This window comes from Colius striatus, chromosome 17 (assembly GCF_028858725.1).
Source record: "Colius striatus isolate bColStr4 chromosome 17, bColStr4.1.hap1, whole genome shotgun sequence".
In the NCBI taxonomy this organism is placed as follows: Eukaryota; Metazoa; Chordata; class Aves; order Coliiformes; family Coliidae; genus Colius; species Colius striatus.
Window position 1 is genome coordinate 1273219 of NC_084775.1, and position 71351 is coordinate 1344569.

At 50.9% G+C, this 71351-nt stretch overlaps 1 protein-coding gene across 1 annotated transcript; it reads left to right on the top strand.

The window, feature by feature from the left end:
• The first annotated feature begins 20214 nt into the window (after window positions 1–20214).
• Window positions 20215–39427, top strand: LOC133627115 (inositol monophosphatase 2-like). Its single transcript, XM_062010310.1, is given in 9 exon segments — window positions 20215–20247; window positions 20441–20758; window positions 26948–27081; window positions 31475–31579; window positions 33924–33969; window positions 34806–34858; window positions 38239–38397; window positions 38580–38731; window positions 39312–39427. Coding segments are annotated over 9 exon segments (1116 nt in total).
• The last annotated feature ends 31924 nt before the right edge of the window (window positions 39428–71351 follow it).

The following is a 71351-nucleotide window of genomic DNA, read 5'->3' on the forward strand; positions in this document are numbered from 1 at the left end:
AGTAACACCCAGGGCTTCCCAGTTCACACTCCGTAACTTCCAGTACTTCCCAGTGCCTCCCAGTAGCCTCCAGTTCATCCCTTAGTAGCCCCAAATAGCTCCCCAGTAAGTCTGTTCACCTCCAGTAACACCCAGTACTTCCCAGTAGCCTCCAGGGCAGCCCAGTGACTCCCAGTTCACTCATTAGTAGCCCCTTGCGCCTCCCAAAGAGCCCCCCCAGTAACTCCCAGTCACACCCACTAACACCCAGTTCCTCCCAGTAGCCCACAGAGCCTCCCGATAGCCCCAAACCGCTCGAGGGGGGGTCTCTGGGGGTCTCTGGTGCTGGCTGAGGCGCAGTCCTTAGCTCAGTGTGCCCATCCACAGCTCAGGGCCTTGTGTCACAGTCACGAAGCTTCTCCTGCTGTTCCAGCGGCGCTTCCCCTGTGTCAGCGTGTGCCCGGCACCCCGCGTCCCGTCCCTGCCCACCACACAGCACACGCCGGCCCCGGCCTCTCGCCCCCTGCCCTGCAGGGAGCCCTCCGCACTGACAAGGGCCCCCTGAGCTCAGCCTTCTCCTCTGCAGGGCCGCAGCCTTCGCTGCCCACAGCCATGTGCCGGCCCCTCAGCACTCACCCCTGGGGGCCTGTGTCCAGCAGCTCCCATCTCTCTCGCCCTGCCTCTGCCTCTGCCTGTGGCTCAGGGGCTTTGCAGAGCCCGCCCTGAGGCTCCGCCGCCTCTGATTGGCTGCAGGCCTGTCACCGCCTTGCGCTGGGCCCGCCCTCCCTGAGGCGCCGCGGCCTCCGATTGGCTGCGCTCACACGTCCATCAGGGCCGTGCCCGCCTGCTGCGCTGCCATTGGCTGTGCGGGGCTCTGGCTCCCCTCTGGGCAGCCGTTGTCGGGCTCTGAGGGCTCCTGTGGCCGCAGCAGGCGGCTGGGACCCTCAGCATGGGGCTGCTGGGCCTCAAGCGCAGGCTGTGTGCAGGGGCACGAGGGGCTGGGTGCTGCCCGTGACGCTTTGGGCCCTGAGAATGGCAGCAGGAAGGCCGCTCTCCCATCGTCCCCGGCAGGTGCCCCGTGCCGGTCCTGCCATCCCTGACACGGCTCTGGAGCTGAGGCCAGGGGCTCCCAGTGTGACCTGGGCGCGGGTTTGCGATGCGGACCCTGAGGAAGCTGCTGTACTACCTGGCTTATGAGGCCGAGGTGCGTGAATTCGAGCGCGAGCACGGCTGGGAAGCACTGCTCGACCCTGAGAGCCGGCACAGTGCCGTGGGGCTGCTGGCCAGGTGAGAGCCCCCTTCTCTCTGCTCCCTCCAACAGTTGTCCCCTGCAAACAGGACACCCCCGCAAATGCCCTTGGTGCTGGCTGAGAGGGGCTTGTCACCAAGGGCTGGCCCGGCAGACTGGAGAAGCCCGGCAGAGGCGGGTGCCCAGGAGCAGACACCCCCCAAAGCACCAGCGTCCCCTCCCGTGGGGCCTGGGCTGAGGGCTCGGGATGGGGCGTCCGTCCCAGGGCCAGGCAGGATGCAGCGAGGGCCAGAGACAGAGCCGGGGGGACGACTGGCCCGTAGGCAGCAAAAGAGTGTCGTCAGGAGGCTTTGGGGCAGGAAGGGTGCTTTTTGCTGCTCTTGGGCACTACCTTTCTCCTGAGAAGTCCAGCCCTCAGCTAGTCAGTCCAGGGCCTTGCCCACCTTGCTTGGGGTTAGTGGTGCCCTTTTTTCCCCCACCCCCTGCCAGAGAGATGTGTGGTGCGCGCGAGGGGCTCATGTTAGAAACTGATTCACTGCCTGGTGAATCTGCTGAGCAGGGAGCAGCCTTGCTGGGAGGTCCCTGCCACGGCGTTCCTGGTCGAGGTGAGCCTGGTTGCTGGGAGGAGATAGGGGGGGAGAGCAGTCAGTGGGGCAGAGGGTGAGTACTCGGTGTGTTTCAGTTCCTGGCCTGCCCTGACATGAGCCCTGTGATGAACGCGCCCTGCAGCTGGAACCGAGGTACCTGGGGAGCGAGAGCAGCGTGATGTGGTGCCTGGTGCTCAGAGCCGTCATCGCCCTCTGCCACGAACCCGAGATGGTGAGCAAGGGGCAGCCGGCCGGAGCCGTGCTGGGGGCCTGGAGCTGGGTGAGGGGAGCTGGGGACACACAGCTGGGGCTTGGCTGTGCCTTGGGAGCTCTGGCAGCTGCTCCAGGCCTGTTGTAACGGTGCAAGCAACATTCATCCCAAGATGTAGAGAAGCTAGGTAATGCACGTGCAGAGACATACACGGGCAATGTAATGCCACCAACAGTGTTGACTCAAACCCACCCTTCCTTTGCTAGCTACTTCCTTAGATGCTGCTTTCACCCCTGTGATCACCCAGGGCCCAGTTGATTGCCTTGCAGCAGCTGTTTCTGATAATTGGAAGTAGCTTGCCAGCTGCATTAACTTGTCCCTACCATCTTTATTCAAGCTGGCTGGTCCATGTCACATTTGTGCCTACAAAGCCGCTGCTGAGCTGCTGTTCCCACCACGCTAAAGAAAGAGAATATGATTTGCTGGTGAAAGCAACACAGGGAATGGGTTTGTCTGTGTTGGGTTCCCTTGGTCAAATCCCTTCCTTCGGATTCCCCGGAGTTGGGCAGAGAGGAACCTCCTGAGGTTCAACAAGGACAAGTGCAGAGTTCTGTAGCTGGGAAGGAACAACCCCCTGCACCAGATCAGGCTGAGGATTGACCTGCTGGAGAGCAGCTCTGCAGAGACAGACCTGACAGTGCTGGCTGGTAAGAAACTGAATATGAGGCAGCAGCATGCCCTTGTAGAGAAGAAGCCAATGGCATCCTGGGGGCATCAAGCAGAGTGTGGGCAGCAGGGCGAGGGAGGTTCTGCTCCCCCTCTACTCTGCCATGGTGAGGCCTCATCTGGAGTCTTGTGTCCAGGTCTGGGCTCCTCAGCTCCAGGGAACTTCTGCAGAGAGGCCAGTACAGGGACCACAAAATGATCAGGGAACTGGAACATCTTCCTCATGAGGAAAGGCTGCGGGACCTGGGGCTGTTTAGTCTGGAGAAGAGGAGACTGAAGGGAGACCTTATTAACATTGACAAATGTCTAAAGGGTGGGTGTCAGGAGGTCAGGCCGTCTCTTTTCTCTGTTGTGGCTAGCAACAGGAGAAGGGGTAATGGGATGAAGCTGCAACACAACAAGTTCCACTGAAACAAAAGAAAAAACTCTTTTACTGAGAGGTGAGGGAGCCCTGGCCCAGGCTGCCCAGGGAGGGTGGGGAGGCTCCTTCCTTGGAGGTCTTCAAGACCCACCTGGACATGTTCCTGTATGCCCTGATCTAGGTGGGAGCTGCTTCTGCAGGGGCTTGGACTGGATGATCTCTAAAGGTCCCTTCCAACCCCCACCATTCTCTGATTCGATTCTATGATTCTGTGAAATCTCTCAAGTCTGGTACCTGGTTCAGGCATTAAAGGTGTCCCACCTGGGAAGCCTGCTTCCCTTTTCCTTGCAGGTGCTATTTAGAGCATACACAGTTGCTTTTTGAAAGCAAAACCATCACAATAAAACCCCAAAGAAACAGCTGGGTGATTTCCCTTCCCCAGTGCTGGCCACTCTGCAAGGTGATGGCCGGCAGCACTCTCAGGGTGCAGGGCTGGGCCCAGGACAGGCCTTTTGCAGGCACCACACTTCTGGAGGCTCCTGCTAGTGCAGTTCCTGGGCACTGCTCAAGAAATGAGGGCACTTGTCCATAATTGCTAGTTTTGGTGTCCCCCCGTCACTCGGTCTGGCTCCCTGCCCTCATCTTTCACCTCCTCCCTCTCGGTCTTTAGCCCATCACTGTTTTTTTCTTTCTCTTTCTCTGTAGGACTCCTTGTCTGTATTTTCTAACCCCTCCCTGTGTGTCCTACATCCTGTTGCTGTTTTTCCTTTCTCCTCTCCTGCTCCCTGTCCTTTGCCTTTTTCTATCACCACGTTGTACTTCCTGGCCTTACTTTCCCTCTCCCCCCCACAGCCTGTCCCCACTTTCCTCCCCATCTCTCTTGCTCAGCTGGCTGGAACTTGTCTCTTCTCTCCGGGCCTCCATCCTGCTCCTCACCCCCTTTTAGCTCTTCCTCTGACTCTCTCAGGCCATCGCTGTTCCACCCTCTTGCGCCTCCTTCTGCTGATCCACATCTCTCTGGTCCTTGCTCTCTCTGGATGCTTTGCTTTTCCTCCCCTCCCTTTCTCTGTCCTTCCCTATTCCCTTCTGTCCTAATCCCTGTCCCAATTCTCTGGCACTCCACTCTCCTGCTGCCTTTTCTGTCTCTCTGCCCCCCTGTCCCTCTCCCTGCCTGTGTCTGTGTATCGCATGTCCTCCTTTCTGCCCTTCCAATCCTCTCTCTGTCCCTCTTTCCTGCTCTTTAGTGTTCTTTTTCCTCCTGCACTCCCCGTCTCCTTAAGCTCCATCCCTTTCCTGCTCCAGCTGTGGCCTGGCTGAGGTGAGGGCTCAGGCCAGCCAGGCCCTTGGGCAGCTGTGGGGTGTCTCCTGCCTGCTGCCCACCCAGGGCTGGTGATGGGACCTCCAAGCTGGAGCTGGGCCTGGCTGGGACAGCCGTGGGGGTGACCCGAGAGCTGGGGAGGGGCAGGAGATGGAGTCAGAGGCCCCGGGCACAGGCCCCGGGTACCCCAGCTGCCAGAGCCCCCGGAGCCGCCCCAGCATTTCAGTCTGACAGCAGCAGTGTGTGGTGCTGGTCACTCTGGCAGGGCTTTCACTCCATTTCCCTTCTCCCCACAGGTGCTGGGCCAGAGGTTTCGCAGGCACAGCCCGGCCGGGACCTCGCCATCCTGGCTGTGCCGCTGCTTTGGCAGCCGCCGCGGGGTAGGAGGGGACAAAAGCTCTGCCTTGCTGGCTGCAGAGGGGCAAGTTGACAGACCCAGGTAGGGACCCTGGCTGTGACGCCAACCTGATGTTCTTCAGGAGTGAAAAACACAGTGTAGTGTTGGCTGGGGGTTGTTGTTCTGGTATCTCTGGGATTGATGTGACCTTTCATAGGCAGTTGTTGGGATTTCAGCAGACATTTCCAGTTCAGCCCGTGCTGACTGCTGCCCTGAGGTGCAGCTGCTGAGCTGCTGTTCCCACCACGCTAGAGAAAGAGAATATGGTTTCTGTTTGCTGGTGAAAGCAACACAGGGGATGTTTTTGTCTGTGTTGGGTTCCCTTGGTCAAATCCCTTCCTTCAGGTGCCTTCGTTTCCCTCAGTCATGTGTGTGACTGATCCCAGCAGCCCAGTGACTCTCCTGTGTGGTGTGTGGAATCCAGCTGTGCATTTGCGGAAGGGAGATGGGGGACACATGCCCTTGTAAACACGGTCATAAGAGGCATCAGCAGTTGATTTTCGGAAATGATCTTTACAACTTTCCTGTTGTTCCCTTTTGGATCTTTTTCTCATGATCACTGTTCACGTCCTTTCGACATGGCATTGGTAGTGCTGCGTCTCTTCCTAACCTTGGGGAATTTCAGTCAGCTCTGTTGGGAGTGTTTTGTTTGTGTTCCATTGAGCTTGTGAAGGAAATCTCAGGTGGTTTTTTTTTTTTCATATTACCATCTATAATTACATTTCCAACTTCTACAACAAATTAGTAGCTTCTACTCACTGTAGCAGCCATTCTGGCTCTTTTCTATGGCTCAGGAAAGGAGAGGTGAGTTACCACAATTAAAACAGTCAGAAGTGCTTGATGTATTCGTAGGATGGACTTCCTGGGATGCTTGCACAGCCTGTTTGAGTTTGTCTCTGACTGGGACGTATAGTCTTGGAGAAAGGAGCATGGCTCAGAAATGTGCTTCCACCTGAACTCACTTGGATCATCGGTGCTGCAGAGCCCAGGTTGTGGTTTTTGGGTCAGTCCAGTTCCTGTGTGTGTGAGCCAACATCCAGACTTGACAAGGTAGTAGTGGTGAGGCACAGTGCAGCTGGAGCTCTTAGCCAGGCTGGTAATTCATCTGCAGAGCCAAGTCTAAACTACCAAGGTGTAATACAGAGCACTGTGTGGAGAACTACTGCAAAGGCCTTCCAAAGCCCATGACTGAGCAGCAGTCTGAAGTACTTTTGGGTTACTGTTTGTGTGTTGGCAGTCTCCAGCTGTCCTTTTGTGATTGCCTCTTCTCTCCATTTCTCTACAAAGAGAGTGTTTCTGCTGACAGTGCCTCGGTGGTGAAGCACTCCATGCCAGGCAAAGATCTAGCTCAATGCCGTCATGACATTCATCTCAAAGTCAGCAGCAGCCTTGCTGTTTTCTGTCTAGTGCATCTAAATCCCCTGGCATGTCTTGTGTCAGCTTGTTGTATGAAGGTGAATTTAAAACAGGGACGCTATTTTCTTTACTTTTCCTGCTCCTGGGTGTTTAGTCAGTGTGTAAACCATTAGAATGAAATGCAGGGCTTCAGGAGCAGGGATTTGACCCATGGTGGAAATGAGTTTCTGGAGAGCTTTTCCTAAGGATTTCAAAGACATGATTTTCCTCTCAGAGACAGAGGTGTCACAGATGCATTACCAGCCGTTGTCCTCAAGATGCACTTGTGATCCTTGTAATGTGGTCTGCTGTCTTCAGCAAGACACCTGCTTGCTCTTGGTTTCCCTTCTTCAGTTGGTAATGCACAAGACAGTAATCTCCTGTTCTGAGGGACCTTTCCTGTGCAACAGCAGTGCTTTAGTATCTGTGAAATGAGCTCATAGTTCTAGTCCAGTTCAATTCTCCTCAGTACCTGTTTGTATGACAACAACCTGTTCGATTGCAGGTCTGGTTTAGGGTGCACCCCTCTAAGTGGGATTGCAGTCAGTTACTCTTGCCACACGTGGGTGTGTGAGGCTTTTGGGTCTGTTGCAGTTTTGTTCTCTTTCTATTCTAGTGAGTGCTTTGGGGGCGGCGGGCGCGGGGCCTCAGGGCCCTGCTCTTTGGGGCCCATCTCTTGGGACAAATGAAGGTTTTGCTGCTTGTGTATGATTCCCAGACCTGAAGATGTCTTGCAGCCTGCAGCTCGTGTGTTGAGATGAGAAGTGCACGATGTTACATGTAACATGGGGCTGTCCTGTCTGTAGCGGGGTTCTCTGAAGGGCTCTGACACTCCACATTCAGACACTTGCTCACAAACTGACTGACAGCTTTTTCTGTGCTGCCTTTGCTTTCAGAATACACCAATGAGAATGCCTTGATCCCTAAGAACTCATCGGTTATAGACAGAAGAATGCCACCTGCAGGAGTTAAAGCCACCAGCCAAACGTCTGCTCTGTGAATATCCAAGAAACATCACGTTCTTTGGGAGGGGTTTCAGTATGTTCACCTTTCTTCCTGGCTGTTGGTTTGCAGAGGCATTCAGATTCTGTCTGTCTCCTTCCAGCTGCTGTTAGCTTTTCTTACCATGGAGTAGATGTGAATGGAGCTGACCCACAGCAGAGTTACACTTTTAGGCCTGCCGGGACGTAGGGTGCAAACCACAGCAATGGGAAGCTTTCAGATGATGCGCTTGGGCTTGTTCTTGCTGGTTTTCAAGACAGCAGCCTGATGAGTTGTTCTGGTTTTTCTTTACAGGGCTCCTGAGTCCCAGGACTTTGGGCTGAAAGCCTTTCAGCTGCACTGAATGTACCACGAGAGAGCAGTGTCTGTGCACAGAGAGATTTCCACAGTCATTGGACTCTGAGAACACAGCATTTTGATGTTCAGGCTTTAGAGTCTAGCTGCAAGTGCTTCATTTGAAGTTCTGATCCCTTGTGATGCTGTTCCCAGAATGAAAAGGAGCACTGGAATGCCCAGGAGTTTCATGGTGGAGGTGGATGATCCCAACACGAAGGGCGCGATGCTGACGAGCGACGGGAAATACGCCATCCCAGCCAGTAAGGCGTAAGTGGGGAGCTAATTGGACTGGCCAGAGAGTGAGCGAGAGGAACCATGTGTGTGTGTGAGAGAGAGACGGGCCAGCATCTGTCCTTGTGAGGGAGGCAGCAGTGTCAATGTATCTCAACCTTCCCATCTGTCCTCCGTTCCAATATGAAGACAGTGCAGTCCTGCTGTTGGTGTCCCTGGAAGTTGCTTCATCTTGTAGTGTGCCAAGAACCTGCATTTCTGACCAAGAGTTCGGTGCTGTTCCTGGGGAGTCTTTCTCTTGGAAAGCTCCTTTTGCCTCTGGTTTAAGTTTCAAAGGCTTCCTGTCAACTTTCACCACTGGCTGCTGGCTGGAGATTTCCTCTGCCTTTGATCAGATGGCACGTGTGAAACCGGCTGAAGTTGTGCTGTTACTCTGAACTGAGCAGGTGCTGCTGTGTGCTGACAAGAGTGGCTGTTTGAGAAAGGGATGGGGAGCACTTGTGGTTTTCTGTCATAGGGCTCCTTTTGCAGAAGCTGTTACAAAGACTTCCTCCTTCTCTAAAATGTGATGACTCGGAGACTAAACTCCTCGTGAGCCTGCATTTTGCACTGACCCTCTTCCAGATCAGAGGTGGGATTCATTCCATGCATTTCCAGCTGTCAGAAAGGGATTTTACTAGTCTGAGAGGATGACTTTTCCTTTCCCAGTCTTTAATGTTTCTCTTTCCCCTCCCTCCCTCCCCCCAGGGCAGCTTAGGCTCGGAAGAAGAAGGAAAAGCCTCCCTTCTTGCCACAGGAGCCATCCTCCTCCTCCTCCTCTTCAGATGTTCCTGTTCCTGAGGAGCTGTTATGTCCCCTGTGTAAAGAGTTAATGACGGACGCAGCTGTTATTCCCTGCTGTCAAAATGGTGACTGTGAGGACTGTAAGTGTTACTGCCATGTTTGTTAACTCCAAACATCACATTGATCTTGTGAAAGCTGAAAGAGGAGATGACACAGCGACTCTGTTACCTGTTCTACTGAAAACTGAAGTACCCTCAGAACAGCAAAGGGCTCTTCTCGTGCTAAAGACAGAAACCAAAGGCAGCCAGCTCTTTTTTCCCTTGGAACGTCTCTGCTTAAATGATCTCTACAGGCAGAAGGTGGAGTATGAGAAGAGAGCATAATGGTGCAGGTGAATTCCAGATTGGATATGGAAGGCATTTGGGCTGCCCACAGCCCTTTTGTCTCCCACAAAACTGTACAGCCAGCTCTGGTGACTTACTGGGGTCTGCCACAGACAGACAGGCAGGCATTTAACCCACATGCTTTTGTAATTGATTATCATTGACTTGAAGCCTAAACGTTTCCTTAGTTTGGCTCAGAGCTATTCTGATGGTTCTAATTCATCACAGGTATTAGAACAGCACTGCTGGAACCTGAGGAACATCAGTGCCCAACGTGTCGTCAGACAGACATTTCTCCTGACTCTTTGGAGGCCAACAAGTCCTGCGCAAGGTAGCCCCATGGCTTGGGTGGAGAGGGTTTGTGAGGAAAGTCTGTTTGCAACCAGTTGGAAGGGAAGGAAATGTTCACTGAGGTCTCCTTAGGCAAGGCTCAATGGGCTGAGGCCCAACTGGCTTCTCCAGGCCATGATCTGTTGTTAGAGAAGCTGACAGGTCCTTACAGACAATGTGTCCAGTTCAGGTCACGCTTGTTCCACACAACTGCCTTCCTTTCCGATGGGCTGTTAACACTCAAGTGCTTTGAATGCAGCTGCCCTGGGTGACCAGTCATTCTTATCAGCCTTTAGTGGGATGTGCTCATGTATCTGTGTCTGGGTTGATTTTAGGATTGACAGCCCTTACAGGGATAGCCATCATTTCCCTCTGTGGAGGCTTTTGTTCCCGACTCTCCTGAAGTTTCATGGTGCCTTTTTCCAACAGTGTTTGTGCCTCCAGATTGTGAACAACTTCAGGAATGACATTGGCTGCAGTCAGCAGATTCAGCAGCAGCCTCAGCAGCAGCTGCCGCTGCCTCCACCTCCAGCCACACTCCTCAGACAAGCGAGAACACACAACCTGCAGCCTCTTCTCCAGCCAACCATTTCCAGCCAGCAGGATCCACCCATCATCCCACCAGCTTCTGCAGCTTCTTGGCCTGCTGCTGCTTTGCCATGGTTGGGCCCTGGTGCAGCATCTGTGGCAGCCGGGCTGCCAGGGAACCTGTGCCTGCTGTGGCAGGGATTTGGCAAAGGAACTGATAGAATACAGAAGGGCTGAAAAGAAGCTATCCAACTGCCTGACACGTCTGTGGTGGAGAAGCAGGTTGTGTGGGGAAGTCGGGAGGAGTTCCACTCCACACCTGGATCATGAGGGATGATCCAAGGTGATGGGCAGTGATAGGGGAATCTTGTGTAGGTGAGTAGCTCCAATGTGGCAGAGGTGACAGCTGGCTGACAGTTGTAATGGGGCAGCAGTTGCTCAGGAGCAGGTGTCTCGTGACTAAATCTTCTCTGTGAAGACACCGTTCACCTCCTGGCAGGCGTGAGGAGGAGAGAAAGTGAAAAGGTGTAGGTGCTGGGTTTTCTGCATCTCCCTGTTCTGATAGTAACCATTACCCCAAAGCACTTTGAGGCATATCAGTGAGAGAAATGGTCTTCATCTCCTCTTTGGTCTATCTCGTGTAAAAGCACAGAGAGACTTTCACCCAGACTGCAGACTGGTGGCTTTTGTGAGTATTGGTCAGTTTTTGTCTCCGGAATTACGAGATCAAGGTCATTTTTAAGGAAATCTGAAACTGATGAAAGACCTTCAGAGGGGGAATGATGCTGAAGAACGTGTGTGGAATCATGTGAAAGTTATAACTTGGTGGGCTGTAGAGCCTCAGAGCGGGACAGCCAGAGCCAGTTGGGCTGAGCTGCCCTCGGGAGGACTCGGCTCCTTCTTTGGCTACTCGCCTTCCTGCTTGCTTCCAACCATCTCTCATTTGCTGCCCACTTCTCCAACCTCTTCCAAAGGTAAGGATGATCCAACTCTGTACCTCGTGATCCATCTCTAGGCTGAACTCTTGCACCTCTCTAGGCTGGCCAGGGCTATGAGTAGTGTTGCTCTGTGCTAGTTCTGATTGTGGCCCAAAAAGGAGGCACTGGGAGCTACAGAGGAGGGTTTGGGCCCAAACAGAAGCCTCAAGGCTTTTCTGAAACTTTTGCCTTCCTGTTTCGTTCCCTGTGTCTATTTGAACGTGCTGTCTGTGTGTCCTTGCTAGATCCTGCTGAGGCTGTGTGCAATGTCTCTGCGCTTCTGCAGCGTGATCCCATACGCCGTGCCCGGAGCGCTGGCACTGCTGGGCTGCTGGTGGCTCTATTCCTCCCGAAAAGCGCAGGCCAGCGACCATGAGGAACCGGCCACTGCTGCTGAGGAAGCGCTGGAGGAAGGAGGCCCAGAGAAGGAATCGTGGCCCCAGACGGAAGCCTGTGTCCCTCAGAGTCTGTGTTCCTCGTTGGAAGAGGAATGGCCAGAGGCTGACCTTCCAGAGGTGTCAGTGATGACATTTCAGCCCAGCACCTTGGAGGATGACGCTGAGAGACAAGAGACAACAGGATGTGCAGGGGAAAGCAGCGTCCCTGCTGCTGTTTCTGTCCCCGTGCAGAGCACAGAGTGTCCCGACAGCGCTGCAGCCAGCCCCGCACAGGCCTCAGGCTCAGGCAGTGACGCAGAGCAGCGGCCGTCAGCAGCGCTGGCACCAACAGGAACCGGGCAGGAGCCGAGCAGTGCCCAGAGCGCCGCTGCGCTGCCGCCATCCCCGCAGGCAGAGCCCCGGGCTGAGGAAGCGCTGCCGGGTGCCGCGCGGGATGTGCCCGCTGGGCTCTGCCCGGCTGCAGCCGCCCCAGCTGATGCCCCTCCGCAGGCGGCCGGCGCTGCTGCCCCTGAGCGGGGGCTGGCGGAGGCGGCGGCAGCGGCTGAGCACACGGCTGCCAGCAGGGATGCTGCGGGGCTGCTGGCGGCGGGCAGCCATGCACGTGGCGCGGCAGGTAAGGGCTGTGCCGGGCTGCTCGGCACCTGGCTGGGCTGGGGCCACGACAAACGGCTGCTGCTCCACTTGGGGCAGTTTTGGTCAGCACTTGGACAGGACTGTCTTGCCTCTGCTGCTGGGATCACTGTGTTTGAGGGGCTGCTGCTGACCTTGGGCCTGCTCCTGTTGCATTGCCAGAGGTGGGCTGGTTTCTCCCCAGGCATCAAGGGTGTGTGATGGGATTTGACCCTTTGTGACATCCTGGGGAACCTGATGGAGGAGCATCCCCATGGAATGCGTAGCAAGTGCTTAGTGTCACCTCTCTAGGAAAGGATCTCATTGCCTGGCCTGCTGTGTGGCAGCTGCACTGTGTGGGCTGTCTGAATGCTGACCTGTGCGCCTGTCTTGCAGGTGTAAATGGCTCTGACGAGGACTCGGAGGACACAGACGGTCCCGAGTGGCAGACAGTGACCCGAAAGAAGCGTGGCCAAAGGGGAAAATCCAAAGTGGTTGTCTGGGCAATAGAGGTGCCAAAGGTAAGCAGCCACTGTCCTGCTCGTGCCTCCTGCCCTGCCCTGCGGAGACGCTTTCAGGTACCGTGGGACCCAATAGGAAGGAAGAAGAGGTGCAGAGATGGAAAGAAGAGGCATGTTAGGGAGACACCCAGGGCTGGTGGTTGCTGGAGTCCTTTTTCTCCAGCACCTTCCACCCTGATGTGTCAGGGTGGCGCTCTGAAAGCCCTCAGAAGTCTTTGAGGGTTCACAGTCCCTGAGAGCAGGGAATGAGCTGTGGTGCTTTCCCCTGTGCAGGAGGGTCACGCTCCCGCTGCCTGTCCAAACCCAACCTCCAAATCAGCTGCAGGAACCAGGAAGATGGGCAAAACGAGCCCAGGGCACAGTGGTGTTTGAGCTGCATTTCTCTCCTTGACTCTTGCTTTCTTGTCTTTCATCAAGGTGATAGTTACACGTCTGATTGGCAAGCAAGGACAATTTATTAACAGCTTGAGGAGAGAGTCTGGGGCCAAAATTTTTGTGTCAGCGCCCCTGATGTCGATGACTACGAAGTCTTTCACATCAAAGGTAAGAGGAGCCTTTTTGTTCAGAGTCTAGAGCGTAGCTTGGGGGCCTTGAATTAGATTAGAAATGGATTCAGTGGCTTGGCTAGGCCACGGCTTTTACCAAAATGTTCTGCTCAGGGCTGTTCAAGCAGAAGGATGTGGAAAGTGGCCTGGGCACGTGCAGCCTCTGTTGTAGGGCTGAGAATGCATTTGAGCAGCTTTGGCTGCTGGAGCTGAACCAGCCCCTTTTGCAGGATCCCTTTGGGCTTGAAGCGGAAGATAGCGGATGCTTCTCAGCATCTTGACTGGGAAGGATGTTGGATCAATTGGGGCTGAAAAGTGTCTGTCAATGAGTTGGGTCAATGCAGCTCAGGAGGCTTCTGGCAGCTGGGTTGCTTCCCATGGCAGGGCTGGAGGTGTCCTCAGCCTACCTGTGCTGCTGACCTTGGGTGGGATTCTTGTCTTCTAGGCCTCTCCCATGAAATTGAAGGAGCGCTGAGCCTGATTGGCAGCAGGTTCAAACACCTGTGTCTCGACAACATCTACCCTCTGCATCCCCCTGCACCGGTGACACGTCCTTCTGTCCCTAGGACTGCAAAGTCCCAGACGCCTCAAGCACTTGCAGCAGAGAAAAAGAAGAGGAAATAGTAGGAAATGGTAGTAAATAGTAGTAATTGTAGTAAATGCCCTACAAAATAAAGTCTAATGTTGCCAAAGAAAAACACAGGAAACAAAGGAAACTTGACAGAAAGTAAAGTACAGGAACTTGAGAGAAAGCCAGAGCCCCAGGCAGCTGCTGCCACCTGGACACAGGCTCTGCTGTCCAGGGCGGCCCCTAGTGCAGGGCTGGGCAGATGGCCAGGGAGCGGCCGAGGCACATGATGCTGATAACACTCTCCTGAAATGAAAAGGAGACTCCTCAATGTGTGGGCAGCATGTTCAGAGCAGGAGATGTCCCAATGGTCCCAGCAGGAGTTGGCCATGGTTTTGGGGACCGTGGTGGAGATGGAGCCCAGGTCCGAGAGGGAGAGGCTGAGGAGGAAGAAGTCCATGGGAGTGTAGAGGGGGTGGTCACAGGCTACGGTGCTGATGACGAGGCCGTTGGCCAGGAGGGCAGCCAGGGAGATGCCCAGGCACAGCCCAAAGTGCAGCAGCTGCAGCTCCCCCGTGCCTGCGAAGGGCAGGAGCAGGAGCTGGCTGCTGCAGCTGCTGTTGGGCATTGGCTGTTCCTTTGAAGGAGAGCCTTTTAAAAACAGCAAAGTGCAGAGAAAATAGAAGACAGACTCCTCTGAGCAAAGCCAGTCCATTCTTCAGGTAATTACCCTCCCACTGAAATGCATTTCTCTGCTGTGCTGTGTGTTGTCTGTGAGGGGCAGGAGCTCTGCTCCCGTGCTGCTGAGGAGTCAGCTTTTCTGTGTCAGGGCTGCTCTTTTTTGGGATAGAACTCACTTTTATCACTGCAAATTGGAGGAACCTTGGCACAGGACGTGGAAAGGGCTCCTCTCTCTGTGCCTTAGTGCAGTCAGGAGAGCTGCAGTGCCCATTAGTCTTTTTCCTCTCTGCCCTGTGTTTTCCCTTGTGCTGCCTTGAAGATGACTTGACACACAAGTAACTCCTGAAAAAGCATCTGGGCCGTAAGTCAAGCAGGACAGTCCTGTTGCAAAGGGCCCTTCTGCAGACTGTGCTCTGTGCCACCCTGGAGATGGAGCTGTCCTGGACAAAGCAGGACACAAGTCCTGCTCCAGAGAAGCAAAGGGAACAGGATGACAACAATCAGAATATCAGACCAATCCAGGGCTGCGTCATGGGCTCGTCTTTATTGCAGGAGCCGTGGCGGCCGGGAGGCTCAGGCCCAGCGGCCGCGCGGCGGATCAGAGCCGGCCGGGCTCAGCCACGGCGGCGGCCGCGCGTCCCGCGGCGGCGGCTGCGCGTCCCGCGGCGGCGGCGGCTCGTCAGGGGCCACGGGCACCTGGGCTGCCCGGCCCTGCGGGCTCTCTTGGCTCGGCGTGGGCCCCGGGAGCGGCGGCTCCTGCTGCGGCTCCTGCTGCGGCTCCTGCTGCGCGCTCTGCGGCTCCAGGCCCGGGCCATGCTGCCGCTGCCCGAGCGTGCTGCTCAGCCGCTGCCCGCACTGCCGGCTCCCGGCCCCCGGCCCGCTTTTATAGGGCTGCTGGGGCCGGGCCCTTTGTGACAGCGCCACCTTCTCTGGCCCATCCACGCTCTCGGGCACCTTCTCTCAGCACTGACGTCACCAGGGCTGCACCCGCCGCGCTGCGCGTGGGCTCCAGCGCAACGATGGTGCTGACCACAGGGCATCCTACAGGGACCGCAGGGAAAAAACACCACGACACAGCAACAGAAAGGATTGTGCAGGGCAACCGTCTTTTCTTTCTAAGCTGCTCAGGCCAGACTGAAAAAGCCCAGATGCAGCCAAGAGAGATTCAGGGGACCGGGTGGACACTGAGGGACACGAGGGGATGCTCCTGGTGAGTGCTGGAGCCGCCCCAACCACAGGGCTTTAAACATTCCCCAGGGAGCTCAGTGACCAGGATGGGCAGAGCCTGGGCATCAGCCAGGGCCTGGCACAGCAGCTTGTGCGGCAGGCGGCACAGGCAGGGCGAGCAGGGAGGACGGGCAGGCAATGATTTCAGTCCAGCATCTGACACCGTCTCCCACAGCATCCTGGCCGCAAAACTGAGACAGTGTGGGCTGGATGATCAGGTGGTGAGGTGGGTTGTGAACTGGTTGAAGGGAAGAAGGCAGAGAGTGGTGATCAGCAGGTCAGGATCTAGTTGGAGGCCTGTGACTCCCGCAGGGGTCGGTGCTGGGACCAGTACTGTTCAGTCTCTTCATTAATGACCTTGCTGAGGGAACAGAGGCACTGTCAGCAAGTTTGCTGACGATACTAAACTAGGGGCAGTAGCTGCCAGCCCAGAGGCTGTGCTGCCATTCAAGCAGACCTGGACAGGCTGGAGGGTTGGGCAGAGAAAAATCTCATGAAGTTCAACAAGGGCAAGTGTAGAGTCTGGCATCTGGGCAAGAACAACCCCATGTACCAGTACAGGTTGGGGAATGAACTCGGAGAGAAGTGTAGGGGAAAGGGTGCTGAGGGTGCCAGTGGGCATCAGGATGAGCATGAGCCAGCAATGGGCCCTCGTGGCCAAGAATTCCAATGGCATGTTGGGGTGGATTAGAAGGGCTGTGGGCAGTAGTTGGAGAGAGGTTCTGCTCCCCCTCTCCTCTGCCCTTGTGAGACCACATCTGGAATATTGTATCTGCTCTGGGCCCCTCAGTTCCAGAAGGACAGGGAGCTGCTGGAGAGAGTTCAGCACAGGGCCACAGAGATGATGAAGGGAGTAGAGCATCTCCCTTGTGACGAAAGGCTGAGGGAGCTGGGTGTCTTCAGCTTGGAGGAGAGGAGACTGAGAGGTGACCACAGGAATGTTTACAAATCCATCAAGGGTGAGTGTCAGGAGGATGGAGCCAGGCTGTGCTCAGTGATGACCAACGATAGGACAAGGGGCAATGGCTACAAACCGGAAGAGAAGAGGTTCCAAAGAGACACAAGGAAAAACTTCTTCCCTGTTGAGGTGAGGGAGCACTGGAAGGGGCTGCCCAGATGGGCTGTGGAGGCTCCTTCTCTGGAGACATTCCAAACCCACCTGTGTAACCTACTCTAGTTAGTCCTGCTCTGGCAGGGGAGTTGGACTGGATGAGCTTTCGAGGTCCCTTCCGACCCTTAAGATTCCGTGTAACTACAAATAAGTGTGAGGCACTGGTGGCAAGGGACTTGGATGAGCAAGCTCCAGAAAGCGAAACCCCAGCAAACAATTCACCATCAGCTGCTCCACCAGCAACAGGTAATGGGCACCGTAGAAAGAAGCGACGGGTGCTCATGATGGGTGACTCATTACTAAGAGGCATGGGGTGGTGGTTTAGCCCGGTGCCCACCAAGTCATAAAATCACTGCCCGTCCCAAACTGGACAGGAGAGAGAGAGAGAGAGAGAGATAACAAATGGCTTGTGAGTTCAGATAAGGATGCAGAGATTACTCAGCAATGAGCATCACAGGCAGAACAGAAACAACTTGGGGAGAAAAAGGTGTGATTTATTAAAGGAACAATAAGAGCAGGGAGGTGAGAAATAAAACCGTCTTAAAAAAACCTCCTGCCACCCCTCCTCTTCCCAGGACTCTCCTTCCTTCCCCCCCCAGCAGCGCAGGGGATGGGGAGTGGGAGTTGGGGTCAGTTCATTATAGATGCACTTTGATGCTGCTGCTTCTCAGGGGGAGGCCTCCTGACACTTGCCACTGCTGCACTGTGGGCTCCCTCCCACGGGAGACAGTCCCTCCCCAACTGCTCCAGCGTGGCTCCTTGCCGTGGGCTGCAGCTCCTCCCCAACTGCTCCAGCCTGGGGCCTGCCACAGGGGCAGCTCCTCACTCCCTGCCCCAGCGAGGGTCACACATCAGGAGAGCAGTCCTTCAGGGACAGACTGCTCCAGCCTGGATCCATCACAGGCTCACAAGTCCTGACAGCAAACAGGCTCTGTCGTGGTGTTTTTTCCCTGCGGTCCCTGTAGGATGCCCTGTGGTCAGCACCATCGTTGGCACAGGCTGCCCCAGGAGCCTGTGGAGGCTCCTGCTCTGCAGGTTCTCAGGCCCGGCCTGGACACCTTCCCGTGTGACCTGATCTAGTTGGGAGCTTTAGCAGAGGGCTTGCCTAGATGATCTCTAGAGGTCCCTTCCAGCTCCTACCACTCTGTGATTCTGTCACAGCTCCCACATCACAGGAGCTGGCAAGGGAGCACTTTGCTGGCTGACAGGCTCCCCTGGGACCTCTCTAGAGGAGTAGGAGAGCTGTGGCTGGGGGCTTTCTTCTGATCTGGGGCTCTTTAGTCTGGAGGGGACTGAGGGGGGATCTCATTGATAGTTACAAACGTCTACATGGTGGGTGTCAGGAGGCTGGGCTTTCCCTTTTTCCTGGTGTAGGCAGTGTCAGGACAAGAGGTCATGGAAAGAAGCTGGAACAACAAAAGTTCCATTGAAATGTAAGGAAAACAATGTTTCCCTGTGAGGTGAGGGAGCCCTGGCCCAGGCTGCCCAGGGAGGGTGTGGAGGCTCCTTCCTTGGAGCTCTCTGAACCTCTATGGACACGTTCCTGACAGAGATGGACCTGCTTTAGCAGGGGGGTTGGACTAGATGATCTCTGCAGGTCCCTTCCAACCCCACCATTCTGTGATTCCGTGATTCCCTGACCATGGCCAGCTTTGAAGAATGGCTTGTTCACGTCAAAGCTGGCATCACAAACCCAGTCACAAGGTGTCCATCCTACTCCTGTAGAGGGGTCCCAGGGCAGCCTTTATTTGAGTCTGGGCTGAGCAGACTGACTGCACACGAATGAGGAGAGCTCCCACCTTCGTTTTTCCTGTAGAATAAGCGTTCCTACTCTCCTCTCTCGGTCAAGCACTGGAGTCTGTTTTGCTCAGGACCGTCACTGGCAGCGATCCCTCCCTGCCCTTGTCTCCATCCACAACAACCTTGGTGATCTTTTTACTGCCATTTCGCTGGGGCCTCTGCCATCCTAACGAGGGTGGGGGTGGATGTGGGCACCGAGCAAGAGACTGTCGTGCTGCTGCTGGGCTGGTTGGGCCAAACCACCACACACACACACCCCCCCTACTGCTCTCACCAGTTGCCCCCAACAGAGAACACTAAACCTGAGGACTTGTAGTTCCCACTCAGATGCTCTGGCATTCGGACCTCCATCTGTGCCTAGAGAAGAGAGCTCCCTTGCCCTAGAAAGCACTTGGATGTGCAGGTATTGGGAAAGCAGGACAGGCTGTGGTGATCAGCTGCAAGGCAAGGCCACAGAAGTGGACTGATCAGCCCCCTGTGTACGTGTGACCTGCTTCTTTCAACCCCTTTTCTCTCTGTTTTCCCACCTCTGCTCCTCCAGAAACCACCTGATCTCACCCTTTGCCTTGGTTTGGTCCTTTCCTACACATCCCATGGCAAGATCCGCGAGGCAGCAGCAGCCATCCTGAGTTGCCACGGCCATGCTGGTGTAATAAATAACACAGAGTGTGTATTGATCATAATATAGAGTGTGTATTGACCATAATATAGAGTGTTTATTGATCATAATAAATATAGTATTTAAAATAATAAGAGTTTAAGAAAAATATGTGTTAGGTGTGACAAACTTAATATGGAGTGTTTTAGAGAGATAAGTGTTTTAGAGAGAGATAAGGTCAGCTCTCAGTTCTGTTTGTTTATAGATATCTAGGGGTGGACCGTGAAAATGGGCTATGGGGACACTGTGATAGTGCTTAAAAATAAGTAATCGAGAGGGAACAGGAGTACTGCTGGACCCCAAAAATGCCCAAATTAGGAATACCGGGACATCCGATCTACAGCAAATGCAGAGGAATACGGACCAAATTGGGAATATCAGGACATCCCATCTACAGCAAATGCAGAGGAAAAAGAACTTTAAATCCTAAGGATGACCAATGAAGATCTCCGACGTAAAAGCTGGACATTTCGGAACCCAATCATGGACTATGTTCAGGCGTGTGGACAGCATTGAAATCTTATATAAGGCGGGAAATAGAAGGCCAAAGTGTGCCGTGGCGGAACTACTGTGTTTCCCCGGTCACCCAGCGCTGTTTTGCTCATTTGCCGCTTGCTAAATGTCTTTATTTTATGTTAAACATTAATTAATAAATTCCTTTATAGAAGAAAACAGATGTGACAACTTTTTTGTCCATAACAGATGTAGATTCAGAATCTCTCAGCTGTCTGCCACTGGTCCCCCCTGCTCTGCTGGCTCCAACTAATGATAATTTGGCTTATGTGTTTGTTTTAACAATAGGTTCTTAATTCTCTTATTGACAAATCCAAAATGTCATACAAAGAGAAATGGATAATCTGAAGGGCAATGTATTTGTCAGCATCCGTTTCCGTTCCCAAGCACCAACAAACTGCTGAACCTAACAGTTTGCTACACTGTCTCCTTCTCCTCACACCTTCCGCTGCCCGGGCCACTTTTCCCACCTTTCCCGTTCATTCTCGCGATGGGCGATGCCAGCCGCCAGCTCTTCCCTCCGAGCGGCGATAACGCTGGCGCCCGGCCTGCCGTTCCCTGGGACCGCCCTTCGCCCCGGCACACCAGCGGGCCCCGGGCCTTCCGGGCCCGGCTCACAGGAGCCACGGGGCGCTGGTACCCCCGAGGGGCGCTCGGGCTTGCGGGAAGAGGGGCTCGTTATCTCGGAGGAAACTAACGCCTCAGCCCCAGCCCCAGACTGGGGAGCCCAGCCTGGCCGGCGGTAACGGCCGCTGTGCCATGTCGGGCGAGGGGCGGCTGGGCCACGGCAATGGCGGTGGCGGCGGCAGTGCTGATGGCGGCGGTGCGGGGCAGGCCGGGCCGGCGGCCTCTCCGCCACATCCTGCCCTCGGCGGCTCGGCGCGGCCTCGGCGCTCCTCTCGGAGGCCCCCTCCCCGCCTCTCCCGGCCCTTCTCCGGCCCCGGGGCTCAGCTCCAGTCAGCGCCCAGCAGGCAGGCGCCGCGTTGTAGCCCCGCCTTTCCCATTGATGGCGGCAGCCGCCGGGCCGCCTCCCTCCGGCCCGCTCCCCCCAGCGGGGAGGCGCCACGGCGCGGAGTGACAGCGGCGGCTGCGGCGCACCGGGCGGGCGGGCGAGCGGGCGGCGGTGCGTGGGCCGGCCGCCCTCCTCCGCGGCCGCTCCTCGGCGAGGAGCCGGGCCCTCCGCGGCCCCCTGCCCCGGCCCGGACAGCGGAGTCGCCGCCGCTAGGAAGCCGTGCGAGGAGGAGGAGGAGGAAATGGGGGCGGCGGCCGGCGGCGGGGACCCCTGGAAGGAGTGCGCGGAGGCGGCGGTGCAGCTGGCGCTCCGCGCCGGACAGGTGAGAGGATCGCTCCCCGCCCGCGCCGCGGAGCGCTGCCCGGCGGCGGGACAGGGGCGCGGAGAGGCTGGGGGTGCGGAGCAGGCTGCCCTGCGGCTGGAGCATCCTTCTCCCAGGCGGCCGTACCGGCTGCGCTTCGAAATGAAAGAAAGAATTGTGCTAGAGGCGGGCGGTTTGAGGAAGCGCCGTGTGGGCATTAGGCTGGTGGGGCAGAGCTGGCGGGTAGGTGGCAAGCGGGCCAGGCCCCCGCTGCCGGAGACCCCGGCCGCCCCCTTCGGCCACCCCCTTCGGCCGCCCCCTTCGGCCGCGGGGGTCACGTCCAGCTAAGGACGAGGAGCCCCTTCAAGTGAAGGCTGGTTTATTTTGTAAGTGGAAGTATTCTGATTTCACTTCAATAATACGGTGGAAAGAACTGTCAGCGTGAAGGTGGTTTTAGTAACTTTTTCAAATGTACACCGAGCGTTTATTCTATTACTGTCACGTTTTGAAGTGTGTGGTGATGTTAAGGTTGAATTTGTGTATAACTGAAGCTTTACGCTGTGATGCCTTTATCCAGAATGTTGTGTATGTGCACGTTCCAGGACCAGCATTTAGTTTTGAGCAGCTCGTGCAGAGAAAAAATGCCCGTGTCAGGGAGGCTTTTTCTTCTTCTTTTACATACCGGTGTCTTCAGAGTAACTGAATTTCACTTGCTGGGGATAAATCGGCAGTGGCCTTGCACAGATCTCCGTTAGCTTAGTTAAGATCCGTGTTTCGCCACAGCAGAAGGTTGGTCATCTCAGGAGACATCCTGGCCGCACTGTGCGCAGCAGCAAAAATTGCACCAACTCTACCAGAGCCAAGAAATGGGATCAGCAGATTGTTCAGATGAGAAACTGAGTAAAACACAAACCTCAGCAACATGTATTTCTCTTCTGCTTCCATCTGCTCTATTTTGAAACTCACGTTGTATCTGTACACTATGATTTAAGAGCCTCCCTTTTCTATCTTGAGTTTAGGACCTGTAACTTTTCCTTAATGTGTGTTATTAAATGTATTTTCTCCTTAGTAGAAAGACACACACAAAGATGGAACAGAATGCCAGAGGAGAGGAGACTTGTTTTAGTAATACAAGGGAATAAGTGGGTAATCCAAATTGGGATGACAGGTCATGCTCTCACAGGCTCTCCAAACAGCAGTGTCTCCAGCATACTCATTCTGCCAGCCATTTCACAGGAGAAACTCATGACTTGCTCACAGCCATAACCATCTCCAGACATTTAAATTGCCTAGAAGACCACAGCTGAATACCTCTTCCTGGAAGATATAAACATGCCAGAAAATTCATCCTGGTATCTTTTTAGCTCACAATTTGCCATCGCTACAGTGCAACTGGCAGGAAATGCCCAATTCATCGGCAGCCCAAATTTAAACCAGTCAAAGATATTGTTTAAGTAGGACTTTGGAACTGTGTCTTTATTAACTTTGTAACGTTAAGGTATGTTTTTAGTTCCAAAACCCATCAGAGATTCTTGTGGAGGAAAAGGTGCAAATAGGGCTGTATCTTTTATTTAAGTGTCAATCCACTTCTAGCTGTCCCCAAAAGAGTCTAGAGACAAGAACACAAAATGCAGTGTGATATAGGTTTGATAGGACTGGATTTTTGTTGAAAATTGACTGATCAAATGGGTCACCAAAAATAGTCGATTCCGCTGGTCATGTTCATCTTGTTCTTCTGCTTCTCTTCCCACCCCTCAGAGCTCTCCACTTTTGCCTCCATTGCTAGAAGTCTGCTTGCACTCTTTCTCCCCAGATCTGCCTCCTGTTTCCATGCCTGCTTGAAATGTCACCACTTTAGCCTTGCTTTTAAGGCCCTCCATTTTTCAGGACCATGGCAGGTTAGGAAGGCTTGGAATCATTAGAAAGTTTCTAAAAGAGACTTGGTGCAGGGGCCAACCTAAAGAAAGGCATGCAGGTCAAGATTTTGAATTTTTAGGGAAATGTAGACGGTAATACAATTTCCTGGTGTCCCCTTTTGTCCCCAAACATGACTGTTTGGTTTATATTTCATGAGTTGGAGTAAAATGTATCTTCGTTCCAATAGATCGACATCTATGCTTTGGTATAGTTTCTTCTAAACTTCAAAGGCCATTAAAGAAGTGATTGCTTGAATATTTGTCAAAAGTTGTGTTGCTGGAATAACTTCTATTCCCAGGTTAAAACTGTGACATTCTCGCCCATCCTCTTACTTAGTTTCATTATTTTTATGAATGATCACAGACTCTCATTTAATACGTATGGCTTTTTCATAATGAGAGTGGCCATGGTTTTGTAACCTTGGTAATTGACCTGCATGAAAATGATGCAAAACCTGCTCTGTGAGGCCACATGTAATTGCACTTTTTGAAACCATTCTTCTGCAAGGTCTTCTATGAGTATGCTCTGCTTGCTGTATTCATGAGACTGTGCTTGTTGGTTTAGTATGACTTTTTGCTTAAAAAAAACCAGCATCCTTGATGGTGTTGAGAGCACTGAGTAATATTTGCAGAGTTCTCTGAGATTACAGTCAGAGAAACTTCACCAAAATGAGTGATGTACATATGGGTGAAAAAAAGGGTAAGAAACTCAGACTGGAAGCCATCACATTCAGTCCACACTAAGTACTTTTTGACTCTTTTTTTCAGAGGATATTTTTGTGAGGCATAAGAGACCTCACAGAATCCCACTGAAAAAAAAGGCATATCCGCTGATTCTAAAAAGCCAAAGTCTTTTTCCCCCATATTTGCACCCAAGGGATATTGTTAGGCTGTTGTCTATGGAACACAGACAGTTTTTTTTAACAAACTGGATTGATATTTCCTAAATTGTTTGCAGATAGTTATCCTTTTTATCTAGATGTTTAATTATGTGTTTGGGCAAATATTTCAGGACAATGTTGCAGGCAAGTAAAACCAACTTGGAATTCCCAGGATAAGGTGAGATAAAATACTTACCACAAGGACCTCACTGGAGGTGGCTGTCCTGGCAGGTACTGGGGGAGAAGGCGTCTTTTCCCTCTGTCCTCTTCATTCTCCTTTGTGTGAATTAGTTTCACAAAGGTGTTAGGAAAGGAGAAGTCCAGGACCATGACTGCACTGTGCCCTGCTCCGTGGGAAATGAAGAAGGGAGAAGGACAACTTCGCTCTTGCTCTGTGATGTGGTCTTCGTGCATGTACTGCTTGATGTAAATGCCCATCACTTTGCATAACCCCCCCCCCCAAATGCTCCCAGACAGGGTATTAGGATAAGATCTAGGCAATTCTTTGTTAGAGGGAAGGCAGCATGGGATAAGTGTTAAGTGGCTCTGCTGTAAATAACCACACTCCCAAAAACCAGCTGCTTAGAAATTGTTGTAAAATTTCCAGTCTAGATACAACCTATAATAGAGTATAAAAGACATTTACAGACAAAATACAGCATCTTGGTTGCCAGTTTTGTTGTACAATAGTGATAAGGAACAATCAGCAGTTTTCATTTCATCAACCTGTAGTTCTTCACCTGTAGATCTTTCACTTACCTATTGTCTGTTAGAAAGAGAGAAGCTTTTCTGGAGCTTCACGCCCAGCTGGGAAGACCAGGCAATTGCAGTAGGTGTCTTCAAACCTTGTTGTAAGGCTTCTGCAAGGAAAGGAGCTGAGTGATGTTGTTGGAGTAGTCTGAGGCCCCGGGCTGTAATACTCTGTAGGTAGATGATTTTTAGGGATTATCCAACATAAGCTGAATTCTGGACTACTCTGAGCTATTTGATGAATTTGTGAAGAATAAAGCTGTTTCCCCAATGATGCAGGGAATGTGGTCTTTGTGGGGGACACTAGCTTGGATTGCATACCTATACAAGCTGATGCAAATGCATATGAGTCCCTTTTGTCAGACCCTTCCTAGAATGCAGAGAATTATCAGGGATGAATCCATCCCATGGCACCACCACAGGTGAGCTGATGCAGATGGTGCCCATATGTAGCTGATGACCTCAGCATAGCATTGTGACTTCCCTTCTTCTGCTCTTCCCTTGACACATCAGTTACACAAGAGGCAGGGAGAAGCAGCACATCGTAGGACTGGGTAATGTGTGTCACAGCCCCTCAGCACAGGTCTGCAGAGGAAGAGAGGTGAGAAGGCCATCAGACACTGCTTCTGATCAGTCACAGCCTTGCATAAGTCCCACCTCCAAAGTGACTGGAGCTTCAGGCTGGCACGTGCAGATCAACAGAGAAACAGAGTTAAAAATGGTCAGGAGCAATTGGAGAAAGGGTCAGAAATGAAAAATAATAAATTCAGTGCTGAGAGGTGCAAAGGATTGTGTTAAAAAGGGAGAGATCAAGTGCTGGATCACAGGGTGAAGAGCAACTGACTGCAGAGAACAACCACAGCAGAGAGCTTGCACCTCTCTTGTTTTTGCAGCAAGGCTCAGGTGTGATCTCACTCCCTCGTTGAGCACATACTGATTTAAATGGCTACAAAAATCTCCTTAATCTTATATTAAAACTGAGTAGAAGTCAAAACCATGGCACTGCTAAGAAGTTGTTGAAATCTTCTCTATTAAAAGGAGCGTATTCCTCATCTATTTCACTATGCAGAGTTCTGAGCCCTGTTCTAAGCAGGGCATTTACTTGTGTACAGGCAGTATAAAAGTAAAGAACAATTAAATTGTAACAGAGTAGCATTTTTTTAGAATACACAACCAAGATGGCTGTATTGTTTTGAATTTTACTTTGTACTGAAGAGGAGCTCGAGGGCATTCCTAGAGTTGTGCTTTTATGCTCCTACAGCAAAACCTTCAAGAAAACCATGGAGGGCATTGAGGGGAGTAAAAGAAGTAAGTGTAGTTAATATTTTTATATACAATAGTGAAGCTCTGCAAGACGTCAAGCTGAAAAGTTTTAACCTGCCTTCACAAGCTCAGTAAATAGGCATAACTAGTGTTTTGAATACCTTCATTAGACACCTTCTGTACTAAAGCAACAGTTGGCCATATCCATTACTTGGCAGAACAATCAGCACACTCTTCAAACACAGTATTTTCTACTATGAAAACCAAGAGGCGAGAATGAAATTTGGGAGTTGCTGGTTCCCCTTCCCATGCAGCACAACTGTTTTCTTTGGTCATCAAGCATTTCTCAACACTTTAAAACTACTTTGATATTTGGAATAGTAGTGGATAGTGGAAAATTAGTTAAACAATTGAAATATTTGAAAGTTTTGGAAGGGACTTGGAATATTGGTCTTGTTGCTGCCAGTTTTAGTTAATATAATTCTGTACAAATAAGAGGTGTTTAATGTTTGGGAGTTTTTTTTGTTTTCCTAATTTCAAATAGTTTATCGTTTTCACTGGTTATAAAAATAAGTCAGCTCCATTTGCATCCTGCCTTCTTATTTTAATGAAAGAACAGAAAAAAACCAGAAATAAGATGGGAAAACTAGAAGAAAGCTTTTAACTGTTTTCCCATATGTGCATTTGCAGTTGATGTGGTTTAGTTCTGAGTTTATAACAGCTAAATCCTTATAAAACATGTCAAAGACTTTTCTAGAAGAGTCCAGGGTTAGATCACTGGTTCCATACCTAGGGAAAAGTCTTAAGTTTTTTGTTTTATTAAAGACATAGAAATTCTTTGGGAATTAGTGGGTGGTCAGCTCTTGAAGTTCCAAAAACCCATATACTCGAGATAAAATAAACTTTGTGTGTTTTCACTGGCAAAAAAAAAAAAAAAAAAAGAAACAAGTGGGGTTTGCCTTATTGCATGTCTTTTAAAGTAAGAGAGCAGTGGGGTATTGACCCTGTAAATTAAAGAAAAGAAAAGAAGCAGAGGGAGTTTCCATGAAAAATTCCTGAGTGTTAAGGCTCTTTCTTATCTTACATGTATTTTTTGTAATTTCCTAATTGGCTACAACTGCCATCATCCTTTTATTCTCTTAGTTGCGTTCCGTTCCTCAGTCCCTTTCTGAACTGTCAAGAGTGGTTCTCACAGAATGATTCAAAATGGTGTGTTTCCAAAGACTACTCATTAGCTCAGAAGGACTTTTTTAAAAAGTCAGAAGAATGAGAACACACTCTGGTAGAATTAGGCTTACAGTTGTTTTTTCAGGATTAGGTATAATTTTTCAGTAAATATATTATTTTAGTGTGCACTGGATGAATGGCCAACAACTATGGTCTGTGAACTTCTGTTTCAGATTATTAGGAAAGCTCTAACAGAGGAAAAACAAGTGTCCACAAAGACATCTGCTGCAGATCTTGTAACAGAAACTGATCATTTTGTGGAAAGTTGAATTATTTCTGTTCTGAAAGAGAAATTTCCTTCCCACAGGTGAGTGCCTATGAAATGATTTTTTTTTCCTTTAAGAGCTAAATATCTGACTGGCACTTCAAGGGAATTTTAAAACTATCTATTTCTCATGTATATTAACCTATTGCTGTTGGACATTTTCACAGGACTCCTTTGTTTAAGAAGTATTACTTCCCTATACGTAGTACTTTATATTTTATTATCTTTATGTTTCTTAAGATATATATTGAATAGTCGTGTTTCCCCTCTAGGGGTATCATGTACAAAGGTTCCATGTGGATCTCCACTGATCCATCCTCTAGTGTATAAGAATTCTTCCAAGGGTATCTATTAAAATATAGTTGAAATTAATGATAGCAAATGTCCTGTCCTACAGACCTTTCTTCTGCTTTCTTTTGCCATGATAGGTAAGCATTTGCCAAATCAGGACAAGTACCGTATTTAATCACATCCACCCTGTGTTGTATGGAATCCTAAAATGAGTGAGGAGCAGAGTTGTTTATCGTCATCATTTGATGCATGTACATGAAGAGATTATAAATTAGTATATGGGGTGTCAACCCAAGGTTTTAAAAAGAGATCAAATTATTGGCTTCTCTTGAATTATTATGGTCAATTTGAAAAATAACCATTCCTAGCACCTGTGCAGAATAGAGAGAGATTCTATGAGTTGTCTGGGTTTGGTTTGATGCAGAGGGTCTGCATCAAACATTTGACTTCAGTCTACATGGATAAAATGAATCTTCCTGCAGAGCCAGTGCAGAGCCTGTGTATCCTTTAAATGCTGTATGACTTCTTTCTAACTGTGTGCATCTCTGACAGAGATGAGCCTTACACTCCAGCACTGTGCAGAAATCAACAAAGATGAAAATCTGGAGGGCTCAGCTACTAATCTGATTATCGACAATGCTGCTAGGAAAAAGAAACCCAACACCCCACCATAAGAAGGAACAGAAAAAACATTGTATACTAAATATGGCTTTCTAAATACGTGTTGTGTGTGATCACATCCTGAAGCAGTACTGTGCAGCACAATGTGTGGTTCTTGGCCACCATTCTCAAGAGAGTGCCAGGCTTTACGAGCCTATTATTTGTGTAATATTCCTTCGACTATTGCTGCCTGTGCTCCTTTCTCATCTCCACTCCTGTGTTGTGGGGTTTTTTTGCCTTGAACAGTCTGCCAGAGAACATAAAACATACACATAAAATAAGATTCATCAGAAGTGCTTAATTGAACTCAGAATGGGAACAAAAGTTTTAAGGTCAGTGTAAGACCTAGAAACTGAAAAATCCCTGACTTTATTAACTCTGTACAGTTAGCTTCTGACTTTATAGGCAAATGAAGGAATTGCTATTTCTTCAGTATTTTGCTGATGTTGGTTATTGGGTTTGATTAGAGTTTGTTCAGACAGTAAATGCATTTATGTTAAACAATTGATTAAACTAGATTTAACTAGACTAGATTAAAACATTTGCAATGAGGAGTCCACAGTAGCAATCAAGGTTTAAATTCAAGTAAAACAAAAACTTCAAAAGATCGTGCACACTTTGTTTAGTCTGTTACTTAATCTTGCTGTTGGAAGCATTCTGCTACTTCTTCTCTCTTGATTCTTATGTTCTCTGAATCAACAAATGTACCTTAAGAGGAACATTAAAAAGTAAAAAAAAATTACAATACATTAAAAATTTAAAAGGGTTCTCATGAGAATCTGTGCCATTTGCACTGTGACAGTGATGAGTCTTGAGATATTGGAAGTGTACCCAGAAGTAAAGAGAAGTATTAGGAAAACATGTGAAAAAGAGAATTCTGTCCCACGTTTCATTCTTCTTCTCTCCACTTGGTTCAGTGATATGTATCATCCTCATTCACACTTCATCCAAGTTTTCATCTCTCACCACCCTTTGGTACTCTGACATCCTTCAAGTGAGTTTTTTCAAAAGGGGATTTTTCCGATAGATCTTTGAATTGTGGATAGGCACAGCCTGAAAGGCTGTATTGTTACACAAGTTGTCATCTTCAGTTTTAATTGTGGCCTTAATCCTGTAGACATTACAACCACGACACAGTCATTATAGAGAGTGACGTCCAGCACTAGCTTCCTGGCCTTCTGCTCTCAGGCCTCCATACGGGGATAGGTGAGGGGACAGCCCTGGCTTGAACCTCCTGCATTCTACTGGATGACACTCTTGCTGCAGGTTTCAGCACTTACTATGCTACAGGTTTCCCTGCTGTTCCAACAATGAGTTTCAGAGTGGCACCATGGTAAGAACAGATGTATGATGAGAGTTGGCTAAAATCACTGGACTCATTTTCAGTGGGAGAAAACTTTAATCCAGATTTAAGGAGAGCTCATAGGCTGTCAAATTAACTACTGTGATAACATGGCTATACCTCCTGCTTCTCAAGCTGTTCATAAAATTTTGTCTCCAGTATTTCAAGCCAAGTGTTTTGCTTAGTTTGCATATTTTTACAGGACAGGAAGCCATAGAACAACACATCTCACGTTGACCTTGAGCAACTGTCACAGTTCCTAGTGTTGTATAACAGCAAGGGGCTTACTTTAAACTGTTAGCCCAAATTTCATTAAATGTGTAGCTAATTTATCCTGCATCCATTTTGGAAAAAATATTCTTGGACATCAAGACTGTATCAATGGCACTGCTGTTCCTCAGCTTCATGTTAGCATTTCTGTATGTGAGGACTGCAGCGTCACATCCCAGTGCAGGAAAAGGTGAGAAACAGACTTACAATACTTGAGAGCAAAACAACTCACACAGAAGTAGTCTTGTCTTTAAAGAGGTTACCATTTCATCTGTCTTGAACTGGCAAGGAAACAGCTACAGTTCAGGCTTTGGCTGTGGGGGTTGGCAGAGGGTTGAAGCAGAAGCATAATTTATGGAGAAGGTGGACAGTCTGAGAATGTGCTCCATCTGCAAGAAGATGAGCTTCCTCTGCAGCCAGTAGCACAGCCAAAGTGTGTGGTTGGGTTTATATGCTAATTACAAGATTTGTAAAAGATTTGTATCATTTGTCAAAATTATACAGCACCATGACAAAATAATGAAATATTTACAGCAAACAGTCTGCAAAATATTACGTTTGAAAGAATTCCAAACGCTTGTTCTAGTCTTTCTCATTTCTCAGTTCCACACCAAGACTTTTCCTTCAGCTTTAATAGAGATGAAAATCCTAGTAAACATTTCCTTCTTCCCTCTTCATACCAACTAGGGGCCTATAATGCCATCAAAACAGTACTTTTTTTACTCAGGGAAAGCATTTGGAAAGTTCACAAAGTCTCCTCCTGTGTTGTCTGCGGAACATTTTAAGCTCACAATTGCAAGTGCTATGTGGCATCATGCAGCACTTGTTGAGAGCACAAGAAAAAATAGCTGCTACTCTAGCCCTGGGCAAGCAGCTATTTTATTTTATTGTTTTTTTTTTTTCTCTTTGTGTCATCAAGAGGAGTTTTTTCATCTTCAACTGTTTGGAGGAGATTCTGAATACCACTACCAGCTATTTGAATGAGAAACCAAAAGCAAGATTGAGTGCTAGCAGTCTGATTCTGCACCTTCTGTACATGCAGCACTTAATTCAGATCTTTGAGAGTGACAGCTGCACAGCACTTAAAGAAACAGGCCGTGAGCAGTTCATGGGAGAGCAGGGATAATTAAGGTCAGCAGGAAGTGTACCAGAACTGGATGTTCATTTCCCAGGGAAAAAGGAGGGTATCTACTGAAGGAAAAGGATATCTACTGAAAGAAATTTGGACAGAACAACAGAACAGAAGATGAGCTCAGATTTCAATTTGTGCCTTCTGCATCCAAACAACAAAAAACCAATAACTTGTTGATTTTCTCTAGGTCACGGGAAAAAGAAAGTTTAGCTTTGTAAACCTCATTTCTCGAGTCAGTCTACTGTAAAAAATTCAAGTAGGAGTGAGATTGTGGATTTTCTAAGAGTGTGTTATTTCCTAATGACTGAATTTGGCTGCAGAAGAGAAGCAGCTACAGTTTGCAGTTTATCTTACTTACTGCAATAGACAGTCCTAACCCATAAAATGACATTCTGCATTAAAAAACTCCTTCTAAAGTTCCAGGGGTGCCAGTTTAGATCCATTGTTGTATTCATTTTCATGACTTTTTTATATTTTGGGAAACATAAATGGAGTCCCTTTTTACCATGCAAAATAGTGTGCTATGAATTTGAGAACTCTCCTTCAAAGTTTCTATGAAAGCTCCTTATTCCGAGAAGAAAAAGCAGTATGTACGTTTATACATATAGATATAGATATAAAAATTAATTAAAATATACAGATATTAAAAATTAAGTATCTCTTCAAAAAGAGAAAGATGGAATTTGTCTTTTCACGTCACATCTCTAAACCACACTTGTTTTACTCCACACCAAATGCAGGTTTATTGCAGAAGAGTCCACTGCTGCTGGTTCAAAATGTGTCCTCACTGACAGTCCGACCTGGATTATTGATCCTGTTGATGGAACGTGCAACTTCGTGCACAGGTAAGTGGACAGTGAACTGGGAAGTACATAAAAGAGCAAAATGTAGCTTCTCACAAAGCCTCTCTTCTTCTTGAAAATGTTTTACCACGGTAGATTTATTCCTTTGTCTTGTAAGTAGGTGTCATGCTGTCCTGGTTTCGGCCCATCAGGGAACAAAGACCACGATTAGCCTCAAGTACCGAAGAGGCTGAGAATTGCTCGAGGGCAGGGAGGGCTTAATTGCTGCTTAAGGTCCAGGACAAAACAGACCAGGCTACTCGGTTTGGGGAAGAAAACAGAAAATAATTTAATGCAACATCAACTAAAACATACCCACAAAAACCCAAAACATAACCAAAACGAAACAACACAGAGGAATACGTCAATGAAGAGTCCAACCAGCCTTTTTAAGAACACCTTCCCGCCACACCTCCCCTCTTCCCGGGCTCAGAGCCCTGATCCCGGGGTTTTTACCTTGCCCCCCACCCTGAACGGTTCGGGGGGGGCAGGCAGTGGAGGTCTCAGTCAGTCTGCTCCCAATAGCTTCTGCTGTCTGTCCCTCCTCAGGACGGGTGAACTCCACACCAGTCCTCCCTGCGAGTCCGTGGGGTAACTCACACGCATGGCAGCCCTGCACGGGCTGCTCCGACGTGCACCCATTCCAAAGGCTGCAGCTCCTCTCTGCCTCTCTTGTGGGGCTGCTCTACGGCGTGCAGGCTCTCCAACACGGCCTGGGCCATGGCCGTCTCCCCACACAGTCCCTCGCCCGTCCGGGCTCACTCACATGGAGCTGCTGGTGGCTCTCAGTCCTGCCATGGATCTCCACAGGTTTCAGGGGCACAGCTTGCATTCTCGCCACGGCCTGCAGAAGGGTCTCCGGTCTACTGCTCCTCCTTCCTTCCTCCTCTGGCTGAAGGGTCCGCGTGGTCGCCTCCATCTTGTATCCCTCTTACACCTCCCGACCCGCATTCCAAATTCCCGTCCCCTAAATAGTGATCGCAGAGGCGCCAGATTGGCCCAGCCAGGCCGGAGGTGGATGTGAACCCAGGAGCCGGGGGAGAGTCCGCAAACTCTTTACCGGGTCTTCACTGCAACCCGCTCCCCCTGTTACTAAGCCAAAAGCTGCTCCTTGCTAAACCAGAACACATGCCTTTATCTTTTTGTAGCTCCCTTAGTGTATCTGAGGGAGTGTGTGTTTGTGCTGGGGAGAGCTCTATACTGTTATCTAAAGGTAAGCTAAAGTTTCTGCTGATTGCTTAATGGCCCACAGCTCTTGACTCACAGCTTGTTTATATATAACCGCACATGAACATGCAGAGGCTTGAGCTGAACTGGAGGAACAAGGCTGTGCTATGATGACATTTGGCCTAACGCCTTATGTGGTTGTTACCTATTCCTTGTAGTGGTGACGTTTTCTCCCTTTCAAATACAAGTGCTTCAGTTTTCCTAAGAAGTACAACCTTTGCACATATGTAAAGTAGAAAAAACAAAGTTGTACATAGATACTGTTTTTAGACTTACAGAATACTGCTCTGCAAAAGTAAATCTAGGGCTCGTTCTCACAGAAGTGCAAAACCTTTAATTCATCATTTAAGTCCTAGAAGTTGTAAATGAATGACTGCTTGTAATACTTCTGCTTAAAATATGTTCTGCCTTGTACTTTGTGATGTAACATAACTGCAGTTTTCATTAAATGAGAACAAAATAACTTGTTGGTGCAATTCCCTAGAATTCAAGGGGAGGTGGAGGGATGTCATGTGCTTTTCTTCAAGTGACATTTTCTCTTACTAGCAATATTTCCTGAGCCTTGCCTTCACAACTCTTTTTAAAACTTGTTTTTAAGAAATGAATTCCTTTCATTGTTTAAAGTGTAATAATTATACTTTAGTCAAAAGGAGCAAATTAAATACATGATGGTGACTGATGAAAGAGAGGGTAGAGGAACTGGTTTCTCCGTACGTTGATGTCAGCAGCAAGGTATCTGTGCAGCTGGATTGCTATCTCTGATGCTTGAACTTGAACAGATTGTGCTCTTTAAAGTGATGACTTGTTATAACAACAGTGATGATTTTATACTGGGTAATTCAATTACACTAAGGCAAAAAGATCACTAAAATATACAACGCGTTTCGTGTAAAAAGCCTGGTATCTTCCTGTGCTTATTTCTTGCCTTCTCCAATAGTAAATTCAGTTTTAACGACACTGACAAAGAGGACAACAAAGGAGAAATAGTACAATGCCAGGAGCATTTTGACACAAGTAAAACCACAGAGCTCCATGTGGGTTTTTTTTGCCTGAGGGAGTTGCATAACGAGTAAGTCAAGAGATTTTTCATTAGTGATGGGTCTTTTCTTATTTTTCACAGATTTCCGACAGTGGCAGTGAGCATTGGATTTGCTGTTAACAAAGAGGTATGAAGTATGTTCTTTAAGATGAGTGTCTGAGATGTGGGTAGAACCCTCAAAATCACATGGGAACTTTCAATAAAATACTTTTAGAAAGAAGCTAGCCACTACTCAGGTTTTTCCACCCTTTTTTAATTCATGTGGTCATACTCTACTAGTCTAAAATGATAGTCCTGCAAAACCTACTTGTGCAAACTGGCAATTGAAAGATAATTCTTACAAATTATTATAAATATTATTATAGGATTTATGTGGGGAAAAAAGAGAGTACTGACGTGGGCAAGGTTTTGTAAGACAAAACCGTAGTGAGTTAAATAATAGTGTTGCCTATTTGTAATTGAAACACATCTCCCAGTGTTCTTATATTAGCATTATTGCTTCTTTCCTACAAGCGGTATCTGTGAAGGCTAACTGCTGCTATGAGGCAATTCAGAACTGATTTCTGTTAAGACCTCTCTGAACTTATGGGCCTAGTTAATTTAATCTACCTTTATGGTTTTCTTAACATGGAGAATAAGTGTATTTCCCAGGAGAGCTTGATTATTGGTGGGGGGGTGGGGGTGTGTTAAGTATCCAGCCTTCATATGTGCCATTTTCAGTCTCCTAGCTATACCCGATCACGCTACTGCCTTTTCTCTGTATGCTGTCAGCTTACAGTTTGATATATACAGAAGAAGGAGCTATTCAAAGGAATGTACCTTTTTCAGACTAATTGCATGATCTCAAATACATGTATAGCTGTAAGTGAAGCCACCAAGAGTTCCATGCAATAACAACATAGTTTTCAGGTGCGCTAGTGCCTGTTACTGGTTTAAACAGCACAATGTTCTGTACTTCTCTAGTTAGACTTTTCAAACATGGAATCTGCAGAGAAACACTTCCATGCTTTTCTGAAGTTTGTTCATTCCCAAAGATCCTTTTAAATACTACATATTATTACCAGACAGCTTTCTCTAATATTTATGTTTTCTAGAACACCATCATGATTTTGATGCTGCATAATTTGGGTTATGTAAACTGAACAAAGCTGAAACAAAAATAAAGAATGATGTTAAATCTCCCTCAGTAAACAAACGGGAAAAGCAGAAAAAAGTATTAAGCTGAAAAGGAGCCAAAGTACACACAGGGGAACTGACCTGAATGTAAGCCTTGAATGGTACTGAAGAAATTCCTGCAAATGTCTTCAGGGAAAGAGTCTATTAATAGTGTCTTCCTCAAAAAAACCCCTTGCCAGATGCAATGGGAATGGTGAATCAAATTCAGAGTACTGTGTCGGCTGTGAAGTGTGTTATGCCTGTAGGCACACATGCTAACTGTAAACTAAAGGATGAGAGCTTCATTAGGGGTTCTTTAACAGCTTGCTTTTGTGTGCGGTATGTTTCAATATGCAAATAGCTAGCAATACTTCATCAACATTTTCATGGAATTATTTTATTGGTAAACCATGTTACAGATCTATCTGTTTGCCTAAGGATAACAGATAACAATAATCACATGTATGTAGTGAAGTTTTCTTTTAATCAATCAAAATGCAGATGAGAACAGACAGAAGCAGACATGTGCCAAAAATGTACATCGTTGTACACAGGAGGTGATAAAAAATTTATCCCAAAACCAGATATCGTGAATTTGAAACACAGTAAATTCAAGCAATTGAACATACAGACTTGTTGTAGTGCCTCAAGCAGACCCTCAAAACTTCCCTGAAATTTGGGAAGTTTAACTATTCACCTGGATTAATTATGAGCTGGATCTCCCTATTTGGAGAGTTGTAATGTCAATGACCCCTAAGATTTTAATCCTTGATTATATAACACCTTTTTTTTCAGTGCTTGAATATCTCATGTTCCACAAAAGCCCGTGCTGGCAGAGACTAAAAACATGTGCTCCCATTTGGGCTGGCTGAGCCACTTTTGAAATGGCCTCACTCCTTTTTGCAGTCAGAGTTCTGGTTTCCAGATGGGCAAGGAACAGTTTTGGCACGTGCCACTTTGTCTTCCTTTCTCTGGACATCCAAATCTAGAACAAAGCAAGGAAGTGGACCTTCTGCCCTTGCAAGTGCTTTGAAATTTGCCTTTGTTTTGAGAGACATAATTTGGTGGTGGCCAATTTCACTAGTGAAGATGGATCTTCTTTAGTCTCACTTCTTTTGATGTTTTAAGTATATAAAATCACAGTTGCTCTTCTTCTGTGAGGACTGTGGCTTCAGTGAAATAAACCAGCCCTGGAAGAGAGGGTGTGTTTCCCTATGCCCACCACTGGAAGTCAAGCAGCCTTCAGCAATGCATGATGTGTTGGAGGTCTAGGCTGTCACGTTACTTCATGCCTTTTGTTTCTAGGAAATGTGACTGTTGGATAACATTGATCTGCGCTATACATTTATTATTCACATTTAATCATTTGAAATCACAGTCCAGGCAAACACTGTTCTTTGTCAATGCCAAATTTTGTAGAGGTCTGGTATGGGAGTCCAGGCATCAGGATGCACCTAAATGAAGGATCCATCTTCCCTTTGATCTTGAATGGTGTTTCTTCTCATGCTTAGGTTCAGGTCAGGCCTTGTATGTGCTTCTGTGGTCAACAGAATTGTTCTTTTCCTCATAAATCTATCCGTATCACCATTAAATCTCTTCTACCAAGCCTCCTTATTTTTCTGGCCTGTACTAATGTAAGGAGTAGCCTGTAAATTTTCTCCTGTACCCTGAATTCGTGAAACCTCACTGATACTTGATCAGCCAGCTCATTTTCCTAAACAGAGACCTCCCTCTTAGTCTCTTCAACTAATTTCTACCTATGGCCTTTATGAAAACTGAAGAGAGCCACTTATCTGTTAGAAATTCATTTTAGAACTCAGAAGAACAACTTAGTCATGACCTAGCTGTGACTGGTGTGGTATGAATGCTTGGTGCATTTCAGCAATGAGGCGTGCTTTAGATATTCTGTAATTATAACTTGGGCCTGTTATGCAAAATTATCTGAGGCAAATTGCTTTCACCATCCAGAGTTTTCACTGATGGCTAAACAATGAATACCCTGCAGCGTGCCTGGATGGGTGTTACTGTATTTGAATTCGATAATTTAAAAAGTGATTGTTAAATCTGTGTTCCTACAGTTATGCTTTGTGATATCTTGTATCTTTCAATCTAATGACGTACCTGTTGCTCACCAACCGTTTACCGCATTGCTAGAATCCATACTCTACTTCTGCAATACTAAATTCATTGTTAGCCTGTTTAATTAAATGATGTCTCCAGCCTAATTTGAGTTTGAAAACCCCCTTGCTACTTCTGCTAAGAATTTTCAACTTAGGCAATTAGCTGTAATAAGCAGGCAGCCGTTCTCTAGCGGAATGAATGCCTCGCCTTTAACCCACAGTAGAGGTGACAGCTGACACTTGGACACAGCCTAGTTACTAAGTAATGAACGGCTAAACCTTTGAGTTTTGTCATGCCTTTAATGCCTCCAAGTTCAGCTGGCACAACAGAAGCAGAGACACTTGGCATTTGATGAACCATCTCCATCTGCATTGGCATACGCTTGTTATAGACTAGCAGTATGCAGATCTCAGAGGTGGACGACTTCAACACCTTGCAAGTCACTGTGGGTCTTTCCTTTGACTGTACACAAGGCTGACATCCTCATCTGCTGTGGGGCAGAATTGCCCTTGCTGAATGCAATACAGAAATAACACTCATATTAGTATTTCTTAATTAAGATACTGCTTTCATTTGTAATAGGTAAGGGTTCTTCTCAGTCATAAGGTGTCGTCAGTCTCTGAAATGTCAGAATGAGGAGGAGCTATTACTGAATGACTGGTGGTTTAGGTAGAAAGTTTCCTTTGCTCTTACTGTATTCCCAAATAGTTTATTAACAAATTTCATTGAAGTTCCCTATTCATGAAATCCTGTTTTCAAATATAATTAGATTAAAATCATTGCTAATCCCTCGTTTATTTTATTATGCTGGGTCCCCCGTTTATTTTTAGTTGACCGCTAATGTTAGTACATTTGCCAAAAGCTGACCGGTCAATGAAATCAAATGGTGTGTATAAAGAGAAGGAATGTAAGAAGGCATACTTCTTTTTAATCTTTCTGTTCTGGTTTTAAAAATATCTGTTTAGATCAGACTGTTTGGTATGAGAAATCTGGTCTTGCTTGAATTTTTATGCAAAGCTGTCACTTATCCTATGAAAGAGTTAGAGGTATAAAATTTGGGCATGAAAACTGTTTTATTGTGAAAAGTCCATTAGTGTTGTGTTTAAAAACAAATTTCTAGAATCTGCCTGGAAGCTGTTGAATTACTGGAAGCAACTGCCTACATTGCAGATATCTCGAAGGCCTTAATTTTAACAGAAATTGGTCCAAAACGTGACCCTGCGACTTTGAAATTGTTCCTTGGAAACATTGAGAGATTGCTCAAGGCCCAAGCACACGGGTAAGATATTTTACCATATATGTCTCACATTAGTGACCAAAAGTCATTAAAAGCACTCCCTCCCGCCCCCTGAAAGCAAAACCCAGACAAGTATGTGGCATGTTTTGCAATCTTGACACATAGGTTGAAATCAAAGGCCCTTTCTGCTTTCCATTACCATGTGTCCTTCTCGTGGGGTTTAGGGTCCGTGTGATCGGGAGCTCAACCCTGGCCCTGTGCCATTTGGCGTCCGGTGCTGCAGACGCCTATTACCAGTTTGGGTTACACTGCTGGGACTTGGCAGCAGCCACTGTCATTATTAGAGAGGCAGGTGGCACCGTGATAGACACTTCAGGTGAGTCAAATATCATTGTCTCTGTTGACTTTTGGGTGACCGAGTGGCTATTTTGGGGCAACTTGTGTTAACTCAATACAGTCTTCCTATGGCTCTACCTCATTTCTAGCAGCATCCTGTAGAAATGTCTGTACTCTCCACTAGAGTCTGGCTGATTATTCATGACACAGTGATGTAATTCCAGCACAGGGTTTCATCACATCAAGATCTTCTGAGTCAAACTCTATTTTGATGACTGAATAATTCCTTTAAAGTATCAGATTTACAGTGAAGAACTAGCCCAGGAGAATGGTAGATGCATTCAGATTCCAAACAGATTTGGGGAGACATCCTCCTGAGAAAGGATGATTCCAGGTTATTATTTTACTCATTTAGACAGTACACATCTCACAGTAATTGTTTACTGGTGACTCCAGATAGGAGTTGCTGAATAAGATTGTCCTTCCCACCCCAAAAAGAGCCACGTATGAAATTGTTTCAGTGTTTCTGAACCTCCTGAATGACAACATGGTTTCTATTTCAGAACACATTGCCTTTTTACATCGTGTAAGACAGTTCTCATGAATCCCCTTGTTCTCAGGGGGACCGCTGGATCTTATGTCCTGCCGAGTGATTGCTGCGGGCACCAGAGAGATGGCTGTGTTCACAGCTCAGGAATTACAAACCATTCACTACAGACGGGATGATGAAAACTAAATACTTAGCTATGGAGTCTACTCTCCTAAACTATGTTAACCTTTGCAAGATGGGTGGCTTAAATGGTACGTGATTTCAGCAGGATGCTTTCTGTGGAGATTGTCTGTGTCAAATATTTTTAATAAATTTATTACTATGTGGAAAGGCATAGGGAGATTTTTAAACCTCTAAGAATCTTGTTTCCTTTTGAATATGTATCTCTTTCAGCAGTATCTTTTTTATAAGATAGCATATTTTACTTGTAGTAAATTAGTCTCAAAATGAAGTTATCATTTCATATCTGTGGGGCTGATATTTAGTCTTTTGTAACACGCAGCTAAAAATGGAACTTTATTTTTACAGATGCAGATCTCAGGTAAACGAGCTTTAGGACTGTAGTAAGGACAAGTAGTTGAAAATGTGTGCCTATAATACCCTCGTTCTTTGATGCTTAAGAATGCAATAAAAGTGACGTTATTGTTTCCTAACTGTCATAGCTATATATCCATATATATGTATATCATAGAATCATTTTGGTTGGAAAGGTCTTTTAAGATCATGGAGTCCAACCACTAACTTCACACTGACAAGCCCATCACTAAACCATGTCCCTCATCTACACATCTTTTAAATATCTCCAAGAATGGGAACTCCACCACCTCCCTGGGCAACCTGTTCTGTTGTTTAACTAGCCTGTCAGTGAAGAAGGTTCTCCTAATATCCAATCTAAACCTTCCCTGGTGCAACTTGAGGCCTTTTCCTCTTGTCCTATCACTCATTACTTGGGAGAAGAGACCAACCCCCAGACTTCACTACCACTTCCTTTCAGGTAGTTGTAGAGAGTGATCATGTCTCCTGAGACGCGTTTACTCCAGGCTAAACATCCCGAGCTCCTTCAGCCTCTCCTCATAAGACTTGTACTCCAGACGCTTCACCAGCTTCGTTGCCAGCCTCTGGACACACTCCAGCACCTCCATGTCCTTCTTGTAGTGAGGGGCCCAGAGCTGAACACAGTAGTTGAGGTGCAGCCTCACCAGTGCTGAGTACAAGGGGACAATCACTGCCCTGGTCCTGCTGACCACACTATTTCTGATACAGGCCAAGGTGCCATTAGCCTTCTTGGCCACCTGGGCATACTGCTGGATCATGTTCAAACAGCTGTCAGTCAACACTTATGTACATCCATGTATATCTGTGTGTATGTGTGTGTGTATAGATACACACCTATACACGTATATGCATGTATACATATACATATCGGTGTCTTGGATGCTCACAGCAATGTAGAGAATGCTTAGAAGAAAGCTAATATTTGAAGTTATTTTCAGGTAAAGAGCATAGGTTGTTTAGGTGGTTTTGGTGGGGGCTGTCCAAATGGCAAATAACAGAGCTGATCATGAAAAACGTGTCATGATTTTACAAACTGTCCAGGTAGTTCTTGTTTCCCTTCATCCCTCTGCATTGGGATAAACCATACTGTCCTACAGGCCTCTGTAAGATATTTAAACCTTTGAACTCTTACTACCATAGAGTAATTGTAGTTAAAACCAGGAATATCAACTCCACTGAGTTGTTCACAATATTAATTACAACACGCAATAGTAGGCCAACAGAATAGAGCACAGTATCAAGGAGCTGTTGATTTTGGAGCAACTTGGAGCAGAACAGCAGGATTTGAACAAATTACAGGCAAGTTATTAAAAATATGAGATATGCTTGAAAAAAAGTTGTAAATCACATGCCCTTTCTCACAAAGTCGTAATCACACTTTTTGATTAGAGAAATGTGTAAAATCAGTTACATACATTTCCTAAATACACAGTTGCTGTCCATCCTCGTATCTAGCATTGATGTTAATTCCCAGTTGATCATTTCTGTTCATATTAATTGTTAAGTTATGAGCACATGGAATATACAAGTGTGTCCAGAAAAGCAGTTGAGATTAAATGACTTCTATATTCTTATTTAAAAAAATAGTTAAAGGGTACTTAATTTTTGCAAGAATGCAAATTAAATAGAGGAATGAGTCAAAAAGCAAGTTGGTTAAAAGTTTTTAACTTTATACACTGCATGTGTAGACTTTGTAAACATGTTGAAATATCTGCTTAGAACATACAAACTAAATATTTTTTTAAATAATCTTACATATATTTCTTGCAATGAAAAACGTTTTTTACTGACGATAACATAAAATTCTGTGTGATGCTTTTTTCACAAGAAATATGAAGTATTGACTGTGTGAAGAATGTTTAAATACAACTAAGTGCCGCAAAGTTTTCGGCTCTTGGCCTGAAAAACCAGACCCGAAGTCTGCAACCCAGACTCTAAGTCTGAAACACCCAGGCTCAAAGCCTGAAACACCCAGGCTCGAAGCCTGAACAACCAGCTCCAAGCCTACTTCATGCGGCGATCAACCCAGGGTCCGATTCTCAGCTGGGTGGGAAGAAATCAGTCCTACTCAATGTGAGTGATAGCAGAAATCCTCTTTTATTGAGAGCAGGCTCTAACTTATATACACAGCAGCTTCAAAGCTAGCTCAGCAACAGCAGCTAATAGATTACATTCTCATGTTCATCCTACTTGCGGTTTCTGCCATAAGCAAGCTCCCTCACATTTTCCCATCTTGTTTTTCCCCCGTAGTTGTTTTCCACCTTGGGCTGTTAGCTCGATAGCTGAAAACAGCCCGACCTTGAGCTGTTAGCTCGATAGCTGAAAACAGCCCGACCTTGAGGGAGCAGAAAGCGGCCTGCTGTCTACATGACAGCAACTGCTTTAACCATGGCTCTGACTCTGGTCTTGATTGTGCATTAAATTCATATAACTAGAACTCAGATTGCCTTGCCCCAACAGGTCTAACATTATACCCCGGGATCCATGTCCATGCTCCCTTAACCACTCCTCCACAAATCCCCCGTTTTGTTTTTGCATGATCAAGACAGAGTCAGTCAATGTGTGTACTGTCTTCATAACACAACTATATACTATTCTAAACATTACAAGCAAAAGCAAAATAACCAAAATCCATCTTAACCCTTCTTTGATTAACATAGTCAACCAAGGTGACAACCCCCAAAAGCTGATTGAAGCCAAGTATCAAAAGGGTTATAACCCACCGTAATATTCTTAGCGTGAGCCTTTAAATATGCCAAAGCTTTGTGAATAGATTCACTATGATCAGAAAGATTAAAACAACACATGCCTTCAAAGTCTTGGCATCCGTGCCCTTGTGCCAATAGCAAAAAATCAATAGCTGCACGATCTTGCAATCAGGCATGTGTAAGGCTTTTCTGGTCTGCTAACAATTTTTCAATAACATCAGTAGTAACATTAGCTTGCTGCTCCGACCAACACACTAGCTTTTCTAACTGCCGTAAGGCCTGGGCTGCAGCCAGCCCAGGTACAAATGCTGAAACAAATACATTCGCCGTAATGGACCACAATTGTACTTTACCATCACAATCTCCTTTTAAGTTGTGGGTGTTTCTTGTTTTCTGTAACTTGGTAATTTTTAACCAGTCCTGCTGTCGAGGAACAAACAAAGTTAGTTTCCCTAAATAACATGGTTTCTAGATCTCTCTCTTGATCTACAGTAAATGCCTCCTCCTGAGCAATGAGGATATCATGCATACAATGATACACAAGTGCATGTCTAATACTACTTACATCACTAATCAAGCCTTCTAATGTCATTGAGGTTTGGTTACTTTGTTTGCTAAGCCAGCATCCTAATTTGCATAGCTGAGTTAATAAAGCAGATACTCTTACACCTGGAGCAAATATACTAGTTGCTATTATTGCTGAGGGAGACCAAAGGTAACACGGTCATCACATTCGCCAGTAAATGCATGCACAAATTGTTTTGGACAATGATGTTTCTAAATCATTGTGTGATTAGGCATCAAGATCGTCAGTTGTCCCAAACTGCGTGGTTCCCTTTGTAATCTCGAGGATATTCCAGGCCATGCCTGGTCCCCACAGATCAGAAACATTCCCTTTGGTAACTGTACAGGCACAAGACTAGACCTGGGTCTTTTTGGTGAAGTATAATTGCAGCAAGATGTTGTGCTCTTATACACGCCCAGGATGGGATCCACATTCTGTCCCAAATGTTTTGGTATTGCCGGTAAAATTAAACATAACACAAAAATCCATCTTTATAGATCCCAATAATTCTAACTCCTGTGGCTCTGTTGTCATTATTGGCAACCATGAAATGATCAAATCCCAGCTGTCAACTTTGCCATTACCCTTAACTAAGGGATTTGTTTTTAATGCATTTGGTACAGGCCATTGTGCCACATCTGATGGAACTCCCACCAAACAGGTAGAAAAAGGATTATCTGGAGAGGCCATTGATAAACATATTGTAGACTGAGTGATTGCTTTGGCCAGTGTAAGCCACATGTTTTGCTTGGGTTGCTGAAATTGCCTAAAACCATTTACCACAATCATTTGAAGCATCAACAGTGTGACAAAATCCTTTTTTTTTTTACTTCTGATAAAAAAAAATCCTTCACCACTGAGTCTAAAACACAAACCACCTTTTAGCTTCTCAATGCCAAAATGTTCTGTTCCTGACACCTAAAACACCTCAGAAAGTTTCCACTGTAAGAAAACCACTATTCATTATCACATTTACAGCAAAAGGCATAACATCACGACCAACAGTTTTTACACTCGTTGAGGCAAGGGACTGAGGATGGAAAGGACGAGCCCAGCGGTCCGTGAGGGCCGGGGCCGGCGGTGTCGGTGCGATGTGTGGGGGGGGACACCGGAGACACCGACCGGGCGCGGGAAGCGGCTGCGCGGCGGCGGCTGCGGATGGAAGGGGCGGGGGGGGTCTGGCTCACTCCGTGCCGGCCCCGGCGCCGGCGGCGCAGCCGCTATTACTCTCTCCTGTGTTTTCTTTGTCTCCCCCCGCGTGCCCGATGGTGCCCAGTCTAACACGGGGTCGCGCTCCCCCACTCTCCTCTGATCATCCTGCGCCGCACCCCGGCCCGACTCCGCCCGCTCGGCATTGCCCTGCGAGTCGTCCCAGGGGTAACTCGGCGGGCTGGGCTCGAATGGGAAGCAGCTCTCCCGCGGGGGCTCTGCTCCGAAGCCCCTTCGCCTCTCTGACTTTGTAAAAACTCCTGTGTAGAGAAGAACTCGTTTTTTTCTTTTTTTTCTCAGCACGCCCCGCTCAGCGCCGGGCGGCACCGGGCTGTGTCACAGCGGTACAGGCTGCGGCACCGGGCTGTGTCACAGCGGTACAGGCTGCGGCACCAGGCTGTGTCACAGCGGTACAGGCTGCGGCACCGGGCTGTGTCACAGCGGTACAGGCCGCGGCACCGGGCTGTGTCACAGCGGTACAGGCCGCGCACCGGGCTGTGTCACAGCGGTACAGGCTGCGCACCGGGCTGTGTCACAGCAGTACAGGCTGCGGCACCGGGCTGTGTCACAGCGGTACAGGCCGCGCACCAGACTGTGTCACAGCGGTACAGGCTGCGGCACCGGGCTGTGTCACAGCGGTACAGGCCGCGCACCAGACTGTGTCACAGCGGTACAGGCCGCGCACCGGGCTGTGTCACAGCAGTACAGGCTGCGGCACCGGGCTGTGTCACAGCGGTACAGGCTGCGGCACCGGGCTGTGTTACAGCGGTACAGGCTGCGGCACCGGGCTGTGTCACAGCGGTACAGGCCGCGCACCGGGCTGTGTCACAGCGGTACAGGCTGCGCCACCGGGCTGTGTCACAGCGGTACAGGCCGCGCACCGGGCTGTGTCACAGCGGTACAGGCTGCGGCACCGGGCTGTGTTACAGCGGTACAGGCTGCGGCACCGGGCTGTGTCACAGCAGTACAGGCCGTGCACCGGGCTGTGTCACAGTGGTACAGGCTGCGGCACCGGGCTGTGTCACAGCGCTACAGGCCGCGCACCGGGCTGTGTCACAGCGGTACAGGCTGCGGCACCGGGCTGTGTCACAGCAGTACAGGCCGCGCACCGGGCTGTGTCACAGCGGTACAGGCTGCGGCACCGGGCTGTGTCACAGTGGTACAGGCTGCGGCACCGGGCTGTGTCACAGCGGTACAGGCTGCGGCACCGGGCTGTGTCACAGCTGTACAGGCTGCAGCACCGGGCTGTGTCACAGCGGTACAGGCCGTGCACCGGGCTGTGTCACAGTGGTACAGGCTGCGGCACCGGGCTGTGTCACAGCGGTACAGGCTGCGGCACCGGGCTGTGTCACAGTGGTACAGGCCGCGCACCGGGCTGTGTCACAGTGGTACAGGCTGAGGCAACGGGCTGTCTGACAGCGGTACAGGCCGCGCACCGGGCTGTGTCACAGCGGTACAGGCTGCGGCACCGGGCTGTGTCACAGTGGTACAGGCTGCGGCACCGGGCTGTGTCACAGCGGTACAGGCTGCGGCACCGGGCTGTGTCACAGCTGTACAGGCTGCAGCACCGGGCTGTGTCACAGCGGTACAGGCCGCGCACCGGGCTGTGTCACAGTGGTACAGGCTGCGGCACCGGGCTGTGTCACAGTAGTACAGGCCGCGCACCGGGCTGTGTCACAGCGGTACAGGCTGCGGCACCGGGCTGTGTTACAGTGGTACAGGCCGCGCACCGGGCTGTGTCACAGTGGTACAGGCTGAGGCACCGGGCTGTCTGACAGCGGTACAGGCCGCGCACCGGGCTGTGTCACAGCGGTACAGGCTGCGCACCGGGCTGTGTCACAGCAGTACAGGCCGCGGCACCGGGCTGTGTCACAGCGGTACAGACTGCGGCACCGGGCTGTGTCACAGCAGTACAGGCCGCGGCACCGGGCTGTGTCACAGCGGTACAGGCTGCGCACCGGGCTGTGTCACAGCAGTACAGGCTGCGGCACCGGGCTGTGTCACAGCGGTACAGGCCGCGCACCAGACTGTGTCACAGCGGTACAGGCCGCGCACCGGGCTGTGTCACAGCGGTACAGGCTGCGTCACCGGGCTGTGTCACAGCGGTACAGGCCGCGCACCGGGCTGTGTCACAGCGGTACAGGCTGCGGCACCGGGCTGTGTCACAGCGGTACAGGCCGCGCACCGGGCTGTGTCACAGCGGTACAGGCTGCGGCACCGGGCTGTGTCACAGCGGTACAGGCTGCGGCACCGGGCTGTGTTACAGCGGTACAGGCTGCGCACCGGGCTGTGTCACAGCGGTACAGGCTGCGCACCGGGCTGTGTCACAGCAGTACAGGCCGCGGCACCGGGCTGTGTCACAGCGGTACAGGCTGCGCACCGGGCTGTGTCACAGCAGTACAGGCCGCGGCACCGGGCTGTGTCACAGCGGTACAGGCTGCGCACCGGGCTGTGTCACAGCGGTACAGGCTGCGCACCGGGCTGTGTCACAGCGGTACAGGCTGCGGCACCGGGCTGTGTCACAGCGGTACAGGCCGCGCACCGGACTGTGTCACAGCGGTACAGGCCGCGCACCGGGCTGTGTCACAGCGGTACAGGCTGCGCCACCGGGCTGTGTCACAGCGGTACAGGCCGCGCACCGGGCTGTGTCACAGCGGTACAGGCTGCGGCACCGGGCTGTGTTACAGCGGTACAGGCTGCGCACCGGGCTGTGTCACAGCGGTACAGGCCGCGCACCGGGCTGTGTCACAGCGGTACAGGCTGCGGCACCGGGCTGTGTCACAGCGGTACAAGCCGCGCACCGGGCTGTGTCACAGCGGTACAGGCTGCGGCACCGGGCTGTGTCACAGCGGTACAGGCCGCGCACCGGGCTGTGTCACAGTGGTACAGGCTGCGGCACCGGGCTGTGTCACAGCGGTACAGGCTGCGGCACCGGGCTGTGTCACAGCGGTACAGGCTGCGGCACCGGGCTGTGTCACAGCGCTACAGGCCGCGCACCGGGCTGTGTCACAGCGGTACAGGCTGCGGCACCGGGCTGTGTCACAGCGGTACAGGCTGCGGCACCGGGCTGTGTCACAGCGGTACAGGCTGCGGCACCGGGCTGTGTCACAGTGGTACAGGCTGCGGCACCGGGCTCTGTCACAGCGGTACAGGCTGCGGCACCGGGCTGTGTCACAGCTGTACAGGCTGCAGCACCGGGCTGTGTCACAGTGGTACAGGCTGCGGCACCGGGCTGTGTCACAGTGGTACAGGCTGCGGCACCGGGCTGTGTCACAGCGGTACAGGCTGCGGCACCGGGCTGTGTTACAGTGGTACAGGCCGCGCACCGGGCTGTGTCACAGTGGTACAGGCTGAGGCACCGGGCTGTCTGACAGCGGTACAGGCCGCGCACCGGGCTGTGTCACAGCGGTACAGGCTGCGGCACCGGGCTGTGTCACAGTGGTACAGGCTGCGGCACCGGGCTGTGTCACAGCGGTACAGGCTGCGGCACCGGGCTGTGTCACAGCTGTACAGGCTGCGGCACCGGGCTGTGTCACAGCTGTACAGGCTGCAGCACCGGGCTGTGTCACAGCGGTACAGGCCGCGCACCGGGCTGTGTCACAGTGGTACAGGCTGCGGCACCGGGCTGTGTCACAGCAGTACAGGCCGCGCACCGGGCTGTGTCACAGCGGTACAGGCTGCGGCACCGGGCTGTGTTACAGTGGTACAGGCTGAGGCACCGGGCTGTCTGACAGCGGTACAGGCCGCGCACCGGGCTGTGTCACAGCGGTACAGGCTGCGTCACCGGGCTGTGTCACAGCGGTACAGGCTGCGGCACCGGGCTGTGTCACAGCGGTACAGGCTGCGGCACCGGGCTGTGTCACAGCGGTACAGGCCGCGCACCGGGCTGTGTCACAGCGGTACAGGCTGCGGCACCGGGCTGTGTCACAGCGGTACAGGCTGCGGCACCGGGCTGTGTTACAGCGGTACAGGCTGCGCACCGGGCTGTGTCACAGCGGTACAGGCCGCGCACCGGGCTGTGTCACAGCGGTACAGGCTGCGGCACCGGGCTGTGTCACAGCGGTACAGGCCGCGCACCGGGCTGTGTCACAGCGGTACAGGCTGCGGCACCGGGCTGTGTTACAGCGGTACAGGCTGCGCACCGGGCTGTGTCACAGCGGTACAGGCCGCGCACCGGGCTGTGTCACAGCGGTACAGGCTGCGGCACCGGGCTGTGTCACAGCGGTACAGGCTGCGGCACCGGGCTGTGTCACAGCGGTACAGGCCGCGCACCGGGCTGTGTCACAGCGGTACAGGCTGCGGCACCGGGCTGTGTCACAGCGGTACAGGCCGCGCACCGGGCTGTGTCACAGTGGTACAGGCTGCGGCACCGGGCTGTGTCACAGCAGTACAGGCCGCGCACCGGGCTGTGTCACAGCGGTACAGGCTGCGGCACCTGGCTGTGTCACAGTGGTACAGGCTGCGGCACCGGGCTGTGTCACAGCGGTACAGGCTGCAGCACCGGGCTGTGTCACAGCGGTACAGGCCGCGCACCGGGCTGTGTCACAGCGGTACAGGCTGCGGCACCGGGCTGTGTCACAGCAGTACAGGCTGCGCACCGGGCTGTGTCACAGCGGTACAGGCTGCGCACCGGGCTGTGTCACAGCGGTACAGGCTGCGGCACCGGGCTGTGTCACAGCGGTACAGGCTGCAGCACCGGGCTGTGTCAGAGCGGTACAGGCCGCGCACCGGGCTGTGTCACAGTGGTACAGGCTGCGGCACCGGGCTGTGTCACAGCGGTACAGGCTGCGCACCGGGCTGTGTCACAGCGGTACAGGCTGCGCACCGGGCTGTGTCACAGCGGTACAGACTGCGGCACCGGGCTGTGTCACAGCGGTACAGGCCGCGCACCGGGCTGTGTCACAGCGGTACAGGCTGCGCCACCGGGCTGTGTCACAGCGGTACAGGCCGCGCACCGGGCTGTGTCACAGCGGTACAGGCTGCGGCAACGGGCTGTGTTACAGCGGTACAGGCCGCGCACCAGACTGTGTCACAGCGGTACAGGCCGCGCACCGGGCTGTGTCACAGCGGTACAGGCTGCGGCACCGGGCTGTGTCACAGCGGTACAGGCCGCGCACCGGGCTGTGTCACAGCGGTACAGGCTGCGGCACCGGGCTGTGTTACAGCGGTACAGGCTGCGCACCGGGCTGTGTCACAGCGGTACAGGCCGCGCACCGGGCTGTGTCACAGCGGTACAGGCTGCGGCACCGGGCTGTGTCACAGCGGTACAAGCCGCGCACCGGGCTGTGTCACAGCGGTACAGGCTGCGGCACCGGGCTGTGTCACAGCGGTACAGGCCGCGCACCGGGCTGTGTCACAGTGGTACAGGCTGCGGCACCGGGCTGTGTCACAGCAGTACAGGCCGCGCACCGGGCTGTGTCACAGCGGTACAGGCTGCGGCACCTGGCTGTGTCACAGTGGTACAGGCTGCGGCACCGGGCTGTGTCACAGCGGTACAGGCTGCAGCACCGGGCTGTGTCAGAGCGGTATAGGCCGCGCACCGGGCTGTGTCACAGTGGTACAGGCTGCGGCACCGGGCTGTGTCACAGCAGTACAGGCCGCGCACCGGGCTGTGTCACAGCGGTACAGGCTGCGGCACCGGGCTGTGTCACAGTGGTACAGGCTGCGGCACCGGGCTGTGTTACAGCGGTACAGGCCGCGCACCGGGCTGTGTCACAGTGGTACAGGCTGAGGCACCGGGCTGTCTGACAGCGGTACAGGCCGCGCACCGGGCTGTGTCACAGCGGTACAGGCCGCGCACCGGGCTGTGTCACAGCGGTACAGGCTGCGCACCGGGCTGTGTCACAGCAGTACAGGCTGCGGCACCGGGCTGTGTCACAGCGGTACAGGCCGCGCACCAGACTGTGTCACAGCGGTACAGGCCGCGCACCGGGCTGTGTCACAGCGGTACAGGCTGCGCCACCAGGCTGTGTCACAGCGGTACAGGCCGCGCACCGGGCTGTGTCACAGCGGTACAGGCTGCGGCACCGGGCTGTGTTACAGCGGTACAGGCTGCGGCACCGGGCTGTGTCACAGCGGTACAAGCCGCGCACCGGGCTGTGTCACAGCGGTACAGGCTGCGGCACCGGGCTGTGTTACAGCGGTACAGGCCGCGCACCAGACTGTGTCACAGCGGTACAGGCCGCGCACCGGGCTGTGTCACAGCGGTACAGGCTGCGGCACCGGGCTGTGTCACAGCGGTACAAGCCGCGCACCGGGCTGTGTCACAGCGGTACAGGCTGCGGCACCGGGCTGTGTCACAGCGGTACAGGCCGCGCACCGGGCTGTGTCACAGTGGTACAGGCTGCGGCACCGGGCTGTGTCACAGCAGTACAGGCCGCGCACCGGGCTGTGTCACAGCGGTACAGGCTGCGGCACCTGGCTGTGTCACAGTGGTACAGGCTGCGGCACCGGGCTGTGTCACAGCGGTACAGGCTGCAGCACCGGGCTGTGTCAGAGCGGTACAGGCCGCGCACCGGGCTGTGTCACAGCGGTACAGGCTGCGGCACCGGGCTGTGTCACAGCAGTACAGGCTGCGCACCGGGCTGTGTCACAGCGGTACAGGCTGCGCACCGGGCTGTGTCACAGCGGTACAGGCTGCGGCACCGGGCTGTGTCACAGCGGTACAGGCTGCAGCACCGGGCTGTGTCAGAGCGGTACAGGCCGCACACCGGGCTGTGTCACAGTGGTACAGGCTGCGGCACCGGGCTGTGTCACAGCGGTACAGGCTGCGCACCGGGCTGTGTCACAGCGGTACAGGCTGCGGCACCGGGCTGTGTCACAGCGGTACAGGCCGCGCACCGGACTGTGTCACAGCGGTACAGGCCGCGCACCGGGCTGTGTCACAGCGGTACAGGCTGCGCCACCGGGCTGTGTCACAGCGGTACAGGCCGCGCACCGGGCTGTGTCACAGCGGTACAGGCTGCGGCAACGGGCTGTGTTACAGCGGTACAGGCCGCGCACCAGACTGTGTCACAGCGGTACAGGCCGCGCACCGGGCTGTGTCACATCGGTACAGGCTGCGGCACCGGGCTGTGTCACAGCGGTACAGGCCGCGCACCGGGCTGTGTCACAGCGGTACAGGCTGCGGCACCGGGCTGTGTTACAGCGGTACAGGCTGCGCACCGGGCTGTGTCACAGCGGTACAGGCCGCGCACCGGGCTGTGTCACAGCGGTACAGGCTGCGGCACCGGGCTGTGTCACAGCGGTACAAGCCGCGCACCGGGCTGTGTCACAGCGGTACAGGCTGCGGCACCGGGCTGTGTCACAGCGGTACAGGCCGCGCACCGGGCTGTGTCACAGTGGTACAGGCTGCGGCACCGGGCTGTGTCACAGCAGTACAGGCCGCGCACCGGGCTGTGTCACAGCGGTACAGGCTGCGGCACCTGGCTGTGTCACAGTGGTACAGGCTGCGGCACCGGGCTGTGTCACAGCGGTACAGGCTGCAGCACCGGGCTGTGTCAGAGCGGTACAGGCCGCGCACCGGGCTGTGTCACAGTGGTACAGGCTGCGGCACCGGGCTGTGTCACAGCAGTACAGGCCGCGCACCGGGCTGTGTCACAGCGGTACAGGCTGCGGCACCGGGCTGTGTCACAGTGGTACAGGCTGCGGCACCGGGCTGTGTTACAGCGGTACAGGCCGCGCACCGGGCTGTGTCACAGTGGTACAGGCTGAGGCACCGGGCTGTCTGACAGCGGTACAGGCCGCGCACCGGGCTGTGTCACAGCGGTACAGGCTGCGCACCGGGCTGTGTCACAGCAGTACAGGCCGCGGCACCAGGCTGTGTCACAGCGGTACAGGCCGCGCACCGGGCTGTGTCACAGCGGTACAGGCTGCGCACCGGGCTGTGTCACAGCGGTACAGGCCGCGCACCGGGCTGTGTCACAGCGGTACAGGCTGAGGCACCGGGCTGTGTCACAGCGGTACAGGCCGCGCACCGGGCTGTGTCACAGCGGTACAGGCTGCGCACCGGGCTGTGTCACAGCAGTACAGGCTGCGGCACCGGGCTGTGTCACAGCGGTACAGGCCGCGCACCAGACTGTGTCACAGCGGTACAGGCCGCGCACCGGGCTGTGTCACAGCGGTACAGGCTGCGCCACCGGGCTGTGTCACAGCGGTACAGGCCGCGCACCGGGCTGTGTCACAGCGGTACAGGCTGCGGCACCGGGCTGTGTTACAGCGGTACAGGCTGCGGCACCGGGCTGTGTCACAGCGGTACAAGCCGCGCACCGGGCTGTGTCACAGCGGTACAGGCTGCGGCACCGGGCTGTGTTACAGCGGTACAGGCCGCGCACCAGACTGTGTCACAGCGGTACAGGCCGCGCACCGGGCTGTGTCACAGCGGTACAGGCTGCGGCACCGGGCTGTGTCACAGCAGTACAGGCCGCGCACCGGGCTGTGTCACAGCGGTACAGGCTGCGGCACCGGGCTGTGTCACAGTGGTACAGGCTGCGGCACCGGGCTGTGTCACAGCGGTACAGGCTGCGGCACCGGGCTGTGTCACAGCTGTACAGGCTGCAGCACCGGGCTGTGTCACAGCGGTACAGGCCGCGCACCGGGCTGTGTCACAGTGGTACAGGCTGCGGCACCGGGCTGTGTCACAGCAGTACAGGCCGCGCACCGGGCTGTGTCACAGCGGTACAGGCTGCGGCACCGGGCTGTGTTACAGTGGTACAGGCCGCGCACCGGCCTGTGTCACAGTGGTACAGGCTGAGGCACCGGGCTGTCTGACAGCGGTACAGGCCGCGCACCGGGCTGTGTCACAGCGGTACAGGCTGCGCACCGGGCTGTGTCACAGCAGTACAGGCTGCGGCACCAGGCTGTGTCACAGCGGTACAGGCCGCGCACCACACTGTGTCACAGCGGTACAGGCCGCGCACCGGGCTGTGTCACAGCGGTACAGGCTGCGCCACCGGGCTGTGTCACAGCGGTACAGGCCGCGCACCGGGCTGTGTCACAGCGGTACAGGCTGCGGCACCGGGCTGTGTTACAGCGGTACAGGCTGCGGCACCGGGCTGTGTCACAGCGGTACAAGCCGCGCACCGGGCTGTGTCACAGCGGTACAGGCTGCGGCACCGGGCTGTGTTACAGCGGTACAGGCCGCGCACCAGACTGTGTCACAGCGGTACAGGCCGCGCACCGGGCTGTGTCACAGCGGTACAGGCTGCGGCACCGGGCTGTGTCACAGCAGTACAGGCCGCGCACCGGGCTGTGTCACAGCGGTACAGGCTGCGGCACCGGGCTGTGTCACAGTGGTACAGGCTGCGGCACCGGGCTGTGTCACAGCGGTACAGGCTGCGGCACCGGGCTGTGTCACAGCTGTACAGGCTGCAGCACCGGGCTGTGTCACAGCGGTACAGGCCGCGCACCGGGCTGTGTCACAGTGGTACAGGCTGCGGCACCGGGCTGTGTCACAGCAGTACAGGCCGCGCACCGGGCTGTGTCACAGCGGTACAGGCTGCGGCACCGGGCTGTGTTACAGTGGTACAGGCCGCGCACCGGCCTGTGTCACAGTGGTACAGGCTGAGGCACCGGGCTGTCTGACAGCGGTACAGGCCGCGCACCGGGCTGTGTCACAGCGGTACAGGCTGCGGCACCGGGCTGTGTCACAGTGGTACAGGCTGCGGCACCGGGCTGTGTCACAGCTGTACAGGCTGCAGCACCGGGCTGTGTCACAGCGGTACAGGCCGCGCACCGGGCTGTGTCACAGTGGTACAGGCTGCGGCACCGGGCTGTGTCACAGCAGTACAGGCCGCGCACCGGGCTGTGTCACAGCGGTACAGGCTGCGGCACCGGGCTGTGTTACAGTGGTACAGGCCGCGCACCGGGCTGTGTCACAGTGGTACAGGCTGAGGCACCGGGCTGTCTGACAGCGGTACAGGCCGCGCACCGGGCTGTGTCACAGCGGTACAGGCTGCGGCACCGGGCTGTGTCACAGTGGTACAGGCTGCGGCACCGGGCTGTGTCACAGCTGTACAGGCTGCAGCACCGGGCTGTGTCACAGCGGTACAGGCCGCGCACCGGGCTGTGTCACAGTGGTACAGGCTGCGGCACCGGGCTGTGTCACAGCAGTACAGGCCGCGCACCGGGCTGTGTCACAGCGGTACAGGCTGCGGCACCGGGCTGTGTTACAGTGGTACAGGCCGCGCACCGGGCTGTGTCACAGTGGTACAGGCTGAGGCACCGGGCTGTCTGACAGCGGTACAGGCCGCGCACCGGGCTGTGTCACAGCGGTACAGGCTGCGCACCGGGCTGTGTCACAGCAGTACAGGCCGCGGCACCGGGCTGTGTCACAGCGGTACAGGCTGCGCACTGGGCTGTGTCACAGCAGTACAGGCCGCGGCACCGGGCTGTGTCACAGCGGTACAGGCTGCGCACCGGGCTGTGTCACAGCGGTACAGGCTGCGCACCGGGCTGTGTCACAGCAGTACAGGCTGCGGCACCGGGCTGTGTCACAGCGGTACAGGCCGCGCACCAGACTGTGTCACAGCGGTACAAGCCGCGCACCGGGCTGTGTCACAGCGGTACAGGCTGCGTCACCGGGCTGTGTCACAGCGGTACAGGCCGCGCACCGGGCTGTGTCACAGCGGTACAGGCCGCGCACCGGGCTGTGTCACAGCGGTACAGGCTGCGGCACCGGGCTGTGTCACAGCGGTACAGGCCGCGCACCGGGCTGTGTCACAGCGGTACAGGCTGCGGCACCGGGCTGTGTCACAGCGGTACAGGCTGCGGCAACGGGCTGTGTTACAGCGGTACAGGCCGCGCACCAGACTGTGTCACAGCGGTACAGGCCGCGCACCGGGCTGTGTCACAGCGGTACAGGCTGCGGCACCGGGCTGTGTCACAGCGGTACAGGCCGCACACCGGGCTGTGTCACAGCGGTACAGGCTGCGGCACCGGGCTGTGTCACAGCGGTACAGGCCGCGCACCGGGCTGTGTCACAGCGGTACAGGCCGCGCACCGGGCTGTGTCACAGTGGTACAGGCTGCGGCACCGGGCTGTGTCACAGCAGTACAGGCCGCGCACCGGGCTGTGTCACAGCGGTACAGGCTGCGGCACCGGGCTGTGTCACAGTGGTACAGGCTGCGGCACCGGGCTGTGTCACAGCGGTACAGACTGCGGCACCGGGCTGTGTCACAGCTGTACAGGCTGCAGCACCGGGCTGTGTCACAGCGGTACAGGCCGCGCACCGGGCTGTGTCACAGTGGTACAGGCTGCGGCACCGGGCTGTGTCACAGCGGTACAGGCCGCGCACCGGGCTGTGTCACAGCGGTACAGGCTGCGGCACCGGGCTGTGTCACAGCGGTACAGGCCGCGCACCGGGCTGTGTCACAGCGGTACAGGCCGCGCACCGGGCTGTGTCACAGTGGTACAGGCTGCGGCACCGGGCTGTGTCACAGCAGTACAGGCCGCGCACCGGGCTGTGTCACAGCGGTACAGGCTGCGGCACCGGGCTGTGTCACAGTGGTACAGGCTGCGGCACCGGGCTGTGTCACAGCGGTACAGACTGCGGCACCGGGCTGTGTCACAGCTGTACAGGCTGCAGCACCGGGCTGTGTCACAGCGGTACAGGCCGCGCACCGGGCTGTGTCACAGTGGTACAGGCTGCGGCACCGGGCTGTGTCACAGCAGTACAGGCCGCGCACCGGGTGTGTCACAGCGGTACAGGCTGCGGCACCGGGCTGTGTCACAGTGGTACAGGCTGCGGCACCGGGCTGTGTTACAGCGGTACAGGCCGCGCACCGGGCTGTGTCACAGTGGTACAGGCTGAGGCACCGGGCTGTCTGACAGCGGTACAGGCCGCGCACCGGGCTGTGTCACAGCGGTACAGGCTGCGCACCGGGCTGTGTCACAGCAGTACAGGCCGCGGCACCGGGCTGTGTCACAGCGGTACAGACTGCGACACCGGGCTGTGTTACAGCGGTACAGGCCGCGCACCGGGCTGTGTTGCAGCGGTACAGGCTGCGGCACCGGGCTGTGTCACAGCGGTACAGGCTGCAGCACCGGGCTGTGTCACAGCGGTACAGGCCGCGCACCGGGCTGTGTCACAGCGGTACAGGCTGCGCACCGGGCTGTGTTACAGCGGTACAGGCCGCGCACCGGGCTGGCCTCCAGTGGCGACAGGCTGTGCTTCCATGGTCTCTTGTCGCTCCAGTTTCTTTAATACTTCCTGCAGGAACCTGTCCGCTCCCTTGTCTGTCTCCTTCAGCCTCGGTGCAAGGGTCAACGCCTGGGCTGCAGCCATGGCCATTCGCTGCTCTGCTTGCATTTCTTTTAAAGTATTTAGCACGTGTCCCCAAACGAGACCTAGATCTTTACTGATCTTACTATTGTCCTTATCACCACTAATAGTGGCTTCCCAGAGAAGGTTTCCAATTTCTCCCCACTCACCAGAAAAGGGAGGTGAGACATAATTAGTCCCGATACCAAACCGTCCAGCTGTTGGCTCGGCTGCAGTCTCAGGCACATCAAGCCGCTGAGTTACAGCAGCGGCCAAATCCTTTTCCAACTTATACTTTTTCAAACAGTTAATTACTTCTCTCCACGGTTTTATCAGTTTCCGAGCAGTCTTATCTTCATCTATAACCAAGTCCCAAAGACAAGTCCCATATGCTCTCCACTCCTCCTCATCAAAATATTTCTCAGAGTCCTTACAAAAGCCTTTACAATTACCATGTACAAGTAGACCAGACAAATCGGTCAGTTTAAAGTCCACCCCCCGCTTTTCTAAAAAGCGATGTAAAAGTGAGAGTGCTGCCTCCTTATCCATGGTGCCGGCTCCTCGTCTCACCGCAACCTGTAGTCACTCCCCCGGGTACAGCAACCTCTGCTTGGGGTCCGGCAGGCTTCCTCCGACGACTGCCTCTGCCTCCGGATTTTCAAGTCTCAGCTCCCCGCAGGCAGGCTCCTTACCCGGTAACACCCAGTGATGTCCCTGTTCGGGCGCCATATGCCGTGAAGTTTTCGGCTCTTGGCCTGAAAAACCAGACTTGAAGTCTGCAACCCAGACTCTAAGTCTGAAAAACCCAGGCTCGAAGCCTGAAACCAGGCTCAAAGCCTGAAACCCAGGCTCGAAGCCTGAAAAACCCAGACTCAAAGCCTGAAACCAGGCTCGAAGCCTGAAACCAGACTCTAAGTCTGAAACCAGACTCTAAGTCTGAAACACCCAGGCTCAAAGCCTGAAAAACCCAGGCTCGAAGCCTGAACAACCAGCTCCAAGCCTACTTCATGCGGCGATCAACCCAGGGTCCGATTCTCAGCTGGGTAGGAAGAAATCAGTCCTACTCAATATGAGTGATAGCAGAAATCTTCTCTTTATTGAGAGCAGGCTCTAACTTATATACACAGCAGCTTCAAAGCTAGCTCAGCAACAGCAGCTAATAGATTACATTCTCATGTTCATCCTACTTGCGGTTTCTGCCATAAGCAAGCTCCCTCACATTTTCCCATCTTGTTTTTCTCCGAAGTTGTTTTCCACCTTGAGCTGTTAGCTCGTTAGCTGAAAACAGCCCGACCTTGAGCTGTTAGCTCGTTAGCTGAAAACAGCCTGACCTTGAGCTGTTAGCTCGTTAGCTGAAAACAGCCCGACCTTGAGCTATTAGCTCGTTAGCTGAAAACAGCCTGACCTTGAGCTGTTAGCTCGTTAGCTGAAAACAGCCCGACCTTGAGCTATTAGCTCGTTAGCTGAAAACAGCCCGACCCTGAAGGAGCAGAAAGTGGCCTGCTGTCTGCACTGACTACGTGACAGCAACTGTTTTAACCATGGCTCTGACTCTGGTCTTGATTGTGCATTAAATTCATATAACTAGAACTCAGATTGTCTTGCCCCGTCGGGCCTAACATTATACCCTGGGATCCATGTCCATTCTCCCTTAACCACTCCTCGACACTGTTAACTATTATCTTGCTGAAATTTCCTGGCTCCTGGTACAAACCGTCTCTCACTTTTTTTAAATTAGAGAAAAAATGGTGTTGCTGTGAGACAAAAGAAGAAAATGGGAGTAGCTGACGTCACATTTGATCTGTACAAGCTGAACCCTAAGGATGTTATTGGCTGCTTCAACATCAAGGCAGCGTTCTAGGAGATGTACTCTATCTCGTATGACATCAAACGTATGGGAGCAAAAAGTGTATTGCGGTAAGTATGTTCCCACTCCTGATCAGGTTTACATGTTAATGGAAAATCTGTGCTTGCTTACTGGTCTCAGGAAGCAGCTGTAGTATTTGTATTAATTCTCACATACTGGCCAATACACTGAATCTTTCTTTGTAAGGTGAATAGCTGACTTGTAAAAACTTACTACAGCTTTTTATGGTGGAATTTTAAATTTCCCCTAAAGCAAAAATCTTATCAGCTTGTATTTACTACTAGGCTCTAGATACAGTCTCTGTTTCTGGAGAGAATTTCCTCAGGCTTCTTTGATTTGTTTGAAGAATGCAGGAGGCCTAGGAAGAAGAATCAGACTGCTTAAAGGAGGGGTTTTAAGAGCACAAAATGAGAGGAATTTGAGATCTAATGGCAGAGGTCTTATAGCTCGCCCAAGCTTTTCAATACCTGGCTGCTGAATTCACCACGTGAGCTATATGGATTCAAAGGAAAATGGGAGAGATATAACACTCTCTGCTGTCTTAATGGGAATTGACCATCTGCAAAATGCTGCCACCGTTTTTAAGCCAACTGGTCTCTAAGCAAGCTAACAATTGGACTCTGATCTTAAAGGTCTTTTCCAACTGTAATGGTTCTACAAGGACTGCTGTCTCTTGCAGGACTGTGACACGACCCACACTGTGGTGGGTTGTGATTTTAGTAAAGTTAGCTTTTGAGAAATACTGGCTTACGTAGGGGCAAAATAATACCTGTTCTGTCCACTGCTCTCAACAATGTGGTGAAAGCTGGTGCCTTGTCAAAAGCAGCTGTGTCCTGCCCTGGTTGAGGAAAACTTCTTCTCTGTTCAGACACCTTTACAGAGGTGCCATACTTGGACAGATGTTCAAGCTGCGGCCCTGAATTCCTCTACCCGACCTTTCAAATTCTGGTTGAGACACAACAGTATAGTGTTGCTGTGCTTCATTTCTTGAGGACCAGATCTGTTCTGTACAGAACAGATTATATGCCATAGAGTTTTCACTTTCACTGAGCAATAGGTAGTCTTTAGTTTGAAGTGTTCAAGTAGTACCTTGTTTCATGATAAAGCTATTAAACTTTGTAATACTAATCTTGCTGCTTGTCTTTCAGTCTGATTGACCTCTCCCACCCTATTTAGGTGGTCCCTCCTTTAATCTTTGAGGCCACAACTATCATGGCTGCAGATGAGACTCATTACTCTGTCTGTGCTGTGGTGATTATTCAGCTGTAGCAATGGCTTCATCAGGGTTTCTTCAAAGCAAAGGTTTTCTCTTGAACAGCTGCACTCCTCCTGCTCCTGTGTTTGTCAAGTCTCTTGAGGCAGAAACAAACTTTTATTTCTGGCTGTGTGCTGTGGAGGCAAGTATCAGCACTGGAACTTGCACTGCTAAGGAGAGTTTGAAGTGACAGCTCTGCCTCCCTGCCGGCACAGTACAGCTGATGAGGAAGAAATGACACTGGCAAACAGCTGAAGTAGCTGTGGAGTTCTTCTGGAAGCACTGTTTTGTTACAGAGTTGAGCTGCAAGGGAAGTGCTGCCCAGGGAGGGTGTGGAGTCTCTTCCCTTGGAGGTCTTCAAAGCCTGCCTGGACATGTTCCTATGTGACCCAATCTAGGCTGACCTGCTTCTGCAGGGGGGTTGGACTAGATGATCTCTAAAGGTCCCTTCCAACCCTAACATTCTATCATTCTATGATAAGCGTCACAGTGGGAAAACAGTCTGCTAGCAAAGAATAGGGGTGACAGAAGAGAGAACCTTCTGCACTCTTGAACACAACAGTGAGGTGGCCTACCTGCAGAGTGTGAAGGGGAAAGAACTTTAAAATGCTGTTCAGTGGGAGGGGCTCGAAGCATGCCAGATCTGATTAATGCATTTCCCCTGTTTCTCCCTGTAGTGTCCAACTGAAGGATCAACCGTTCGGTTCAACAAAGAACTTGTTCCATGGCTTAAGTGACAACTGGTCTTGTGTGCAAGTGACACACTGCAGCTGCTCAAAAGCCCAGTACCAGCTGCAGCTTTCTTTACAACTGTAAAGCTCCGTGGCCTGTGTTATCTGGTGGAGGGAAAGGCACACTTGAAATGACGTGTGTGTGGAAAGCATGAGTAAGGGTACAGTGGTCTTTCTTTTTTTTTTTTTCCTAAAGGCTTCCCAGGCTCTAAGTACAGAGTATTCTACTCTTTTGAAGCATCGGCTTTTGACTGCAAACCTTCTTTAATCCCAGTGAGGAAAAGGAGAATTTGTAGCAAGAAGACTTGGTTTCCTTTGCTAGAGCTCAAAGGAGAAAGGAACAGCAGCAGAGAGTTCACAGCTGTGTTTATCTCAGGAACTCAGAAAGTCTTCCTCATCTCTTACAGAAGACAAAGGCCAGGCTCATTTCTGTGTCTTCAAAAACTGATCCCTTTCCAGTTTTGGAATGGTTCCAGTTCTTGCATACCACTTCCCCAATGCCTCAGCTTCATACTTGTGAGGGCCTACTTAGCTTTTGGGGAATGAGGCTTGAATATAGCTCTTAGTACTGTTCCTATTGTTTCTTGGAGAATGGAAGAAAGATGCAGCTATAATCAAGTTGAATAAGTAACTATTCAAATATTACAGTCTCTATTCCTCTGTGATCCTGTGGTGAGCCGCAATTTATATCGTATACCTTTGCTTACCTGATCTTAGTTTATGGATCTGTATGGATTCTCAAACAGTGTTCCGTATTTCAATGTGAATACTTTAAAAATCTTCAATAAAAATGGAATAGCTGTTAACTGAGAATTCTTAAGGCTTGCAGCTTGAACAGCATTAATTTGCCTGGCTTCACATTTTTTGCCGTTGAGTACCCGTTGTAATGCGATTGCTCAGCTTCAGAGCTAATCAAATTTGAGCTGCAGCTTGGGGACACGTGAAGTGTTGTGTTAGTGAATGGCCTAAAGGTGAGACATGAAGTGGATTCGGGCTGCAGGAATGCTGCTGGGCTCTCCCAGGCAAAGTTTTAACCAGTGGTTCTCTGGTAGTTTGAGTGATGACTCAGCAGGAGGCCTGTAAAATCTCTAACGGGACAACAGCCTGCTTTATCAAGAGTGTTTTCCAGTTCAGATACCATGGCAATAGTTTTCTGTTAATCAATGGCTACAAAAGTATTTTTTCTAAAGCTGGTATAAAAATGACTGTCTTCTCAGAAGTGAGAAGGAGTGAGAGAGTTCTTAAATAAATCTGCCTAACTCAACCTAAAGGTTGTTTGTGGGAATGGAAAGGGGTAATGTCATCCTGTTGGTGATTATTTTTTAAACAAACGGTTTTCTTTCTAGGAAGGTGCTTCAGCTAATGTCCCATGCAGCACAGATAGCTGGACAGTTTCTTCTCTATACTGGAACATAGATGTTGCAGCTGATGGGTGAATACGACGAAGACGGCACGTGCACGAGATCAAGGCGGGAGTAGTGAGCACAGCTGCACTTCGGATGTCGGATCCTTTTGCTTAAAGACATTCTCTTGCCCAGTTTTGATTGTAATTACAGCAGGGGGGGATATCTACTGGTGGGAACTAACTTTTTTTTCCTATTTGGGAATGCTTGCAGGCCTTAGTAATAAAATAAGTGTGTGGTGTTCACAGGCTCTTAACACAGAGGAAAAATGGGTGCCTAATGTCTGTGAATTCAGCAAAAGGAGGGAGAGCAATTTTTTTGCCCCAGTAACTCAAAATGGAGAATAAGTTTACCTGGAAACTTGCATGCTTTGTAACCAGTGGAATTTCTTGCACCGATCAAAACATAGTTGGATTGGTTTTTCATGGCTATCTGAGTGGCCTTCAGAAGAGACTGAGGTGGGGGACGTGGACACTGTGGATTTTTCTTGTTTTTAATCCTTAACAGTTCTGGTATTAGTGCCCGACTCACATAGAGATACAAAAGGGTGAAGTGTACTGCTTTGCTCCTGCTAACAATGGAACTACACAATACAACTGAGTCTTGGTTCGGTGACTGCCTGCTCTCATGAAGTCTAATTGGAGAAAGTGCAGCTACTAAGCAGAAGCTTAAAATTTAGCCTTACTTTCCTTAAAACAATGGAAAATGTTTCCTTTTAACTACTTGTATTTTCCTTCAAATCTACAGAAAGTTCAGATTTGTTCAGCTCATACCAACTGAAGAATCGGATTTATTTCTTTAATGGGTCTGGTATTCAGTTCTGCCTGAAGTAATGAATTATTTGCTATGGTTTCCTGAGTCTGGCTTACAGGCAACCTGCTGAAGCTTCCTTCAAGATTTGAACCTTCACTTCTGTAGTGTTTACTGTTCAGTTACAAGATGATGCTACATCCCAAGATGTACTTGAGGTGCATGTAGATGCTGGATTTTGATGTTCCTGTGGTCAGGGAGAGCAGCAGGACACTATCTAGTCTTGTGTAATGTATATATATGCTTTAAACTGGTTATTCATGATTTTTAGTCTCCCAAGTCAAGCTGTATTAAAGGGCAAAGTTTTTAATCCTTAGGTAGAATTCTCGGTAGTATTCTGTTCAGTTTAGAGAACTGTTAGTAGGACCAACTTCCAGGAAGGTTTTCCTAAACAGCATAGGAGACTGGAAAACAAACCATGTTAGGTATCCTGTGTCAAAATTCAAACTCCCGTTGCTGAAGGAAAAAAGCCCAACTTTGGTTGCTCATAGGTGTTGCTCTTGAGGTTTTCATTTGCTTGCTTGTGAAAAATTTTAGCAAGTTGTTATATTCTCGCTTAAGACTGAAAGCTGTTAAGGAAACAACAAATACAGGTAAATGTGTCTGACCTGACAGTAGGTGCCACCTAGGAAGAGAAGCTCTGATGACAAAACCCAAACAAGCAGGGCAGGGGAAAAAAAAGCAGTGGGAGCAAGAGGAAAAAGACCAGCGTAGGCCCCACAGTGCTTGGATACCTATCTCAGCAGACATGCCATTAACTGTGTGCATCAGCTGCACTAATCAATTGTAGGAAAACTTGCTCTGCTAAAAGAGCATCAGTTGGACTGAAAAGACCAAGCATCATGGTTGATGAGATCTCTTCTCATCTGTCAACTGGGTCTGTTCACTTAAATGTCACTAATGTAGGAATATTGATCTCACTTTTGTCTGCAAATTTCACCTTTATATGCTTATTTTTTACCTTCACTTTATGGAAGTGACTTAGCCATCTTTGAGCTGCATCTTTCAAATCACTGTTATGATAAAAAGCAGCCTAAATCCAAATGTTAAAGGAACTGATGGATGTAAGTTCAGCAGGTCTCTGCACACGTTTCTTCAGTAATGGTATTCTGAATAAGTTGACCACTAAGAAAAAGCGTGGATTTTCCTGGTTTCTATTGTTTCCCATCTACTTCTGAGTATTTGCTGGAGGAGCGGGGTGGGCACACTGCTCCAGACAAGAGGAGGACTCATTCTTTCTTAATTTCTCGTGGGGAAGAAAGCCTATAGCTTGCAGAACTGTCAGTTTCCCTTCAGAAGAAAGTATTAAACTGTTCTGTGAGTAATAAGAGAGGTTATATTAAAATGGAAGCTTTATATTTAATCTGTGTTGGTTTTGACACACACCCACTCCCAAATGATTGTTGCCGTAACGGTTGGCCAAAGTCTTTCTGCCCCTTTCAAGGAATTGTGTTTAACTGATAGAGTGCAAGGACATGTCAAGAATTCTTTTAGTTTTTAAGCACCACTTTTTCTCTCAAAACAAGCACATCTCTTGAAAGCAAACTATGTAATGCTGCTAAGAATATTTTTGTTGCTAATGACGGGAGAACCAACAGTAAACCCAGCTAACTTGCACAGTTCAGTATTGTGTTGTGTGAATTGCCTCTTCAACATCTGTAATACAAAAACTTTTGCGGGTCTGAGCTGTGTAGGTCTCAAAACTGCATTCTGTAGTTTTCAGTGGCTCTGTCTAAAACTTTAACTTGGTAACAGTTAAACAGTTAAAATGTTAACAGCTGCTGCTTTGACAGCTTAAGGCTTAAAACTTCAGCTGCTGCAGGTCCTGTGAGCTGTGAAGTCTCCATCTCAGAGCATCTCCCTCTAATTCAAAATGCAAACAACTGAACAAAGTAACTCAGCTCTGATGTTTTCATTATGGGAGACACAACATGGAAGTTGTGTCTGAAATTGTTCCGTTGCTTCCAGATCTGTGTTTTGCCACAGGCCTAGGGAATGAGATTTGCTGCTGTAGCAGCTTCTTTACAGAGATAAAGTTTTGGCTTAGAGTCAAACTGAAGTAGTTTGTCATTGTCTGAGTTGGAAGTGGTTTGATTTTTGCTTTTTTTACAGACTGCTTAGGAGGCATAGCTTTTACTTCACCTGTGTGTGCTACACAGCAAAGAATAACTTCAGCATTATCTGCCTCTCAGAAAGTTATATACATTTCCTGTACAATATCTAGCAACAGACAAAACGAAGCACAGGCTCTTAACTGCAGGTATGTAGTTAAGAAGCTTGCTATTCTGCTTGGCGTTTTTAGCGTTAATTTTTCTCTCCATAAACTCAGTTAACCTGCACTTGTTACTGTTGCAGTCAAGGCTGGCAGCAGTGGTTTGTTGAAGGTGTGAAACATATTTAGCCCTTTTGCTTGCACTGGCCCCTTTTGCCTGTTGTTCTGCGTGACTTAGTAGCAACGCTCCAAGGCATACTCTAGTTACCAAAAAGGGAATTTTCACTGAAGTACTCGATCTTGTTGACTTAGGCACTGTTCATGTTCTGCAGGCAAAAAAAAAAGTTGCTCTCTTTGTGACTAGAATGAAGAATCCAGTAGCTTTTTTGTGTATGTGATTTATCATTACTTCATTTCCTTCCTTTCATAAGGAAGTTGTTGCTTTATTGCACCTCCCTATTCTTTCAGGAGAGAAATAATTACAAGCTCTTCTGTCCACGGGGAGGGAGAAAGGCAAGGTCTAAATTCCTGAAACCATTTGGAATATGGTCTAGGAAACATCCTAAATTGCCTTCCTACAGAAAAGTAGGTCAGAAAAGTAAAAGAAAGAAAAATAGGATTTTGAGCTGTAAGGGTTTTTCCTGAGTAGAGAGGTAGGTGTACACAACTTAGGAAATGTTGGTGATTCTGAACATGAACTGTGAAGATAACTACATATTATCACATTTAACTGACCAGAATTACAACTCTAAATCATTTCAGCATACATCTTCCTGAGATAGCACTGGAACTAAAGACACAAGCTTCTTTAATTAAAAACAAAGTTTTAAACCAAAGTACAAGGTGTATTTTGATGACTCAAGTTTTACTGGAAGTATTAATATCATTAACATACCACTTCAGTTATGTATCAGTAAGTACTCTTGTGGAGTTTAGAATTTATCACTGCTTTCTCTGCCCTGTGTTGTCATATATGCAGCTAAGATGTTTATGAACATGAGGATTGCCGTTTTGCTGAAGGGAAAAGGTAGTATTTCACCACTTCACAGTTTTCAAGCTCAGTAGTCTAACTATGAAAATGCAGGTGGGTTAGGAATGGGTATTAGTGATGGCAATGTTTTCTGATGTGTGGTGCCAATTTTAAGGAACGATGTCCATGAATAAAAACCAAATGGTAGCTTTGCACGTTGTCTCTGTTAATTTCCAGAATAACTTCTTCCTGATATGATAATGAATGTGAATGGATCTATGGTCTTGCACAGACAGTTTCCAAATGCTGGACTTTGGCAGTGAAGTAACTAGATACTGTTTTGCAGCTCTTAACTCTTTACTGCTGACTCATTTTCTGGCATCAAACTGTGCAAACTATGTTTCCTTTCATACAAAAGGAATGCCTTCCTCCATCTTTTACCAAAGCTTCAAAAGACTACAAACTACTGAGTACAGGAGATAGAAGGCAGGGGCAATCTCTGGTTTTTGCTAAATACTGTAAGAATCAAAGACCTATTTATAATGCCTCATGATAACTCCTTACAGTTCTTTACCCACAGATACATTAGTACACATTTTATTGCAGGGAAATATGAATTTAGTTTAGTGAAATCTTAGGTTTGTGTAGCTCAAGATTAACTTAGTCTTTGTCAGGAATAATGTGTGTGTGATCACTCTAGTGCACTTCTATCTAGTAAGTACATGCTGTACTCAGCTGAAGGAGTTTTTCAGAGCTTGACTCCTGAGCAGTTCCCCTCTTAAAACCAAACCAAGATCTGATTTCTTGCTGGTGAAATGCACCAAATGCTACTGCATTGGGTTTAGGGGCAAGGTGTTGACAGTGGGAGGTGGAGAGGTGCTGTGGGCGGCAGCCTCTGCATCATAGAGACCTGCTTCCAGCTGGCTCCAAAATCCACCCACCACTGCTCAAAGTTGAACCCTTCAGCCAAGCTGGTGGTGCCTGTGTGGAAATGTGTTTAAGGAAGAGTAAAAAATGTGCAGCGGCTGTGAGAGAAGACTGAGAAACGTGAGAGAAACAGCCCTGTAGAAACCAAGGTCAGAAAAGGAGGAGGAGCAGGTACTCCAGATGCTGGAACAGAGCATCCTTTGCAGGCCACTTAGGACCTTGTGTCACAGCAGGTGGACTTGCCTTGAAGGAAACTGCAGGCTGTGGAGAGTGCACGAATGAGTAGTATCACTGCAAGAGAAAAGCCCATGCAGGAACAAGCTTTCTGGCAGGCCCTGTGGCCCAGGGGGAACCCACATTGGAGCAATTACTGAAGTACCATATCCTGTGGGAAGGGCTCACACAGGAGCAAAGGAAAACGCTGGGAAGGAAGGAGTAGCAAAGAGGATGTGTTGCGGAGTGAGCACAACTCCATTCTGCTGCTCTGCTTGGGGCCAGGGAAAGGATGTAGAAGAGCTGGTAATGAAGGAGTGCTTTGGAAGAAGAGGCCAGGGAGGGGGGGGTGTGCAGTGAGGGGAAGGTGGTTTTAGTTTTCTCTTTGTTTCTCACCGTCCTGCTTTACTTTTAAATGGACGATAAATTAAAGTGACCTTCCCTATGTTGAGTTTGTTTTGTTGATGTTGGTAACAGGTGAGTGATTTCTCTGTCTTTATCTTGACCCACAGGCTTTTTCATCTTAATTTATTCCTATGTCCCGTTGAGGAAACCAAGTGAGAGATTGGTTTGAGGGGCTTCTGGCAGCCAGCCAGGGTTAACCCTCCACAAGCACAAAACATTATAGGTAAAAATAAGAAAAACTCAAACTCAAACAATAAATAATCTTCTTTAAGTATAAGGACCACTGATTGATGATTGAGATAAACAAACAGAAGTTTACAGTATACTGTATTTCATACCTGAAAAACTAAAGTGCAAATGGTGTCACTTAAGTGATTCCTGTAACAAATGTCATTACTTGAGGAGCTCCTGCAGCTGGAGCTTCCTTACCCGCACGGGAAAGTCACCCAGAAAAGATGCCTATAATAGTTGCAGAATATTGTCCTAATCTGCTCCTGACTCACTACGTGCTTGTGCTTTCCAAATAAAAATCAGTATCTTATAGAGTAGCTGCTGTGTTTTCAGAGGCTTTTAACAATAAACTCATTTTATCTGAAATCAGAAATTACAAAAGAGTTGCTGCAAATAGCTAGTTGTTCCAGTCTCCCAGAAAAGGTATTTCATCCTTGAGTGAGATGATCACGCTGGTGTTCTTCATCATTATAAGCATTTTCTGCAAACTTGATCAAGATTAGAATTTCATCTAGAAAAGTACAGCTTCTAATAGTTTCAGTGCTGTGACCTCTGGATTCAGTAACTAATTCTCTCAGTTCCTCTTACTCTTATCTGGCCCTGACATGGCGCTGTGCTTAGTTTTCAGAAGAGTTGTGATCAATAAAAACAAGGCTCTGTCAGGGGAGTTGTCCTGACACAGGACACGCTGACACAGGAACAGATGCATCTGAGTGGGAACTACAAGTCGTCAGGTCTAGTGTTCTCTGTTGGGGGCAACTGGTGAGAGCAGTGGTGGGGGGGGGGGGTGTGTGTGTGGTGGTTTGGCCCAACCAGCCCAGCAGCAGCACGACAATCTCTTGCTCGGTGCCCACATCCACCCCCACCCTCGTTAGGATGGCAGAGGCCCCAGCGAAAGGGCAGTAAAAAGATCACCAAGGTTGTTGTGGATGGAGACAAGGGCAGGGAGGGATCGCTGCCAGTGACGGTCCTGAGCAAAACAGACTCCAGTGCTTGACCGAGAGAGGAGAGTAGGAACGCTTATTCTACAGGAAAAACGAAGGTGGGAGCTCTCCTCATTCGTGTGCAGTCAGTCTGCTCAGCCCAGACTCAAATAAAGGCTGCCCTGGGACCCCTCTACAGGAGTAGGATGGACACCTTGTGACTGGGTTTGTGATGCCAGCTTTGACGTGAACAAGCCATTCTTCAAAGCTGGCCATGGTCAGGGAATCACGGAATCACAGAGTGGTGGGGTTGGAAGGGACCTGCAGAGATCATCTAGTCCAACCCCCCTGCTAAAGCAGGTCCATCTCTGTCAGGAACGTGTCCATAGAGGTTCAGAGAGCTCCAAAGAAGGAGCCTCCACATCCTCCCTGGGCAGCTTGGGCCAGGGCTCCCTCACCTCACAGGGAAACATTGTTTTCCTTACATTTCAATGGAACTTTTGTTGTTCCAGCTTCTTTCCATGACCTCTTGTCCTGACACTGCCTACACCAGGAAAAAGGGAAAGCCCAGCCTCCTGACACCCACCATGTAGACGTTTGTAACTATCAATGAGATCCCCCCTCAGTCCCCTCCAGACTAAAGAGCCCCAGATCAGAAGAAAGCCCCCAGCCACAGCTCTCCTACTCCTCTAGAGAGGTCCCAGGGGAGCCTGTCAGCCAGCAAAGTGCTCCCTTGCCAGCTCCTGTGATGTGGGAGCTGTGACAGAATCACAGAGTGGTAGGAGCTGGAAGGGACCTCTAGAGATCATCTAGGCAAGCCCTCTGCTAAAGCTCCCAACTAGATCAGGTCACACGGGAAGGTGTCCAGGCCGGGCCTGAGAACCTGCAGAGCAGGAGCCTCCACAGGCTCCTGGGGCAGCCTGTGCCAGGGCTCCCTCAGCCTTCCTCTAAAGAGGCTTTTCCTTCGGTGAGACTACTTGTGTTCAGCTCTTGTCCATCAGCCCTGGGGCTCTCCCTGGGCACTCCCATCCCGCCCCATCCCCTTGCCATGCAACTGTCAAAGTGCCAAAGTGCCGAGCTGCCGGCTTCAGGCTTCTTCCCTAGGGCGTGTCCCCCCCGGCCCAGCCCCAGCACCAAGGACACCCAGCCCAGGGCTGCGTCATGGGCTCGTCTTTATTGCAGGAGCCGTGGCGGCCGGGAGGCTCAGGCCCAGCGGCCGCGCGGCGGATCAGAGCCGGCCGGGCTCAGCCACGGCGGCGGCCGCGCGTCCCACGGCGGCGGCTGCGCGTCCCGCGGCGGCGGCGGCTCCTCACGGGCCGCGGGCGCCTGGGCTGCCCGGCCCTGCGGGCTCTCTTGGCTCGGCGTGGGCCCCGGGAGCGGCGGCTCCTGCTGCGGCTCCTGCTGCGCGCTCTGCGGCTCCGGGCCCGGGCCATGCTGCCGCTGCCCGAGCGTGCTGCTCAGCCGCTGCCCGCACTGCCGGCTCCCTGCCCCCGGCCCGCTTTTATAGGGCTGCTGGGGCCGGGCCCTTTGTGACAGCGCCACCTTCTCTGGCCCATCCACGCTCTCGGGCACCTTCTCTCAGCACTGACGTCACCAGGGCTGCACCCGCCGCGCTGCGCGTGGGCTCCAGCGCAACGATGGTGCTGACCACAGGGCATCCTACAGGGACCGCAGGGAAAAGACACCACGACACAGCAACAGAAAGGATTGTGCAGGGCACCCGTCTTTTCTTTCTAAGCTGCTCAGGCCAGACTGAAAAAGCCCAGATGCAGCCAAGAGAGATTCAGGGGACAGGGTGGACACTGAGGGACACCCCAAAGCCCCCAGCCCCAGCTTTCTCACACTTTGCAGAGGTTCCATGGCAGCCTGTCTTGCCAGCAAAGTTCCGCCTTCATCCTACTCTTGCTGTAGGAGCTCTCCTCATTCGTATGCATTCAATCTGCTCAGCCCAGACTGAAAAACGGCTGCCCTCTACAGGAGTGGGATACCTGAGGCTGGGGCCTTGTTACCTTCCCTCGGAGTCTATCCTATCTCTTTCTCAGCTGCAGCCTGGCTTTTTCAGTTGGGGTTAAGCAGACTCCCTGCGTACCATTGAGGAGAGCTCCCACAGCAGTAGGGCTGGGAAGGTCGAACTTTGCTGGCTGACAGGCAACCCTGGGACCTCTCTTAAGGAGATGGAAACCTGAGGCTGGGACCTTTCTTGTGTCTCTCACTACCAAGCACATCTTTCTCAGCTGCAAATTGCTTGGCTTCTGGGCTCATGTGATGGTTTTGCCCTGACTGGCTGCCTGGTGCCTACCAAGTTGTTCCACCACTCCCTGTGCAATGATGACTGGAAAGAATTGAGGAAGAATGTAGCAATGACACTTCTCTGGCAGAGATGGCATTGTATCAGAGGGACACGCGGCAGTGCCAGGCTCGTTTCTTTGCGGCTGAGCGGCCGGTTGAGGGTATCTGGGTGTTCCTGGAGCGCAGGGAACGGAGGAGAAACCAGGAGCCCCGCCAGGAGCCAGCAGGTCTCACGAGGGGATGCTCCTGGTGAGTGCTGGAGCCGCTGCAACCACAGGGCTTTAAACATTCCCCAGGGAGCTCAGTGACCAGGATGGGCAAACAGAGCCTGGGCATCAGCCAGGGCCTGGCACAGCAGCTTGTGCGGCAGGCGGCACAGGCAGGGCGAGCAGGGAGGACGGGCAGGCAATGATTTCAGTCCAGCATCTGACACCGTCTCCCACAGCATCCTGGCCGCAAAACTGAGACAGTGTGGGCTGGATGATGAGGTGGTGAGGTGGGTTGTGAACTGGTTGAAGGGAAGAAGGCAGAGAGTGGTGATCAGCAGGTCAGGATCTAGTTGGAGGCCTGTGAGTCGC